Here is a 72,089-nt window from a genome sequence, read left to right as displayed (position 1 = left end):
GTCATTTGGATGAGTCACATTGAATTGTCTTATTTTTTGCAACCTATCAGATTGATTTTAAATTTCATTTAGGAAAATAATAGAAGAAATCTATATGAACCATTTAAAATGTTTTTCTTTAATAAAGTTTTTCTTTATCACTCTCTACCCTATCCCCTCCTGTTATTTTTATTTTCATGTCTACTTCTCTGAGATATCTTTTCTGAGGGACCCCAAATGGTGGAGTCCTAGCCTTGGGATCTCTGACATTCTGAGTATGCTTGAACACTCTCATTGCATCCTTTGTGTCAAATAAAATACTTATATTCTTTTCTCTTTTTGTTTATATCTCTTGCAAACATGGATAAAAAAGATTGATATGAGATTTTTTTTAAAATTCAATGTTTAAGTTAAAGACTTAGGCACATTATTTTTTAAAAATTTTGAACTCAAAATCTTGCAAAATTATTTGAATATCTTTTATTCATTATTTCCTATGACCCAAATATTTTAAAGAGGTAGATGAGGAAGAAGTGAGATATTTCATGATTTTTCCATAGAAATAATTGTATTTTCATTCCTTTTTCTTCCTTCCTTTCTCTCTCTAACCAAACGTTTCTTCTAGAGAGTCTCAAAATTCATACACTATTATTCATACACAAGTTAAAAATATTACTATAAAATTTAGGGGACATCCATATCTTTAATGATAAATTAGACATCGTATTGAGGAAAGGGTGTAGAAGAGATGGCGCTAGCAATGAAGAAATGATACCAAAGCCACCATTGTCTTCCTATGATGGTTCTTGCTGTCCAAAATTTCATGTTCCTGACTGCTAATATTAGTTTTTTCCAGTTAACTTCCAAAGTGTAGTTGTCAAATGAAGTTTAGCCCAATTCAACAGGAACAGCCCTAATGTCTCTAAATATCTTCTTCTTGTTATTTGCTTTTTCACCGCTAGAGATTGAACCCAGGGCCTTGTACATACTGGACAAATGGTTTAACACTGAATTACATTTCCAGTCCCTTTTATTTTGAGACAGGGTTTTGCCATGTTGCTGGGAATGGCCTTGGACTTAAGTTATTCCTAACTCAGCCTCCAGAGTTGCCGGGATAACAGGCATGAGCCAGCTGAATGTAACTCTTGATATTACCACAAATCACTCATCATTTTGTTCTTTAAGGAAATAACATTAAGAAAACATTAATCCTGGGAAATCAGCCCTACAATTACCCTACATAGGTTAATTTCTTTATTGAATATTCAATGGCAATAGGGCTGGGGATGTGGCTCAAGCGGTAGTGCACTTGCCTGGCATGTGTGCAGCCCGGGTTCGATCCTCAGCACCACATACAAACAAAGATGTTGTGTCCGCCGAGAACTAAAAAATAAATATTAAAATTCTCTCTCACTCTCTCTTTAAAAAAATATTCAATGGCAATAAAAGATATTTCTCACAAAAATGTCTGCACACACAGTTAGGCCCTGTGATTTGAACATTGTGTCTAATTTTAACACCTAATTATGAAGTTCTACAGTAATATACATTCTAGTCATGCCCACCTTGTATCTACTATTTGTGAAATTTAAAGTCTTCATTTAAATTTTGTACATTAAGACATTACTGGAAAGATACACTAATAACACAGATTGAAAGACCAAAGATTGAATGCAAAAAAAAACAATATTAAAAAAAGAAAGAAATCAAAGAAGTTTAGAAACATATTGGTAGACATTAAAAGATAGAATGATGCATAGACTCTCAAAATGATCACTCTTTTCCAAATAGAATAATAACTTGGGTTGCAATTTTATTCAAAAGTGTCAAATGCAGCCATGTGTAGCCTGTGTGGCTGATAAATAAGTAAACATTTTTCTGATATCAGAGATCTTAAGGGCACTGGTTTTCTGATTAAAAAAAAGCAGAAATTATTGGGCACTGTCTTTCATCTAGAAGCATAACATAAATGTTCCCATCATTACTAAAAAAAAGTGTTGCTGGGTACTAGAGGCCTAATTATTATGTTAAGTCCATTCTGATGCCCATCGTTGTAAATAAAGTTTTATCTGAACTTTCACACTCATTTTTCACTATTGACTATGACTGTTTTCGCTCTCCAATGTGGCTTTGGGTAGTGACGACAAATACAATGTCCTACAAAGACTAAAATATTTACTCTCTGGCTCTTTACAAAAATTTGCCTGATTTATGTTATACAGTCAACAATTAAAACTTGGTTTATGTGACTGTTTTAGAAATTGGGTCATTAGGTTTTGTCCTCTCAATATATTTTTAAATTGTGTGCATGTTAGCATAAAAATGACAAAGAAACAAAAAAAAAATATATGGTTTTGGGATACTGCTGTTAATTACAAATTTCATGTTTACAACTACAAACCTGTACAACACTCCCCTAGACATGTTCTGCATTTGAAATAAATAAAGATGGTGCAGTTATTTGGAATGACTTTCCCTAAAATTTTGGTTTTGGTCCTAGAGATGGGTGTGGTGAAACAAAAGGCTAAGCCTAGACCGATGGTTTCTGTTCAATGCCATGCTGGACATCATTTTTAAATTTTAATCTTGTTCTTATACATACACATACACTTTCTCTCTCTCATCTATTTCTATTTCTGCACTTCTATGCCTTTTTGTCTATCTCAGTCTCTCTTCCTTTCTTTCTGTGCTTACATCTCTATCTTTTTACCTCTTCTTTCTCTCTAGTCCCTTTGTTTTTATCCTTCTCTTCTTGACTGCCTGATCTGCAGAAATCACAGAAATTCAATAGCTGCTATTCTGCCCCTAAATTGTAACTTTCAATATTTTATTAGGAAACGAAATTGAGAGCTGCCTAATGATCCCAGGAGAAGACTCTCCCAATTTAACATAACCTCTAAACAACATTTGAGAGGCAATTTTGAAGGGCCACATTGGAGCGGGTATTGCAAAGCTACCAGTGCAGGGGCAGTTTAAAGTAATATGCATTTTGGTTCCTCCTCTTTGCTTTTAGCACAGCCATGGGGTCCTGCAGACATTTGCTCCTGGTACTGCTGGCTTCTCACTTTCATTTTTATTAAAAAACTAACAAGGAGCATTAAGCAGCTCCCTGTTTAATTTCCCATAGAAAAGCAATAGTTTCAAGCAGCCCACTGGTGGAGGGATATTTAAATGCAAAATGCACAGCTGTGCCAAATGTATGCGCCAGAGCGAAAAAGGTTTCTTAATATGACAGGTTAATACCATGGATTTTTATTTCATTTGCCACTGAAACAGCTAATCAGAGAGAATTGGACCGATGGAAGCAGAGGTGAAATTGGGTAGTTGTTAAGAGATAAAGGACACAGCTTGTCACAAAACCACAGCTTCTATGGGTGTAAAATCATGCTAGTGTATTGCTACAGAATTGAACACAAGTTACCTCAGTGGGGAGATTTGCACTGACCTGTCACACTTAAGTGGGACTCCTGGAAACTTCTATACAAGGATATTGGGTGAGCCACTGTTGGTTCCTACAACATCCTCAGGCCCTGCCTCTCTCCCATTCAATGAAAACAAAATTATATGAAGACAAAAGCTAGAAAAGATTACAGAAGGAAATCTTTAAGACTTTCTATCAGTCTGAACACCTGTCTTATCTGTAGCTCTGGGTAAGTGGGTACACAGTAATGTGAATCATTGTAGAAAAGAGAATGAACTATGAAAAATCAAGGAAGCCAACTCAGATGAAAAGCTCTTCCCAAATCTGCTACATAGCAAAACAACACTTTAATTATACTTTTAACAGATGTATCTCTTGAGTTGATGCTGCTTCTTTAGGTTAAGTTCCTTAATGTTCCTTCCTTTTCTTTAGTTTACACGCTGTGAAAAGCCACATAAATAAGCCAGGATACTTTATGACAGGAAACTTGGCAAAATCTCCCAATGGTCTTTATAATTTTAGGTAAATTTTAATATGATGATAATATAAATTAGACTTTTTTTTCCCTCTTAATCACCAAAACTTTACCAAGAGAAAAGTTAAAAAAAAAAGGCTTTGGCTTTGATATAAAAGTAAATATTAAAAACTATGCTCTAAACTGGTGGGATTTATTTTGTTTTGATCTTTTTTGTTTGTTTGTTTGCTTTTTTTTTTTAGAATTTTTCCCTTTGCTTGAGATAAATTTTGGCTTGACCGTTGGACACCTGCTCTGATGTCACTATTTGAATTCTAGCATTTATTATTTTTTTTAAGTCTACACCCACTGCTGCATAGATGCCACTAGACTACAACTAAGACATTTTATGGATATATTTTATTTTTTAATAATAGGATAAGGGTCAAGGGATTATTTAGATGTAAAAGAGACCCCAATTTGTGAACCTAAGAAGCCAAAGTACTGGAAGGACCTAGAGCAGAAGACAGGATTCCACAGAATAAAGGAAGGAAAAATTTTAAATAATTTGTTTACTGATAGCTCAGAAATATATCTCTTTCTTTTGATTTACATCATCTCTGCTTTGCTTTTCTAAACAAACATCTTAAAGGAACTGAGAATCTGAGTGACGTTTTCAATAACAAATTGAAAATGCTCATTTATAAATGCTTTCATGCAGGTCCTCCTTCTCTTAATTAAAAAATAAAAGGTTAGCTTTCTAAGATGTTGACAAAGTGAAGATGCAAGGAAGGGGACAAAAAATAAATGTTAAAGATTAATACATCTGTAGCCATAACCAGCTAAAAACTGATAAAAGGAAGAGACTGTTATTTATCCAGAGAAAGAAACAAGTAAATCACCTTTACTTTTTTCAAGTAGAGACCTGGTATAGAATGAATCTGACAAGATAATTCCATTTTTTGTTAGTATTATTAAACAGTGGTGTGTTGAAAATACAGTCCCTGAACACGGAGCCCAGAGCATGTGGATAGTAGTATTGGCTGCAATTTGGCATCTACTGCATGTTAGATAAATTTGGAAAAATCCAATTTCAAAATCTTTCTTACTGTTTGAAATGACACAGGTCACCAATAAGAATAGATGAGATATGATGTTCAGTTGTCAAGCCCTAGATCTAAATGGGGTTACTATCAGGTTACAATTGTTTCTGCTTCAACTTTCTTGACTCAAAATTTTTTCTGACTCAAAATTTTTACTATTGAATGTACTTCCATTCCTTCATCCCTAGCAACACAGAACCTTCATACTAATAAGGAAGTCCTTGGTTCAACTCCAAATATCACTGTTGAGGATTAGAAGTTTTGATTACAAAAACAGCACAAATAAATACATTCCATTTCTTCTTTCATTTTCTGGTCCCTCTTTTTGCTTTTTATCAATAATATAGAACAGTGGTTCACATACTTAAAAACCTTCATATTTTTTCTGCATGAGATCTATACCCATAACATATGCAAAACTGAACTTATATCTTGATTTAACAATGAATTGTATTAAATAAATCCTATTCTGAGTCACATGCACTTAAAAATGGCTCCAGGAAAAAGTGATATCAGTAAGGTTGCAGAGTAGAAGCCCTGGAACCTCTTTTTTGTCCACAAATACATCAATTCAGTAACAATTTATAGACAGATTCCATTAGTGAGAAACTGAAAATTAATTGAAAGTCTTTGCACTTAGAAAAATGTAAAACTTGAGACGCAGGGTTACAGCGCTGCAGTTTCTGCCAGACGCGCAAGCACCGCACTCAGGGCTGAATTCTGGGTTCGAGACGGGGAAGGAAGCGGTCCATCTCGGTTCTCCACACCGGTCAGACCACAGAGGAGACCAGCAGCCACCATGTTGGTAAACTGACGTCACCACACCTGTTTTTGACTGACCGCAGCTCATTCAGCCATAGAACAGGTAATTTCAGGCTGCAATTCGCCTGCGGCTTGCAGACAGATTGCTAGGGTTCAGCGCCTGGGGGCTTCTTAAAATCTGATCTTATCGGAGTGAACACGGAGCGCGGGGCGGCCGAGTCCCGGCTCCCGGAACCGTCCCGGAACCGCCCTGGCTCCGGGCTGCGGAGCCTGCGGAGGCTGCTTCTTGGACCCTGCTAATATCAGAGCAAACACGAAACACCAAGAAGCCGAATTCCAGCTCCCGGAACTGAGCCCGCGGGGACTGCTTCTTGGAGCTTACACTTATAGGAGCTTACACCGAGCACAGAGCGGCCGAGTTCCGGCTCCCGGAACCGTCCCGGAACCGCCCTGGCTCAGGGCTGCGGAGCCCGCGGAGGCTGCTTCTTGGACCCTGCTACTATCAGAGCATACACCAAACACTAAGCGGCCGAATTCCGGCTCCCGGAACTGAGCCCGCGGGGGCTGCTTCTTGGAGCCTACACTTATAGGAGCTTACACCAAGCACGGAGCGGCCGAGTTCCGGCTCCCGGAACTTCCCTGGACCGGGGCTAGGAGCCCGCGGAAACTGTGTCTCGGTCCGGGTCCTGCTGAGGGCAGGTCAGGACTCACCCATTGCTTGGGTTGCCTGGCAAGGGGAACGAAATGCTGCCATTCGCATAAGATACCAACATGGCAGAGATCTGATGTCAGCAGAAAGCGGTGGAGGAGAGATCTTCATCAATACCAGCGGTGACATAAGCAGTTGGTCTTCTGGTAAGGGGGGTGAGGCTCAGTCACCCGAGTCTCCTCAATTTGTCCTCGAGCCGGAGGGAAGGAGCCGGGCCGCCGCCAGCCCCCGGAGCAGGCCCAGCGGCTCGCCAGCGTGGTGACCGCGTGACCCCAATTGGAGAGGGGGCGGAGCGGAGCCGCCACCCACACCCGCCAGGTGGGCAGACCCACGACCCAGTAGTACATGGGCGTGGTAGGAGGGGCAGGGCAGAGCCGCCCTTCGCGCTTGCAAGGTAAACAGACCTGTGACAGCCTGGCGGGTCAGGCCCAGTGGCCTGCCAGTGTGGTACACACGTCACCCCAACTCGAGTAGGGGCAGAGCAGATCCTTATCCCACGCCCGGATCAGGCCCTGCCGGTGTGGTGGTCACGTGACCCCAATTGGAGTGGGGGTGGAGCGGAACCGCCACCCGTGCCCGCAGGGTGAGCAGACCAGTGATCAACCTGCAGATCAGGCCCAGGGGTCCGCAGGCGTGGTAGGAGGGGCAGGGCAGATCCGCCGCCCGCGCCTTCAAGGTAGGCAGACCTACAACAGACCGGCGGATCAGGCCCAGGAGCCTGCCGGCGGGGTACAAACACCACCCTAATTGGAGTAGTGACAGAGCAGAGTCGCCTCCCTTGCCAGGAACAGACCCAGCATCCTGCAGGCGGGGTAGTCACGACACCCCAATTGGAGTAGGGGCAAAGCAGAGCCTCCACTCGTGCCCGAAAGGTGGGCAGATCTGCGACCGACCAGCAGGACAGGCCCAGTGGCCTGCTGGTACGACAGACACGTCACCCCAATTGGAGTAGGGGCAGAACAGAGCCGCCACTAGCTCCCAGAACAGGCCCAGTGACCTGCCGGCGTGGTAGCCACGACACCCCAATTGGAATAAGGAGAGAGCAGAGCCGCCGCCCGCACCTGCAGGAAAGATACGCAAGCAGTATGAAAAGACAAGGAAAGAAAGGACCACAAGCAATGCAGGTCAACGCAACTTTAGAAGAGGTAACAGCTGCAGCAGATGGAATGTCAGATAAAGAATTCAGGATATACATGCTTCAGATGATCTGGAGTATCAAGGAAGACATTAAACAGCAAAATCAGACAATGAAAGATCACTTCGACAACGAATTACGCAAACAAATCCAGGAAGCAAAGGATCAACTATACAGGGAGATAGAGGTTATAAAAAACAAGCAATCAGAAATCCTAGAAATGCAGGAAGCAATAAACCAACTTAAAAACTCAATGGAGAATACTACCAACAGAGTAGAACACTTAGAAGATAGAACATCAGACAATGAAGACAAAGTATTTCAACTGGAAAAGAACATAGACAGCTCAGCAAGACTGTTAAGAAACCATGAGCAGAACATCCAAGAAATATGGGATAACATTAAGAGACCAAACTTAAGAGTCATTGGGATACAGGAAGGTACAGAGCTCCAAACCAAAGGAATGAGCAGTCTATTCCATGAAATAATACAAGAAAACTTCCCAGACTTGAAGAATGAGACAGAATCCCAAATCCTAGAAGCCTACAGGACGCCGAATGTGCAAAATCATAAGAGATCCACACCTAGACACATTATAATGAAGATGCCCAACATACAGAATAAGGAGAGAATTTTAAAAGCTACAAGAGAAAGGAAGCAGATTACATTTAGGGGCAAGCCAATCAGGATAACAGCTGATCTTTCAACACAGACTCTGAAAGCTAGAAGATCCTGGAATAACATATTTCAAACACTGAAAGATAATGGGTTCCAACCAAGAATTGTGTATCCAGCGAAATTAAGCTTCAGGATGGAGAATGAAATTAAAACCTTCCACGATAAACAAAAGTTTAAAGAATTCGCAGCTAGAAAACCATCTCTTCAAAACATCCTAGCCAAAGTATTACAGGAAGAGGAAATGGAAATGGAAAATAACAATGAAAACCAACAGTGGGAGGTAGGACAGTAAAGGGGGGGGGAAACAATCAAAGAGGAAAACAAACAATGTTTAGTAACAGAAATAAACAAATATGGCTGGAAGAACAACCCATATCTCAATAATAACCCTAAATGTTAATGGCTTAAACTCACCAATCAAGAGACACAGGCTAGTAGAATGGATCACAAAACAAGACCCAACAATATGCTGCCTACAGGAGACGCATTTGATAGGAAAAGACATACATAGGCTGAAGGTGAAAGGTTGGGAAAAATCATATCACTCATATGGACTTCGGAAACAAGCAGGCGTGTCCATACTCATATCAAATAAAATAGATTTCAAGCCAAAGTTAATCAAAAGAGATAAAGAGGGACACTACATACTGCTTAAGGGAACCATACACCAACAAGACATAACAATCATAAATATTTATGCCCCAAACAATGGTGCAGCTATGTTCGTCAAACAAACTCTTCTCAAGTTCAAGAGTCTAATAGACCACCACACCATAATCATGGGAGACTTCAACACACCTCTCTCGCCACTGGACAGATCTTCCAAACAAAAGTTGAATAAGCAAACTATAGAACTCAATAACACTATTAATAACCTAGACCTAATTGACATATATAGAGTATACCACCCAACATCAAGCAGTTACACTTTTTTCTCAGCAGCACATGGATCCTTCTCAAAAATAGATCATATATTATGTCACAGGGCAACTCTTAGACAATATAAAGGAGTAGAGATATTACCATGCATCTTATCTGATCATAATGGAATGAAACTGAAAATCAACGATAGCATACGGGATGAAAAAGGCAATATCACAACAGACACTTCAGAAATACAGAAGATAATCAAAAACTATTTTGAATCCTTATACTCCAATAAATTAGAAGATAGTGAAGGCATAGATAAATTTCTTAAGTCATATGATCTGCCCAGATTGAGTCAGGAGGATATAGAAAACCTAAACAGACCAATATCAATTGAGGAGATAGAAGAAACCATCAAAAGACTACCAACTAAGAAAAGCCCAGGTCCCGATGGGTATACAGCAGAATTTTACAAAACCTTTAAAGAAGAACTAATACCAATACTTTTCAAGCTACTTCAGGAAATAGAAAAGGAGGGAGAACTTCCAAATTCATTCTATGAGGCCAACATCACCCTGATACCTAAACCAGACAAAGACACTTCAAAGAAAGAAAACTACAGACCAATATCTCTAATGAACCTAGATGCAAAAATCCTCAATAAAATTCTGGCGAATCGGATACAAAAACATATAAAAAAAATTGTACACCATGATCAAGTAGGATTCATCCCTGGGATGCAAGGCTGGTTCAATATACGGAAATCAATAAATGTTATTCACCACATCAATAGACTTAAAAATAAGAACCATATGATCATCTCGATAGATGCGGAAAAAGCATTTGACAAAGTACAGCATCCCTTTATGTTCAAAACTCTAGAAAAACTAGGGATAACAGGAACATACCTCAATATTGTAAAAGCAATCTATGCTAAGCCTCAGGCTAGCATTATTCTGAATGGAGAAAAACTGAAGGCATTCCCTCTAAAATCTGGAACAAGACAGGGATGCCCTCTCTCTCCACTTCTCTTCAACATAGTTCTCGAAACACTGGCCAGAGCAATTAGACAGACGAAAGAAATTAAAGGCATAAAAATAGGAAAAGAAGAAATTAAATTATCACTATTTGCAGATGATATGATTCTATATCTAGCAGACCCAAAAGGCTCTACAAAGAAACTATTAGAGCTAATAAATGAATTCAGCAAAGTGGCAGGATTTAAAATCAACACGCATAAATCAAAGGCATTCCTGTATATCAGCGACAAATCCTCTGAAATGGAAATGAGGACAACCACTCCATTCACAATATCTTCAAAAAAAATAAAATACTTGGGAATCAACCTAACAAAAGAGGTGAAAGACTTATACAATGAAAACTACAGAACCCTAAAGAGAGAAATAGAAGAAGATCTTAGAAGATGGAAAAATATACCCTGTTCATGGATAGGCAGAACTAACATCATCAAAATGGCGATATTACCAAAAGTTCTCTATAGGTTTAATGCAATGCCAATCAAAATCCCAATGGCATTTCTTGTAGAAATAGAGAAAGCAATCATGAAATTCATATGGAAAAATAAAAGACCCAGAATAGCAAAAACAATGCTAAGCAGGAAGTGTGAATCAGGCGGTATAGCGATACCAGACTTCAAACTATACTACAGAGCAATAGTAACAAAAACAGCATGGTACTGGTACCAAAACAGGCGTGTGGACCAATGGTACAGAATAGAGGACACAGAAACCAATCCACAAAACTACAACTATCTTATATTTGATAAAGGGGCTAAAAGCATGCAATGGAGGAAGGATAGCATCTTCAACAAATGGTGCTGGGAAAACTGGAAATCCATATGCAACAAAATGAAACTGAATCCCTTTCTCTCGCCATGCACAAAAGTGAATTCAAAATGGATCAAGGAACTTGATATCAAATCAGAGACGCGCCGTCTGATAGAAGAAAAAGTTGGCTACGATCTACAGTCGGTGGGGTCGGGCTCCAAATTCCTCAATAGGACACCCATAGCACAAAAGTTAATAACTAGAATCAACAAATGGGACTTACTCAAACTAAGAAGTTTTTTCTCAGCAAAAGAAACAATAAGAGAGGTAAATAGGGAGCCTACATCCTGGGAACAAATCTTTACTCCTCACACTTCAGATAGAGCCCTAATATCCAGAGTATACAAAGAACTCAAAAAATTAGACAATAAGAGAACAAACAACCCAATCAACAAATGGGCCAAGGACCTGAACAGACACTTCACAGAGGAGGACATACAGTCAATCAACAAGTACATGAAAAAATGCTCAACATCTCTAGCTGTCAGAGAAATGCAAATCAAAACCACCCTAAGATACCATCTCACTCCAGTAAGATTGGCAGCCATTAGGAAGACAAACAACAACAAGTGCTGGCGAGGATGTGGGGAAAAGGGTACACTTGTACATTGCTGGTGGGACTGCAGATTGGTGCAGCCAATTTGGAAAGCAGTATGGAGATTTCTTGGAAAGCTGGGAATGGAGCCACCATTTGACCCAGCTATTCCCCTTCTTGGTCTATTCCCTAAAGACCTAAAAAGAGCATGCTACAGGGACACTGCTACATCGATGTTCATAGCAGCACAGTTCACAATAGCAAGACTGTGGAACCAACCTAGATGCCCTTCAATAGACGAATGGATAAAAAAAATGTGGCATTTATACACAATGGAGTATTACTCTGCATTAAAAAATGACAAAATCATAGAATTTACAGGGAAATGGATGGCATTAGAGCAGATTATGCTAAGTGAAGCTAGCCAATCCCTAAAAAACAAATGCCAAATGTCTTCTTTGATATAAGGAAAGTAACTAAGAACAGAGTAGGGACGAAGAACAGGAGAAGAAGATTAACATTTAACAGGGATGAGAGGTGGGAGGGAAAGGGAGAGAGAAGGGAAATTGCACGGTAATGGAAGGAGACCCTCAGGGTTATACAGTGGATGGGGTAGAGAGAGAGGAGGGGAGGGGAGGGGAGAGGTGGGGAGGGGGGAGGGTGGATGATGGGAAAGGCAGCGGAGCACAACAGACAGTAGTATGGCAATTTGTAAATCAATGGATGTGTAACTGATGTGAATCTGCAATCTGTGTATGGGGTGAAGGTGGGAGTTCATAACCCACTAGAATCAAAGTGTGGAATATGATATGTCAAGAAATTTGTAATGTTTTGAACAACCCACAATAAAAAATTAAAAAAAAAAAAACAGAAAAAAAAAAAAAGAAAAATGTAAAACTTAACTCAGTAAAATCAATAGGGAGTTTGAAGACACCCTCAGACCAGAGACTGCACTCCAGGGCAAATCATATGATCAGAATGAGATCCCCTAGTACTCAGCTTCAACCAGGGAAAGAAAGAAATTGATTTATGTGCCCAGCACCCCAACATTTCCTGGTTTCTATCTTGCCAGTCTTGGAGTTATGACCAGTCTGGTCCAATCTAGCAGGGCGGGGGGGGGGGGGCAGAATGAAGGAGGTGGGTTGAGCCAGTAGATGAATTGATCCCCTCTTCTCCTGCTTAGCACAAAGTATGCAGATTAGAATCCTCGGTTCTCAGCTTCTCCTTGTAAATGTAAAGAATTGAACACTGTATCCAGAATCCCAACTTCTCTGTGCCATCAGAAAGAAATATCATTTGCCTTACCAACATTAAAACTGACTTGTCAAAAGGCTCTTTGGCATGTTCCAACCACTTGAGAGAGAGTGGAGACAGCAGCGTTTGCTGGGAGATGCTATAGTCCTCTCCCAACTCATCTACCCACTGGCTCAGCAGAGAATGAAAAGACCAAAAATCATATCTGCTTGATTCTCTGGTGGCAGGTGCGGGTGGGGGGTTGGCAGAAGCCCCAGAAAATCTCAGAAGACTAAGTGGTGGAAGTTATTTCCCAGTTCTCCTCAGTCCATGAAGAGTAGAAGAGGAGCCTGCTTTGTGTAATGAATAGACACTAACACAGAAAGAAACAAAATGAAGAATCAGACAAAATTCCGCAGAGTAACAAGATAAATCTCTGGAAATTAATCCCAATAAAAGGGAGTTATATAATTTACCTGACAGGTAATTAAAAATAACTCTTATAAAGATGCTTATTAGTATCATGAGAACAATATGTGAACAAGTAATAATTTCAAAAAAGAAATAGAAAATATGGGAAAGTACCAAGCACAAGTCATTGGACTGAGAAACACAATAATTGAAATTCAAATAGTGATTTGAGAAAAAGAACAGTGAACTCAAATATAGGTTGTTGGAAATAACTCAGTAGGGAGAAGAGAAAAAAGAATGAAAAAGTGAAGAAAGTTTAAGGACATAATGGACACATCAAGCAGACCATTTTATAACTTATATATAAAATAGTAATAGATATTAGTAATCTCAGAGATAGAAGACAGAAGAGAACCAAAAGGCTTACTTAGAGAAATAATGACAAATAAATACATTCCATTTACTTCCCCCAAATCAGGGAAAGGAAAGAGACATCCAGAACCAACAACTTAAAGGCTATCAAATAAGATTAAAGAAATCCACTCCAAGATACATTAAGTCAAATTGTCAAAAGCCACAAAGAGAGACTCTCATAAGCAGAAAGACAATGGTAACATATCACATGAGAGGAAAATCTGATGGGAGCAGCAACTGAGTTATGGGTTTTGAACTGTTTAGAGACATATTGAATCTCTCTTGGGAACTCTCAGCAGGAAGGTGTTGATTTGAGATTGCCCAGTTGCTATGGTGAGTGACACCCCATTCTAAGAGGAATTCTGTGCAAACCACAGAATTTATCAGTTCATGACCAAAATTTCAAATGCCAGCTGCCTGGGGGTTGAGAATTATGGGTGCAGGCTGATAATTATAATTGGACTATTCATACCTTGACCTCAGTTTTGTTTTCTTTAAAGTAACATTCTTATAATAAATCCTTCTAATGTTAAAAATTATATAATAAATGTGTCAAGCTTGCTCAGAGCCAGTCTTCCTCCATCAGAACTTGGCTGAACCACTGAACACTGGCTTTTTTTCTACTTATGTGTCTGTTTGTCTTTTCTCAACCCCCTGGTTTGGGAACCTGAATAAATAGCTATGCAGGACATAGCCTATAAGGACATTGTTTATAAGAAAACTTGTGGTCTCAAAGGAAGTAGGATGATGAGGAAAAGATAGTCTCTTCTATAATTCTTAATTTTATGGTGAGAAAATTAAGTATCAATATGAAAAAGAATGAAATTGGATCCTTATAACCTGCAGAGAAAGAATCAATTTACATGGCTGAGATTTAGATGTAAGTCCCAAACATGTAAGGATCCTGGGGGGGGGGGGGGGAACATGGAGGAACTATACATGACATCAGCCTTGGCAATAATTTCAGGAATTTGACACTAAGATCACAGGCAACACAAACAAATAAGATGGACTAAATCAAAATAAGAGCTTATTCAATGAAAATTTTAAAAACAGACACAATGAAAAAGTAACCTAAGAATGAGAGATAATATTTGCAAACCATACCTGCAATAGGGGTTAATCTTAAAAATATAAAGAAACTCTTACTATTGGTAGTATGGGATTTACTTTCGACAAATATTTTATTTTACAATAGTAAAAATAATTATAACAATAATAATAATAATAATGAATAATGAATAATTTAAAAATAGACTAAGACTGGAATAGAAGACATTAGCTACCTGTAATCCCAGCAGCTCAGGAGTCTTAGGAGGGTTGTGAGTTCAATGCCAGCCTCAGCAAAAAAAGAGCTAAGAAATTCAGTGAGACCCAATCTCTAAAGAAAATATAGAATAGGTTTGGGGATGTGGCTTAGTGGCCAAGTGCCCCTGGCACCCTGCCCCCACCCCTCAACTCAAAAAAGAAGATCTAAGACATAAGAAGATATGAAAAGACAAAAAAAGAAGGCCTAAAATTGGATAACTGGTAGCAGAAAAAATGTCTAATGTCATCAAACTTCAGGAAAATGCAAATCAAAACCATAATCAACCAGGATTGCACACCTGTCAGGTTGCCTATTATTAAAAAAAAAAAAAGGACAACTACTGTTGTTGAGAATTTGAAGAAATTGAAATATTTGCACACTCTTGAAATGCCAAATAGTGTAGCTGCTGCAGAAAGCAATATGGAACTAGCTCAAAAAAATTTTAAAAAGAACTACTATATGATCAAAGAATCTTACTTTTTGGTATTTATCAAAAAATAAATAAAATAAAAATCAAGATTCTTCCCCCAAATTTTAGCATGCCTATATTCTTTCTAGCTGTATTCATACCAGCCAAGATGTAGAAACCAATGTCTACCAACAAATGAACAATTTTTTAAATATCACATATACATGTAATAGAATACTATCCAGTCCTAAAAATGGAGAGGAATTTTGCAATATATAGCAACATGAATGGACCTTGAGGACTTTATACTAAGTGCAATAAGCCAGTCAAAGAAAGACAATTATTGCATGATTTCACTTTTATATGGCGTCTGAAATAGTCAAATTCACAGAATCAAAGACTGGAATGGTGGTTGTCAATAGTTTAGGAAGAGGAGAATGGGAACCACCTATCAATAGGCATAAAGTTTCACTCAAGCAACATGAATGAAGTTTAGAGATCTGCTCTACCACATAATACCAAAAGTCAACAATGATGTATTGTAAAATTATAAATTTATTAAGAAAGTAGATCTTGTGTTAAGGGTTCCTACTGAAAGAAAAAAAAATAGAATTTTAAAATGGTGTCAACTCCCCTGAAATGTCTGGCCACTCTTAGATTTCTTCTTTGATACTGAAATCCACTTACACTATGAGAACAGCTTAATTCTCTTCAGCACAAGCAAAAGAAAGTTCATGATTAAGCTCTAAACTTTATTTACTTATAATTATGCCTGTCTGCACAGCTTGCCTTTTGTTCAGCTTTTCAACATCTGATTCTAAAGCACGGTATGTTTTATAGGTCGATGTGCCTTTTTAAACCTTTCTAAAGTGGATTTTAGTGATTCTCTTGACAAAAACTTGTTCATCCACAGAAAGTGAATGGAACAAGATTTAACTCAATTAACAGTATTCCAGGTAATAAGAGCAATAAAATTCCAATTTGGCAAAGTCAGAATAGAAGGTTTACTAATATATGTTTTTAGCACTTTATAGTTTACCTTTTTGTTTGCTTGTTTTATTCAAATCTAGACATTTGTATAAAAATCTCAATGGGGAGAATGTAGTATCAAGGGGAAAATGGTTATAATTTATAAAAATCTAAACTGATTTTTTTGTTTTTCAGAAAAACAAACAAAAATCCCACCACTACTGGCGATAGGTAGGAAACAACACCAAAATGACAAGATGAGCAGGCTGTACACATTTTGCTTTAACAGATGCAGCTATAATGAAACCTTCAAAAGCTAAACACAAACTTTAGCATATCATCTATTAGAGCCTATCTATTTAATATGTCCACCAATATAATATCCAAAACTATTTCAAAAGTACAGTTTGCTTTTGGATAGTCCTATATTTTATTTTAGTTTTGTTGGTGGGACATTTTTTTTCTTATTTCTACTTCTTAATTTCTCCTTCCTCCTTTTTTCTGTTCTCTTCACTCTCCCCCATTTACTTTCAGGGTTCAGAATTTATCTAAGTATACACCTCTGTGTGTTTACATATACACTGAAACACGCACCTCTTCCGAGATTGGGACATGGTAATCTTTCAGATTCAGGATCAGTTCAGAACATGGAATCAGTTGGACAGAGTAAGAGAAGATGTTTGAAAAATGATGTGTGGGTATCCTGGAATACACACAACACCGCCAAATATCAAAGAACTAATAGCCAAACTTGATGGATGATTTTGTTCTTGTCACCATGCAGAGGAACTGAAGTGCATAGCTTCTGGTGAAGTTTCTGAAAGGCCAGTCTTTTCAACTGAGAGCTGCCCCTTGAGAGCAAACAGAACAGAGAAGAGAATAACAGCAACTAAGTAACAGCACTTTTACTCCCTTCACAACAGAATGTGTGTTTTTTCCCATGAGGTCCTTGTAAAATACCCTAACTGACCATCAGTAGTAGAAATCAAGACCACAACAACTGAGAACAGCAAACTTTTTGTTATTTATTTATTTATTTGTTATATTTGTGTTCTTCATTTATGTTTCTTGGCAACTTAAGGTTGTTTTTTTTTTTCTAGAACAACTTCTTCATTTTCCATTTTTAACATTATTCTCTCTCCTTTTTTGTCTATAGTGAACGCTCTGTGCACTCCTTGTAGAAATGTAGAAAAGAGGAACAACAGAACAAATTTGAGGGGGGGGGAAACAAGAAAAGAAAACAAAGTATAGTGGTACACACCTGTAATCTCACTGACTTGGGAGGCTGAGGCAAGAGCATCATATGTTTACATCCAGCCTCTGCAACTTAGCAAGAGCCTGTTTCAAAATAAAACATAAAAAGGGATGAGCATGTAGCTCAGTGGTAAGGTGCCCCTGGGTTCAGTCCCCGGTACCAAAACTAAACAAAACAAAAGAAAAAAACAGATAGGATGTCCTACCACCTAAAGGCAACCACGGTTAAAACTATCAATTCATGTTTTTACTTGCTTCTAGGTATATTCTGGATATTCTCTTCTCCAAAACAACAAACATTGAACCCTGTGGGAATTAGTTGGTTTCATCTCCAGTTGAGAATTCCTCTTACACAAATTCAGAGAAAAGAGGGTACTATAGTTTGTATCTGAATGTTCTGTAAAGGCCTATGTGTTACAGATTAAGAATGGTACATCTTCTTTCTGGAATGACCCTTTTGTTATTATGAACTGTCAATCTTTTTTCTTGAATCTTTCACTGAGAACGTTCTTTATATGATATTTAAATAGGAATATCAGCTTTATTTTGTTTTGGCTTACATGAATATCTTTTCCAACTCTTTAAGTTCACTGCTTTTGTTTCAGGTGTCTCTGGCAAGAAGTTTTGCTTTGTTTCTTGTGGAAACCTTTTCTTTTATTTGAAATCATTAATCTAATGCACTTAATATAATCAGTGAATTATTTGGATTCTATCCATTATCTCACTCTATGTTATTTGTCAAATTTTTTCTACATTCCTATTATCCCATTTTGCTTTCTTTTGATTAAAAATAGTTTTTATTATTTTATATTATTTTGCACTAGGTTATTACTACATACAATTTTATAATTTTTAGTAGAGAACCTAGAGATTAAAACATGCATTCTGACATTAATATCTAAAGCACACCAATACATCTACTACTTTGAAGATAATACAGAAGCTTTGCAATTATCTCCATCAAAACCTCAATATAATTACAATCCTTTAAACACTCTGTGCTCTTGTCATGTTTTCCATATCTAAGCTGTTGTTGTATATGTGTTTTAAGTGCTTTTATTTTCAGAAAAAAAAATTCACTAGGTATAGAGTTCTAAATCAGAATAGGCTTTCTTTTAGATCTTAAACTGCCTAATTCTTTTTCCTCTGTCCTCTCATTTTCTCTTTTCTTTTATTAACTGGCTGCCAATTTTGTTACAGTATCAATATTAGCCAATAGCTCTGGGCGTGTTTATGTGTGTGTGTGTGTGTGTGTGTGTGTGTGTGTGTGTGTGTGTTTGTGTCTACCTATCAGTCTTTTTTTCTTTTATCCCTATCTCTGCTCCTTTTAAGTTTCTTTGCTGCATTTTTTTAGTTTATGTCTTGGTATAATTTTCTTTTTATTTATTTTTCTTAGTGTTTGTAGCACCTTTTTAGTATTTGGCTTGATGTGTTTCATTATTTTAAGAAAATTCTGAACCATTATTTCCCCACACTTTGCTTCTGTCTAATCTTTCTATATTTTCTTCTTGGGTATCCAATTATGTAAATCATAGAATGCTTCTGTTTCATATATCTCCTGAATATTATTTAATATTTCCATTCCCCGTTTATTCTCTTGATTCAATTGGAATAGTTTCTAATATTTTCCAGTTTACTTATTCTTTCTTCAATTGGATTTAATCTACTCTAAAACCTATCTTTCCTTGATTATACAATTTTACATATTATTGATCACAGTTTTATAAATTTTACTTCTCTGCTAAAATTTATTCTTTCATTTAATTCTTAAAGTGTATTTCTTGAAATTATTTCAAGAATGGCTCTTTAAAGTCAATATCTCTTATTATCATGAGTTTTTTGTTTGTTTCTAATTAATTTTCATTTGGTGCTTTTTTCCTGCAAGGTTAATTTTTCTTATTTGAATGCAAAACATTGCATGTAAATTATTTTTTAAAAGTTCATAGATATTTTGGGTCTCCAAATGCTATTAAATTTATCCAGAGATAATTTCTTTTTCCTTGTAGATTATGAGGAAAGTTGATTCAAGTTCAATTTTCCATGTGATGACTGGCCTATTTATTATTATTATTATTATTTTTATTATTAATTTTTTAGTTGCAGTTGGACACAATGCCTTTATTTTATTTATTTATTTTTATGTGGTGCTGAGGATGGAACCCAGGGCCTCACATGTGCTAGGTGAGCACTCTGCCCCTGAGCCACAATCCCATCCCTAGCCTATTTTTGGGTCCCTTACACCTAGATGTAAAAACAGAAAGTTACACACAGGTCAGGATTATTATTCTGAAATATTTACAAGGCACTGTTCTTTCTTAGAAGATCATAAACCTATAATTTTTTGCCTCCTCCTACTCAAGAGATACAAAAAAGGATAAGACAAAGAAAATTAATATTTTATCTAGTGTTTTTTTATTTCCAATGGGAAAGTTGAGATGAATTGAGTTAAGCTATCACTATTGAAGGTTTGAGTAAAAACATTAAATTCCATAAAACTAAAATGGAAACTCCAAAGGGGAATGAAGGCAGAGCAAAAAGCCAGTTGACTGAGATCCTCCATGATCATCTCCCCCAGACACAACATTTTGAACAGTTACTCACACATAAAACTACATTCATAAGAGCTAATGAAGTTGGATGAGAGGCCAGTGTGTCTGATTTTAGTATAATAGAAAAAAAAGACATATTAAAGAATGTCAGAAAGAGCTAAAGTGTCACTCCTCCCCCGACTTCAAGTAGTTTAGAGATGTAGGACTCCTGTTTACAGGTAGGAGAAAGAATCCAGGGCACAAACTTGAAACTCAGCCCAGGTTACCCACAGTGAAGCCAGTTTCCAGGCAGGGACCCATGACTCCTACTCCCAAGTCAATATCCTGAGGCAATGAAACTGTTAGTAAAGTGGCCAGGGAACTGTATCCACCCACCCCCATCCCAATCTCAGGTATTAGAGCAGGGAGCAGGCCATAAAAGCATGTTAGTGCAGTATTTTAGAACTCAATACTTCACTGGCTGTAGTGAGATTAAGTATTTCGCAGAAATCAAAGTTCCCCATAATCAGGACAAAGGTCACAGATGGACCCACTGGACATGACCAGCATCAATCAGAGGTCTGCATGCTGGAAACACAGACACAAGTTTTGGCCTGTATCTTTACTAGTCTTAGAGTAGACCTAGAATAGCCTCTCCCCAGACTTCATAGGCTGCCATAACCAGGAAATTTATATGTGACCCAGTTTAATGTCTACCGTGGCAATCAAGGGATTATATATACCCAAGCCAGGGCACAGACACAAAGCTTCTACATCTGCCCAAGCATTAAGCAGAATTCTAAGGCACACTGGGATGAACTGGTGTTTGGTTTCAGTACCACTGCCAATGTGACAGATCTAGGTACACTTCTAAGACTGCACAGGCCCTGATATATAGGCACAACCCAGCTTAGTGTCAGCCTTTTTGGCCAATGGTCTGCCTTCACCAACTCTTTCCAAACCTCAAGCAACATAGAATGAGGAAAATTTTATTCTATGAGGGCAAAAAAGCAGATTTATCACTAAACTTTGCCATGGAACTTAGTGATGAGCTGTTCAAACATACCCCTGGGCAGATCTTGAAGGCCCTCATTCCCAGGCCAATGTTCACAGATAAAGCCTCCGGAACAGTTTAGGTGTCAGATGGAAACAAGTGATCCTAGAATGTCAGATATTCATTCTGGTCAGCATCACCAATGGTTGGTTGTAGTCATCTTGGGTCATGAATCCATCTTAATAGCAGGCAGCCCAGAGCAGTGTGGACGTTAGTCCTACACCAGTGCTATGGTGGACTTGGTAGGATGTGGTCCTAGTGAGGGACTGTGACCACAGTTTGGGTGACTCTGGACAAGGCATCTGGACCTATCACCATTGCAGAGAGAAGTTCAAGGGGAGCTAGGATTTCCCTCAAGTGCTAAAAGAATAGAAACACAACAGCAGATTCAGGACAAACCTGGACTTAGGAAACATTGCTGAAATATTGCTGAAATCGCAGAAATTACTATACATTAGAGAAAATAAACAGCCTATTAGATTGTCTGGAAAGACAAGTATGAACAAAGTGAGATTATAAAGACTAGATTATAAATTCCATATCCTTCGGTGCCTAAACATTGTCTCACACCGATAATCAAAATGCTTCAGAAAACCACTATCTCACTTAACAGTCAAAATGAGAGCCAAAAAAGATAGTAAGAAGTATGGATGAATTTTTAGATGCATATTTAAAAGAGGTATTTTAAGTTAATTTAATGAGTTTCAAGAAAACATGGAGAAATAATTCAATGCTCTAAAAAGAAACTTAAAGTGATGAAAGTAGTTTGAAAAAATCAAGTTGAAATCATAGAACTGAAATATACTAAGTAAAATTTTAAAAATAATAGAAGACATCAATAACAGAAAAGATTAAAGAGAAAAATAAATAATTCAAAGATTGGACATTTGTAAATATGCAGGTAGAGAAGAAAAAAGACAAAAAAAAAGAATGAACAAAAATTAAAAAAAGACTTCTATGTGATCATTGGGACAGCCATAAAATCATATATATTTGGATTATTGGGGTTAAAAGGGACTTGAGCATAGCTAAACTGTGGAACTAATCTACAAACCCTTCAGAAGGTGAATGGATAAAGACAATGTTGTATATATACACAATGGAATATTATTCAGAATTAAAAGTGAATAAAATCATGGCATTTCCAGGTAATGGATGGAGTTTGAGAATATAATGCTAATGAAGATAGCCAATCCCCAAATAAACAAATGCTGAATGTTTTCTCTGATTTAAGGATGCTGATTCATAATGTGTTTGTTGGGTGGCATGGGAGGATTAGATGAACTCTAGATAGGGCAAAGGGGAGGGAGGTTAAAGGAGGTGGCATGGGGATAGGAAAGATAGTGGAATGAAATAGACATCATTACCCCAAGTACATGTATGAAAACATGAATGGTGTGACTCTACTTTGTATACAACCAGAGATATGAAAAGCTGTGCTCTATATGTGCAATATGAAATGTAGTGCATTCTGCTGTCATATATAACAAATTAAAAATTTTTAAAAAGGGACTTGAGAAATCTCTTTCAAAGAGACCATTACTGAAAAATATCCCAAACTTAGAGAAGAATTTAGTAGATTAACTAAACTAAGTGTACCCTAAGACATTTCAAAATTAAACCCTCAAATTTGAAAGATAGAGATTGTCAAAGACTGCAAGAGAAAAATAAAGAAATAGTACATGTGGGTGTACGAATTCACCTGACAGCAGACTTTTCAACACATACTTTACAGACCAGGAGAGTATGTCATGGAATTTTTACGTACTGAATTTAAAAACTTGCAAGCAGCAACAGCCAAACTTACAAGAGATAAAAATGATTTTAAACAAAAATTAATAAAAACAAAAAAGGTCATTATAAAATGATGAAAGAGTCAGTTCAGGAAAAGAAACAACAATTATAAATATATATGCTCCCAATATTGGAGCATCCACTATAAAAGTCAAATAGTAATGGAGCAAAAGGTAGATACAGACTCCAATGCCATAATAATAAGGAAATTTAAAACCTCAATTTCAGCAATGACTAGGTAACCAGACATAAAATCAACAAAGAAATGGCAGAATTAAAATTATACATTAGACCAAATGTACCTAACAGACATGTAAGGAATATTGAATGATACAACTTAAGACTATCCATTCTTCTCATCAGCATTCTCCAGGATAGATCACATAATTGGCTTCAAATGAGTCTCAAAAATTTAAAACATTTAAGTTCTCCTCAAGTGTTTACCCCAATAATAATGCAAGAAAACTAGAAGTAATAATAAGAGAAACTTTCAAAACTATACAAATACCAGGAAGTTAAGCAATTTAATCTTGAACAATCAATGGGTCAAGAAAGAAATCCATAAATAATTTTTTCTTGAAACAAATATTAATAGAGATACAACAACCCAAAATCTATAATAGAAAAAAATAGTACTAAACTGAGTAATGAATGCCTACATTAAAAAAGCAGAAATATCTCAAATAAAAAACATTTTGCTGCATTTCAAGGAACTCAAAAAGAAAAAAGAAGAACAAACCATAAACAATGACCTGTTCTTTCAGCCACAACCTACCTGCCTATAGTTACCACCTAGTAGTTCATTCAAGTTATGAATCCATCAAATGGATTAACCCACTGATGAGTTACAGTTCTTATAATATATTCTTTTCACTTCTTCCTGGCTATATTTGCCTTTCACATGAGCTTTTTGGGGGACATTCCAGATCCAAATCATAATAGTATGCATCTCATAAGGGCTTAATATCCAGTATACACAAATAAAACCAAAACTCAACAGCAACTAACTAAATAATCTAAAATATAAGCATCAGACCTAAAAGTACATTTTAAAAAGAAGACATACTAATGGCCAAAAAGTTTATGAAAAAAAAATTCTCAGTATGTCATCAGGAAAATGCAAATCAATATCATAATATAATCTCATTTAAGCAAGAATGGCTATTGTCAAAAAGACCAAAGATAACAAGGGTTGATGAGGATGTAATAATAAGAACTCTTGCCCACTGTGGTGGGAATGTAAACTGATACAGTTATGAAACAGAATGAAGAATCCTCAAAAATTAAAAATAGAACTTTCATATGATCTATAAATCCATTCCTGGGTATTTATTGAAAGAAAATGAAGTCAGTATGTTGATGAAACATCTGCATTCCCACGTTTATTGTTATTCACAGTAGCAAACAGACAGAAATGATTTAAGTGTCCATTAATTGATGAATGGAAAAAGAAAATGTGGTAGAGGGTGGAATACTATTCAGTTATTAGAAGAATGAAATCTTGTCATTTGCAACAACAAGGAAAAAACTGGATATCAATATTTCATATGAAATGAACCAGACCAAAAAAAAAAAAAAAAGACAAGTGCCACATGATCTAATTCATATGTGGAATGAAAACGCTGACCTCATAGAAGTTCAGTATAGACTGGTGGTTAGCAAGTGGGAAGAGAGAAATGGGGGAAGAAGAAGAATTGGTGCTTAGTTACAGCTCAACGGTGGGAAGAAGATGGATGCCATTGAATATCAGGACACATATAGATGACAGTTATATAGTATATATTTTAAAATCTACAAAGATTTTGAGTTTTCACTATAAAATAGTATAAATATTTGAGAAGAGAAATGTGGTTAATGTGATTTGAACATTAACAAATGTATAATGTATCAAAATATCCCATGGTACCCCAATAGTATGTAAAAAATTTTACTTTTTATTATCAATTAAAAATAAATTTGATTAAAATAAATAATTAGTAAAGCAATAATTAGCAATCTGATAAACTTGGCTACTCAAAATCAATTATACTTCAGTGTTCAGATAACTGAGTTTTTACCTCTTTGTATTTGGGTATGCATTTGAAGAAAAAATTCTAATTGTGTGAACTTAACAATTACACAGCATGTTTCATAAAAAATATCTAATTTATTACTTATAACAATCCTGTGTGCTTGTACAATGTTTATAAGGTAACTAGATAAATATGACATATAAAGAACCATATTTATCTAGTTACTATATATTAACTAGATAAATATATATAGTTAACTAGATAAATATACACATACATATCAGGAGTCTGTACCTACCAAAATTTTCTGAATTTTTATCAGTAACCAAATGCTGATTTTGTCATTATCTTCCATAAGCAATTTTCACATTCTGAGAAGTTTATTCATGCCTGCAGAATTCTGTTTATTGTGTTCAATGTGTTAAGCCTGTATAGCTTGTCAGAAAAGAAAAAGTCAATCATGTCATCAAAAGATTGCTGAGGATTTTTCCTTAATTAAGACAGATACATTTAATGTAAAATGCATTAAAGATATTCATTTTGCTAAAGGGCTGAAATTTAGGTGTTGTGCCAATAGAAGACATTTAGTGGAAAAGAGACTGAGAGGGTAAATAGGCGACAGGTGTTTAGAAAACGTTTAACAGTAATCCAGTTTACCACTTTAAATATTTTTTCTTCTTATATTTGTGACTCCTTCCCCACATTTTCCCCCTGCTATATATGCAAAGAGGCTGAGCATAAGTACTCAAAGAGTACGTGTCTCAGACTTTCACAGAACTCATACAGATCTAGATCAAAGGAAATGCTTCATAAACAGTGCAGCTCATCCAGTGTGAAGAAAAGCATGAAATAAAATTCATGTTTCTCTTATTTGGATTATTTCCCTCTTTTTTCATACAATAAAAATATAATATGGCTTGGAAGCCATTGTTGAAACCTGGGATCTACATTTTAAAATGAGCGTTGTATTCTGAGAAAGAAAGATGAGTTTTGTTTTAACTAAAGCAATGACACAAAAGCTTGCAGTTGAGTCATGGAAAGAGTGAAAGAGAGAAGGAGAAAAATGAGCCAGACAGTGAGACAGCACTGAATGCACAGATAACAAGGAAATGGTTTCCTTGGCAACGACAGCACTTTGGATCATGTCAGACAAGAGTATAATTCGGTAAAAAGTATCTGATTAAAATTTATTGCAGAAAAAGAAAATTGTTTAAATTTAAATGTACCAGAATATGCATTGTAATTCTGAATATGATTGCTGAAAATAAATATATAGATTTGTCTAATTGAGATTCTTTTTTTTTTTTTTTGATGTACAACTGTATTTGTGAAGATGGCAAGGATAGCTTTGAAGTATCCAAAGGGTACTTAGGCTTGGTTTATGACTTAAGGATCAAGATCCATTGACAAAAGCAGCAGAGTGTATATCTAACAGAGCAACCCCAGACAGCTAGTTTGAGGAACTTCTGGATATCTCCTTTAAACTCCATCTCTTCAGAAACAAATAGTATTCAGTCTTCTTTCTTCCTCCATCAAGAATAAGAATTGTCCTAGGTTTTTTTTTTTTTTTTTTTGTACTTTTAAAAAAAATTATATCATGCATTTAGTTTTCAAAGCTAAACCATTAACACGAATTATCATTATGAAAATCTAACTGCATATATTGACTAAACAGAGCCAAATGGTGTCCTTGATGAAAACATTCTATTAGATTCCATTATGAAATTCTAGTATTGCATCATAGGAAATGCCCTGCATACCACATATTATAGAGAGAGGAGAATAAAAGATTTTGGTTCTCTAATATTTTTCCAAATCAGGGAGAAAAGACGTAAAGTAACTTAAGCTAAAATGAATCATCTGCAACATTTAAAATAAAGGCTTTTTAGTTGCCTACAAAATAATTTTTATTACTATAATCTTGTGAAGATAATTCTGTCTTCTAAGAATTGTTTGATTGGCATCAATATGTAAGAAAAAGCACTCAGTTCTCTTTTACTTCACTTTACCACTAATGATAATCATAGGAAGTGAGTTAATTTCATTTTAACTGAGGTTGAAGTTTTCTGAGAACTTAGTATAGCTAAGATATTCAATGGTAAGGTAGTAACTAAAGTTATTTTTATAAGGACATTGACAGTAAGAGAACTATTTCACTTCTCTAATGTACAGGAAATACTTTGAGCAAACAATTGGAGACATTTGCTGAAAAGATCTAGGAAAACAGAAAGCATTTCTACTTAACACTTTTGTACTTTCCTACAGCTAGTATTAGGAAACCCAAATAAAAGAAATAGATGCCTATATTTAATTTGAGTTTTAGCTCTCTAAAAAAAATGCTAGGTCAAAATTTTAGCGGAGGTTATGGTTCTGATTAATTTAAGTGATTCATTCATCTTTAATAATTATGGGTTGTTTTAATGAATAGAAAGTGGGAAATAAAGTTAAAATATTCTACAGAACAGTGTATGGACAGCCGCTTTTGCTTTCATTGCTTCTATTTCTGGTAAATTGTGTTTGAAATACCACTAGTGAAAGGACAATGGAATTTCTAATTCAACCTCTTCTGTAATATAATTTTGTAAATAAAATGTCCTTGCCCCTGGGCCTGAACTTTCACCATTAATTATTTAGTTTATTTAGATTCCCATGTTAAAAGTCTACTGTTTTGAGAGAGGAATGTCCTCTCCTTGCATAGAATTGCAAATATTTTTCCATTTTATGTAATTGGCACAGTGCACAAATCATTATAACAATGTTAATTGCCTTGCAGATAAATTTCTGATGATATGTACAGAGGCAATTACTATTGTGCACATTTACAGTAATTTTAACCATGATATCTACTTTGTTTTATTAAAACTTTATTGAAGACCTACTATGGGCTTCATATTTTTAATAGATACATAGATGTGAAAATAAATCTCTAAATACAGAACTTTGCACTAAAAATGTTACACACTCCCCAGAGGGGGAAAATGAATGTCAGATTGCTTCTTCCTATAACATGCTGTCTGGACTTCTCAGCACACTGCAAGTTAATGGTCTATTGAGCCATGAAAGACTGTTTCCAACCACCACTATTTCTAACTGCATTGATTCACCTGTAGATGTAGAGACTTGCACTACATTTTGCCCCATGAGATTTTTCTTAATTAAATGACATCAATTATAAGATTATTTTTTTTATTTTCACATTTTTTGATTTAAGATTGATGATAATTAAAATAATTATAATAGCTAATATATATGCCTTGCTATGTGGTAGATACCTTATAAATGATAAATGTGTAATAATGTTTTGCATCTTCCCCAAAATCTTATGTGGTCAGTTCAACTATTACACACATTTTGCATATGGAGAAAGTAAAATATAGAAAAATTAAATGTCTTTCCCAACATACTACTCCTAGGATGTGCTGTGGAACATTCAATACTTAAAACCAAAAGGTTTAATTCCAGAATGTCTGTGCTTAAGCATTCCATTCCATTGCCTATTTTGAAATAAGGAAACTTCAAACCATGTAACAATAAGTTTATTAACTGCAACTACCAAAAATATAATAAAAATCTATTATGTGTCTTACAGCATTTAGTTTTTTGTCTATGGGGAAATACGGTATTTTTCTAAATTTTTTTTACTAGTAACTATAATTCAACTTACACTTCACTATTGAACAAGAAAAAAACTTATTTGAGGATCATCCAAATCATCCTTAAACATCCTAACATATTGAATGCAGGCTGTTGATGTTAGTGTTAATAAATATTTCTCAGTAAAATGAATAAGAAATAAAGATGCTAATTGTATAGTAGCATGTAAGTATGAAATGCCAAAAGCATGGTTAGTATGACATAAATTTTGAGAATACTGTGATGATGAACTCAGACTTTTTTTAAAAAGGAAAAAATGTTAAAAATCATACATGATCTGGAATTTGGAAAATTCCTTAGCTTGGATGAAAAAACATGATAGGACAAGGCTTTTCTCTAAAAAGAAAAATATGTAAGATAATCTAGAATAATTATGTTCCAGATAAAAATGACCAAAAAAATCTGGTAGAGTAAAGCATTCCCATTATGGAAATAAGCTCAAAATATAGGAAGGGTTAAAAGCAGGAGGGTGACTGAAACCAGATACAGAGTTCAGAATCTGTCAAAGCAGGTAGAAGGGACCAATTCAAATTTTAGGGGTTTTAGGATGATTACTGTCATGGCAACTTGAAAGATAGATACCTTAGACAGACATTCATAGATAGTTAAATAAAGTAAGCGGTGTACTAGAAACTTGGATAACATGATGATTGTGACAATAAAGGAGAAGTTACTGATTTTTAAAAATGAATAAAATTTTAAAAGATGGCAACCCTCAGTGATAGAGTAGAAACAAGGGAAAACAAGAATCAAGAACTGACGAGCACATTCAGGAAGCAAGAATGGAGAGTAATAAAAGGCAAAAGTTACAGAGTCAGATACCCAAGTTCAATCTTCTGTGACTCACTGGGGGACTTTTAATAACTTTCTTAGCCTTACTTAGCTTCATTTGTTTCACCTGTAAAATGCTTCAGATACCTGGAGGTTGTCAAAACTAGGTGAGACCATACATATTACTCCTTTACACAGTGTCTGGCAGGTAAGAAACACTCAACAACATATATTTTACTGTTAACTTACCATTTTATTGATAATGACAACAATAAAAGAAAATATTATCTTGCTAATTTGAGTATGTGACTCAAAAATATGACAGCTGAAAGAGCTTCTAATAGAAAGCTGATTTGAGCTCTATGTAATGTTCTAAATATTTTTATTTTAAACGTTTTATTGAGGAACTTGGAAACCAGATGAAAACATTTAAGAATAAAGAATAAGAAGTGGTCTTTCCATCAGTCTTTTGGAGTACTCTGAAGGCGTTGCCTTACCTATTCCTATGAGACCTCAAAAAAGTACAAATAGAAAAAAAAATAGTCTCCTAAAATTCTGTAAACCAGACTGGTCTCTGCCCTTAATCTGGGCATAATTTGTGAAGGCTAACAACTGACAGTGATATATAATTTGAATAATTGTATGGATCTAGAAGCTAAAAAAATTTCAGAACATTTACATCATTAAATATAGGAGACAAAGTTATAAAATATATTCACTAACATAAAGTATTCATATATATATATGCCATAGACTATTATTCAGGCATAAGAAGAATGAAATACTGTCATTTACAGGAAAATTAATGTAGCAGGGAGATATCATGTTAAACAAAATAAGTCAGACAATAGAAAAATAAGTATTTCATGTTTTGTTTATGTGAACACTGAAAAAAAATGACCTGAAAGTAGCAGAGAAAGAGGGACTATTACAGATCTACAGAAGGGAAAAGGAAAGGGGGACTAGACCAAGCAGAGGCAGGAGAGAGCAAGGAAGGATGGACATGATCAAAGCACAACACATCCATGTATGGAAGTCACAGTGAAATCCACTAATTTATACAATTTATATGCATTAATAATTAGTAACAACACATTTTCAAAGAATTATTCACTAGATTATAAAACTCATAGATTATAAATCTGTGAGGGCAGAGACTATGTTCTATTCACAGTTGGATTAACAATTAGATATTTTATAGCAAAAGATGCTTGCAGACTTTGATGAATAAAATATTTTTGAGTTAATGAAAATGTTACCACAGGAATTTTATTCAAAAGAAAGTGAAAGGAAAAGACTCAGAATTCCCTGTGCAGTGTTCCAGGAAGGGGCAAAAGTGCCCCTTGAGTCTCCCAGCTTTCCTTTTGGTAAGGGTACAGTAGCAGATGTTGATAAGTGCCTCCTGAGAGGTTCTTCAATGTTATTAGGCATGTGTGCTTTGTCGATTGGTTCTTGGTATTTCAATTGTCCCAGCTGTGGGCATCTGTGGGATTCTGCCATCGCTTTCATTGTGATGGAAATTTATGATCTTTCTGAGAAACAGGAATTGTTTTATAACATGTTGGGGCATATTAAATTGCTATTCTCATGCTTGCCCTCTTGTCAACATTTACTGTCCCCTATCCTTTTCCATCTCAAAAATGTGACTAACATTTATTATGAGCTTGCTCACTATTGCTCATCTTGTGAGAAGTGGAGGGAAAACATAATTCCATCTAATTGAGAACCTACTTTGTCTTTCTACATATATGTCAGTATCTGAATCCAGCATTTACTAAGATTCTAGTGCTTTTAATGGTGGGCAGGAAAAAGAATGTGATTGGTTGATAAGGCTGGTAGTCAAATTTTATTCACTAAGTTCTTTGGTTTTGAAAAGTAACATCAATTTCTTATGAAATGTTAATATTTCCTAAGGACTATAATATGTTACAGAAATACTAATATTGTAGATTTCAAAATACATTTGAAATCTGAAGCCTCCAATTAGAGTTTTACCTTGATTTAAGCTTCACTTTTGCCTAACCTCTTACTTTTATGCAATTAATATAAAATATTCTTGGAAGATGGGAATACTTATTTGCCTGTATTAAATTCAGAGTCACTTTCTATTAGTCTTCAAGATAAGTAGAACTATGTGTCTGAAATTCATTACTAATGAAATACTCTACTCAAGGGCTTCATGAAATTATCTCCATTTATATTATGTCCTTCTGGAAATTGAATGCAACATATGAATGACCTAAAGCATTAGGAATATTGTTTAATTTTTTTGGTAGATATCAAACATTTCCAAAGGAATCCCAAGGATTATTATAGATAAATATCAGACATTAAATCCTAAATGCACATTGGATTAAAGGACTTCTTACAGGTAAAATAAGTTATTTATTTTGGCACTAATACTTTTGAAGCTAGCATCTAAAAGTTTATATGCATTTGCTTTCTGAAGCAACAGAAATGTATGTTTTCACTTGTCAATGAGTTTCACTACTTCCTCTGTGTCTAAGTTGAAGCTAAAAATAAACTACATCCTTTAAATATATCAATATGTAAATATCTTTTCTAAAACAATATTATGTATTTTTATCTAGCAACTTTGATGTTAGTTTAATGACCCTTCAGTTCCCATTATCTCAGTCTGTCGACATAGCCTGCAGCCTCATTTTATGCTTTTGATATTAGCCATTATGAGATTTTGCTTAATTTTTTTAATAACTCTATTCTTTCACTTAAAGGACTACACAGTGACAACTGAAGGTGGATAGTATGATTCTTAATGGCTTTGCTACTCTTACTCATTGTTTTGTTTTACATTATTTTTTGATAAATATACTAAGCTTAAGGAACAACTTATCTTTACAGCTTCATCAATTTAAAAGCTACATTTGATTTAATTAATAGGGCGAGTTTATGGGAAAAGCTTTTATCGATGGGCATTGGTTTAAGATATCTTGGCCTTTTGAGAGAGATGCACTATAATAATTGGTCTAAGATCATGTTAGCGAGGGCAGGTCACTTTATATTCTCTCACAACTAATAGAGAAGTCAGGTGAGGTTGCTTCCTGACACAGCTACTATTTCATTATTTTTTCTGATATTACCGACCCCAAGAAGCTATTTCCAGTATTACTTAGGCCCAGCAGAAGTCACTGGCAAGCTCAGTGCCAATACAAAAATCAAGATGGTGTATTCATATCAAAATATCTATTTGCCATTAATTTTTCACTCTTGAATACCCAATGAATTGCATCTCTCAAATCCATCATAATGCAATCTTCAAACAATATAGCCAACTCTGGGATGCTGACCAGAATTAATTATTATCCTGGGTATAAGTTAAGCTGTATTCTTGCCCAAGTTTTAACACAGTAAAACTTTAGCCAAATAATTTTATCAGTGATTCTCAACTTCTAATGTGCATTACCCTCATTGGAAAATCTTAAACAAAATAAAATTTTGATTACTAGGTCCCACTCCAAAATTTGACCATTCTATAATGTTTTAGAGTATCAAATTTTCTAGCTATAATCTTAATCAATTTGAAACAGCCTTAGTTTCTCCCTCCCTCCTTTTCTTTCTTTCCTTCCTTCCTTCTTTCCTTCCTTCCTTCCTATCCCTTGCAAATGCATAGTGTCAAACTGAATCCAAAGATGAAAAAATAAAAGTAAATATTTTAATTAATTCATAAAATTTTAATAAGGATATGCACTTCCATTTCCTTATGTGATTTTGAAGCTATAACTAGCACACACTTTTCCCAAGGCATTTTTTTCTCATCTTCTTCTTTAATGAAGTCCATATAGTCGAATTTAAAAACAAGTGGAGTTAAATCCAGTTCTAAATGAGGTATTTTTAGAGCATATCTAACCTTAAACCTTTTGCCTTTTCAGTTATAAACAGACTTCCAACTGAAAATGTACATATATTTTTCAAATTGTTACTCCAAAGTAAAAAATAAAGTGTGATTAGTTGATTATTACATGTTATTGCATACCTATTATTATTCCATTGAATTTCTGAGTCTTAATATTCAAGTTGCAATTAGGAGAAATTATTCATCTGCAACCTCTTCTGTTTTCAACACAGTAGAAAAAAATATACCCTTGCTATTTAAAATGTATTGTTACTATGCTAGATAGTTGAGGAGAGGATGGTCTTTGACCCCAGGGATCTTAAAACTGCATAAGAGAAGATTTAACTCTTGTTGCTCTGTAAACTGAAATAGATGTCTTTGATTAAACAGGTAATTTTTTTAAGTCACATAAGCAAGAGATCAAATCTAGAAATATTCAGTTCCAAAAAGAGAAAAGATACCAAAGGAACGCTGACACGTAGGCGTCAAGAAGAAAATCTCTGTAACTTAAGCCTGTGTGTCTTTGAACCCCTGACCTGTGAACTTATGATGTCATCTTGACCATGTGATGCCTGGTTACACCATTTTTTCCTCTAGTACCAGATTATGAGAATTTGCATTTGACACACATCTCAACCTGCCCATGGTGGTTGCAAGTTCTTTGAATTCTTACTGAGTTTGAATATAAATCATTAAGGGTGATTGAGAAATACAGAACAAGGATCATATTTTCAAAATTTATACAAAGAAAATTAACATTGAAGATGAGACATATAGGAATGAATAAATGAAATGAATATAATTATTGTTCTTCTTGTTTTTCATGTGTCAACTATGTTCATTACATCAGTTACTATCAAGTTTGTTTTTTTTTTGTTTTGTTTTGTTTTTGTTTTTGTTTTTATGGACTGGGGAACACTTTTGAGATTCTTAATCCTATTTTCCTTCTCTCCAAACAGCATTCTCTCTTCACAGTGATAGGGACCCAAGATATTCGGAGCACTTCAGTCAAGCGTCAGCCCCAAAGAATGCATCACTCCTCATTTCTATAGTCTTTAATAGAAAAATCTCATACTCTCACATCTGTTTGAATATATACCTATCTTTTGATGCAAATTTATGTTGGCAGGGACTCACAGATTTATTCCTCGACTGCATTTTGCTTTCAACACATTATTTTATTATTTTTATTGTATCCTTTTGAACATGTGTTTGCTTTCAGCTTCCTTTTAAATTAGTTTGCTGTACACTTTTTTTCTCCTCATATCACTCACTAAAATCTAGAAGATGCTAATCTATTACTGTTTGAAGTCTAGAGGTTTCTTTCATCTCAGAATTCAAAAAATATAAATTATCTGTAATTATCTACCTACTTCCAAATTCTATATTTTATACTTTGGTTCTATTTCCCTTATACCTTTCACCTATTCAATTCAATTAGCACTTATTAATTATCTACTAATTAATGACATTTCACAATAAGTTGAAAACATAAGAAAAATTAAACCTCAAGAATTTCACAGTCAAGTACCCAAATGTCAGTATGCCACAAACACCCACCAATTTAATGTGAAATACATTTGGGTTTTGTTGGTTACTTGAACACATCAACACTGATGTTTCCTTTCAGTGAGCTAAATGTGAACAGCTGTAATAAAAGCATTTATCCTGAGGTGAACTAAAGTGTGACCTCTTATCACAGATTCCCTCACTAACGTTGCCCACAACCTTCTCACCACCTGACCCTACCTGTATTTGAGAAATATTTCACCATTCTTTCTAGTAGATAAGAACTTAAATTTAATTACAGTAAGTCCAAAAATTATAGCTTTTGGGAAAAAGTTTCATACTAAATCCAGGTTTATAGAAAATCATAAAATTGGAAAAGTTGGTACTTAGAACCAACTTAGAACTGACTTTTTAAGGCCAAGTTATTGAGCAGTCTATTTAGAATAAGAGACAAAGCAAACCACTTCACTCATGAATTGCCATCTTTTTTTTAAGCTTGGTAGAGTATTTTTAGATCATTTTAAGCCACTATACAACTTAGGATAAAATACTTTACATGTATATTTAGCCAAAATAATAAAAATGTTTTCTAAAAGTATAACTGTGGCCAGTAGAAATTTTCTTTATTTTTTATTATATTAAATGTGAATATCACAACCAAGGCTTACTACATTTGTTCCTACTTATGTTATTTAAATTTCATTTTGACTATAGTTTGTTATTTTGGGAGTGTGAATTCTTTCACATTCTAATGGATATTAATATTTTGTGGGAAACAAACAAGTAAGCAAAATTTAAGGAATATTTAATAGGATGTGAAATAAAATATTGTAGGATAAATCATTTTTTAGAACAAGAAAGAGAAAATATTGACTTGCTCATCTATGAGTTTATGTTTTTTTTTTTATATCTGTGGAGCACAGCCTTTTTGAAAACAAAATTTTTCCTTTGTTCTTCTACAGTTAATGCAATTGCCCTTTCACCTTTATCCCAATCATCACAGCAAACACTAATTGTGCTAATTTTGAGAAGCTTGACATTGTTCTCTGTGTTTACATGTATTATCTCATTTCCTATTCATAACTACGTAGAAAGGTAGGTCCTACAATTAATTTCCTTTGCACAGATTAGAGCATGGAAGTGTATAGATTTATAGTTCTTCCTTTATCCTTATTTCATAAAAATACTTAGCCATCTTAGAAAAGATAAATTTTACTCAAACATTTCTTGAACAAAACAAAAACTTATATAGGATTTGAAATGCAGGCAAGGTGGCTAATAAGATGTGAATACAACTTTTACATCCCTCCTTGCTATTCAAGGTTTCCTCATATTCACAAGTTGAAGAGCTCAGGGTATTAGCTCACTGTGAAAATGATCAGACCAGACTCTGTCTGGCATAAAAATTTAAACTAATTAAAGACATAAAAATATCTCCAGTAGACCAAAGTACCCATGTACTCATTTGCAATGAGAAGTTTAATTTTCCAAGATAAAATGATATTTGTGGTGACTGGTGTAACAATGAAAATTGACTTATCTATCCACCCCCATAGTTCAGTCACCCTTTGAGACTCCTACTAGGCGCTTCACTGCACTTGTATTAAAGAGATGTATTGTTCATAATACCCTCCAAAATGAGCCTGCTTCCCAAACCTATTGGCTTATTCCTTAGAATGTCACTATGCCATCATCTCAATTAGGTTACCTCCTTAATGCAATTTTTATTTTATTTTTTTTTCTTCTGTCTTGCTTATTCCATCAAACGAAGACCTATTTTCTATTTTTCTTTATCTATTGTAATGTTTCTTGCTTTCTACCCCTAATGTTGTCACTATAATACAAATCCCACATATTCTGCTTATAATGCTTTAGTAGTCTCTGAATTGGAGATCCAGTGTGTATATATGGCATTTCCACTGACATGTGAAAGCTCTTTGTATTTGACCAAAGATTAATTTTCTTAAAATATAGCTCACATGTTATTTCTCTTCACAGGCTCCCATTGCCTAATGAATAAATGAACAAATAATATTTTAAAGTCCTAGTTGCATGAATACCATTCAATATTTCACCAGTCTCCTTCAGATGTCACTCATGGGTCCATAAGTTAACTCCATACATTGGTCACTTACCAGTGGAATTAATTCTCCTGGAACAAATTTTCTCCTCTTCTCTTGCCTACTGAAAACATTTCCCATTCTACATGACCATTGTAAATATCACTTCCTTCATGAAAGCTGTCAGAGCTTCAGTAGATGGCTATCATTTATACATCTTTGAGTACTCAGAAAACAGCATTTACCTTTATCATTATACTGTTGTTGTTTTTTTTTCCAAATTTCTGTCATCAAGTGTGATTTCCACATTTTACTGGATCAGAGATTATATATTATTATATCATATATATATTATTAATTTTTGTTTCCAATATTATTTATTTAAAACTTATGTATTTAATAACAGTTTGTCCCATTTAAAATTAAATCAGTTGAAATGGATCACATGGAGTCCTGGTTTTTAATTATCTTTAATCTTAATCTTATAAGTTTTTGATACTTTGCCCCAAAATGTTTAAATTTTATGTTTCAGCATATTTGCCTAAAAATCAAAAGTTTCAACTTGTGTCTACAAAGTCTAAGGCAATGGCTCATATTCAGACTGTATCTCATTTTTTTCCAGTATGATCTGAGTGTAAAGAGATTGCCAGTGCTAGGTGGATGCTATAAATAAACGCAGTTTAAATGAAAAATCAGTCATTCACTTAATTCTGGACAGTTTAATAGTAGAATCAATGGCAGTTCATCTCAGTTTCCCCTTAAAACCCCTAAAATTTTTCAATGTTCTAAGAGTTTTTAAATTAAATTTAGTTACCATTTTACGCAGATGTTCTTTGGAACATTTTTGTCAATGGTTTTAGTATAGTGGATGTTCTATGTTATTTTCCATGTAACTGTTTGGGAAGAGAATACTGTTAAATAGACTCACAATTAAGAATCTCTGCATTAGGTATCAAAGTTCTTAAAAGTGGCACTTAGATACAGGAGAGTTTCACCCTTTACTCCAGTAATGAGAATGAATATTTGATATCTCCCATTCCAGTTTCTTTCAGAGTATGCATTCATGGTTTGGGAAATCTTTGAAGTTTTTCTCAAAGTTATGAAATTTCACTGTTTACAAACATTAGCATGTCAGTTAATTTAAAAGGATGTCAAACTAATAAGAGTACCTTATATTACATGTACAGGTAGAAAAATTCTTCTCGGAATCTCATTCTATTCTCTTAAAAAGATGAGAGATTTTTCTACTAGAATAACCCTAATTATGTGTTAAAAACCCCATAGGATAACTTTAATATGATACCCTTTATTTGGTTAAATATGCCTTCACTATATGTGTGCTGACATAAATAAGATTTGGTGTTATATTCTTGTATTTTTTTTTTTACATTTTAAAAAAGTATTTGAGGCAATAAGCCCATACTCCAATATTATTATTTCACTTAGTTTCTTTTCAGTCTACTTTTGACTTAAACACAGAATTCATAGCAATTAGGTATTAGAAATTAGAACTAAAATTATAAAATAGTGAGGGCCAATATAAGTCAGAAAATGCCACTAAATTTAATAGAAGCTGGACACTTTCCTATTTTTCATAATTTTTTTTTTGTTGTATAACTACTAAGGTAAACAAACAGTTCTCAGGTGTAGGAATTAAACTCAAGAATTTACATTGTACTCTAGACCAGTGAAAAGCCTAAAATCCAGAAACTGCCTCCAGTCTGCCTCTGACATAACCAGCTAGATGAATTAAGATATACCATTTCCTTTATGGTGAAATGGGTATAAAAAATCAGTGCTTCAGGTTTTTATGAGGCATTTTTTTTAGATATTAGATGCCAAAATATTTTTTTAAAAGAAACATATATACTTTAAAAATTCAGATGGAATTTGAATAGTTGAGTTATTGAATAGAGGAGAAAAAAATAAAGTAGTTGAGACACCATAAATAAATAGTATATTTAAAATGTCACATATCTTTAATACAAGCTACTCAGGAGGCTGAGACAAGAATTTCACAAGTTGAAAGCCAGCCTTAGGAAATTAGTAAGGCCCTAAGCAACTTAAGAAGGCCCTGTCTCATAATAAAAATAAAAGGTTTGAGGTCATAGGTCAGTGGTAAAGCCCCCATGGGTTAAACCCTCACTACTAAAAAAGAAAAAAAAAGAATGCCCCCACTAAATAAATGTCTTCTCATTCGATTAAAAAAAGCAAAATGATACTTCAAATAGATCTCTCTTATGCCTAATGTTCTTGGAGATTAGTAGTGAGGACCAATTACAAAATGCAGATGATGGTGGGCAGGACCATGATACAGGACATGGATGAGGCTCCTGTAAGTACTGGAATACCTAATAGGATGATAGGGACAAGGTGACCAGAAATATTGAGAAGCTCCTTTCAGTTTTATAAGCACTTTCTAAAATTCCTTAAGTTTTATTTTTCCTTTAAACTCAAAACCATATAAAACCAGAAAATGTATTCTTGAAAGATATTAAAGTCATCTTAGCAAATAAACAGCTTATGAAAAAACATACATTGAGTACATTGAGTGGCAAATCCCAACCAACATCTGTCTGTGTTTATACTATGGATTACAAATTGATTCCTTGTGTTTTAAGAAATATTTCTAGGGGGTTGGGGATTTAGCTCAGTTGGTAGAGTTTGTGTCTCACATGCACAAGGCCCTGGGTTCAATCCCCAGCACCAAAAAAAAAAAAAAAAAAAAAAAATTAAAATATTTCTAAAGCAAGAAGTGACTATGTTTGTCACAGCCTGAAGTATTTCTTGTGCTTCTGTCCTTCCTATCCCCAAACCCAAACATGATTCTATCACTTATGATACTTATGATTACTGTCTGACATCAGTTGCTACACCACAAATACTTTTAGTTTCTGACTGCAACTAATCAAATGTCAATCTTTTAAATATAAAGACTTTCTGTATCATCAGAGAATAAATTGACACATATTTCTGCTATTAATTACTTTTTCTGTTCTTAATTGTTGCTGTACTAATCCTTTTAAAATAAGGAATCTAAGAGATGCAATTGATTGATCTTTCCAAATATGAGCCTGCTGGACAAATTTCCTTGTCTGTAGATGCTGTCTACTGCTCCAAGGGGAGGCATGTTATTAACTTCACTCTTCAACAGGCAGACAAATACCTTTTAAAATGTATGCTGTCTGCAACATTGTCCTCAATTACTCACAAGTCCTTCCCATAGCTATCTCCCACTAGCTACTACTTTAGACTGCAGCATCCAGGATGCAAACTAAGCAATCTGCAGGGTGGTGTTTTTTTTTGCTTTGTTTCTTTTGTGTTTTTCTGCCCCACCCCCAGTGGTTTTCTTATTTCTAGCATATTTGAAGATGGTTGCAAATTGAATAGTGATTTGAAGCCTACCTTACATATAAGATGCTTAAGATCTCTGGACACTGACATAGTTTTAAAAGGAAGAGATTTCATAGAAGAAACTAGCACATTCGGAAGTAGGATTTTGGCATATATGTAAAAGCCAAAGGGTGCTAAAAAGAGTAAAGGACACATGCCACCAGGCAAAATGATAGGAGAAATCAAGGAAATCCAGATTCCAGACGTTTTTCTCAAGAAATATGTTTATATAATTTTATAAGGTAATACACCTTAATTGTAATTGACTTACAGAGAGCAATTTTCAAGTATGTACTAGAAACATTCTCTTAAGTAAAATAGATGTCTTCCTCTTGCTTTCTTTAGGTATACTTCTTAGTTTACATGACCAGCTATCATGTGAAGGTGGTATATACAATTTGATTCTAGAAATTCCCATGTGTTTGATCAGGGAGAGGTGGTAACAAAATATTACCATCAGAAGTAGGATTTTTTTTTTCCTGGTACCGAGGATTGAATTCAGAGGCATCTGACCACTGAGCCACATCCCAGTCCTATTTTGTATTTTATTTAGAGACCAGGTCTCACTGAGTTGCCTAGTGCCTCACTTTTGCTGAGGCTGGCTTTGAACTTGCAATCTTCCTGTCTCAGCTTCCAGAACAGCTTGGATTACAGGCATGTGCCACCACGCCCAGCTTCTGTTTGATTCTTATGGATGTGCTGTAATGTTACGTGGAGTTGCAACATCCAAAAGAGTGACATATAGCATTACAAAATACAAATAATAATAATAATAATGATTATATAATATAACAATAATATGAAATAATAATATAAGGCTCAGAAATACCGTGTGTGTGTGTGTGTGTGTGTTACTGCGGATGGAACTCAGGGCTGGACATGCTAGGCAAGTGCTCTACCACTGAGGTACCTCCCCAACCCTATAAATTATCTTTAAAGAAACAATTGCTGAGTTGTGTCTGCTGTGTTGTGCTTTACATCTGCATTTGAAACTGATGCTTCAAATGAATCCTCCAGTCACCTTCTCTTCCAAATATTCTAAAGACTGCTTTTCAGTGCTTTTCGAGACATTGTGCTGATATTTCAGTTTTAAATTTAGTTTTGAAAGCATGTGTCGACTAATTTACAGAATGTCTAAGGAGGCATTTAATTCCAAGTACTGCACTGGGATATTCAGAGTGAAAATATAATTGTATTTTCTATATTGTCTTTTGCTTTGACATCTCAGGAAAAACCCATGTCTCTGATACAATTCACATTCTGCAAGAAAGGAGAGTATGCCCTCACGGTAATTTATCACTTTCTATATGATGGAAAGCCTCATTTTCTAAAAGAAATATCAGAAAAGTGAAGGAAAGCACTTTGTACATTATTTCATCATTTTATCAAGAACAAAAAGAATGGTTTAATACTTCCTGTAATTCCACTTTCTCCTTCTGCATACAAAGTAAGTTGCAGAAGTTCAAGATTAACAGATCCTAATTGAAATGCTAAAAGACAAATATACAGTGTAATTATCCAGTTTGAAGTTTAACATTTTTGAAGATATTTCTATGTGAAAAAATCTGTTCTGAGACTTAACACATGTCATATTATGGAAAGAAATGAGCACTGATTTTTCTAGATATTTTCAGTGTCTAACGAAATATGGTATTTTATATTGACTTTGTAACCAAGCACCATATTTTTCAACAGATGCCATTTCTCTTCTGATTACTGTATCCTATTATGAGTTACCACTTTTCGAAAGAAGGGGAAAAATCTTTTCATAAAAACATATATCTATGCACCTGAAATACACTGTGTTCTGAACACAATAAAAATTATACACATACAATAATCTATCTTTGCCAATTTGAAAAATCATCAAATCTTTAGAGCAGAAATACTGAAGCCTTGGGAGATACCATAAAACCATTAGAGCAGTATATTTATACTTCCAAAGGTGGTATTCTTGTACCCCCAATAAAACCTTTTCATATATGCAAACAGTAATGGCAGCAATGTAAATTGAATTATCTATAAAAATGTTGTGTTTTTCTTATAGTATTACTAAAATGATATTTTCGGCTACAGTGCAGTTAGAAAGTGCTATCACATTGCACATACCAAGGCTTCTAATTAGACTTGTCAATCGCTGATTGATTACCACCGTAAGACGAAAGAGCAATTGCATCCCAGCAATTATATTATCTTAAGGGTACAAAATGCACTGTTCTGCTCTCAGCTGTCAACAAGATTTCACTGAATGAAGGTCTGTTATATCACCGCTGGCTGTTCAAAGGCCCTTCTGAGAACCTAAACAGCATTACACTCTGGAAATATTACTGCTCAAAAGAAAAAAATATAGCCAAGTGAAATTGACTAAATTTTAATTGATGAATGAGAAATCACATGGCTCTGTAGCTACATATTATATAATTTTAGAAAAATATGGTGCATGAAAACATGTATTCTCAGTGTTTCCACACATCATGTGCTTCCTTTCTCGTCTCCCTTCTCCTTCTCCTGATCCTCTCCCTCTCCCTTAGCTCATCTTTCCACTTGTTACTTTCTCACACATACAAACTGTATCTCCATGAGTAGGTGCCAGTATTCCCTATACAGAACTTCCACTTTTGAATTTATTATTAAACTTTAAAAATGTTCAGTGGATACTTATATTTCTAAATGCATTATAGCAGCATAATGATTCTTTTACACCTTTTCCTAAGAATCAAATATTTCCAAGTCATTATTTAATAATGACTCAACAGTAATTGCCAAATAGTATTTTACATTTCAAAATATATTATAACTATCAACTGCTTAGTAGAATTATTTTAGATATATATCTCAAGTTCCAAAGACAGAATATATTGCTGCATTCTGTATCTGCTACCACATATTTCACACTTACGAAGACTTCTCCAGTCTAGAGTTGGAATAATATAGAAGGTTCTGAGTGGTTAAAAGGACATAGAGGAGGAAGCCCACAACCTTATGTCGTCCACCTGATGTGCAATTACACCCCTGCTCCAGTTTGCAGTATGGCCATATGAGGAACTTTGTAAGACTAGAAAAGGAAAACTCCCAGCTTGACTTATAAATAGGTTAGCTTGGTAGATGGAAGCCAACCAAAGATTAAAAGTAACTATATTACAGTGGCATCCCTAGGAGTCTATGAAAGACAGTGGAGAGAGAAAATCATGATGGGAAGAAATCTGGGTGATACTTAGTAATCTAGTTTTGAGCATAAAATGGTTATCTGGGGAAAGAATATATACAGATCCCTGGGTAGTGGTCAGTGTTCACTTCTTCTTGGGACAAGTCAGCTGCATTGGACTCTTCCCTTGCTGAAAAGGCCAATGTTTCACCTACTTTAATATGTAAACCTACTATGAATATGGGTGGCCCTTCCTTCCACAAAATGCTCAGCCAATACCATTGTTCAAATGCTTATGGAATGATTAAAGAAAGAATATCATACAAGATAACATCTTGGTCATTTACAGCACTGGTGGGGTTAGAGTGGACCTATTACTATGGGATCTATTGGTTTTATCATAGGCTACACTCTCCAGAAGCAGATGTACAGTTCTTTTCTTTTTATTCTTTCTTTTTTTTTTTTTTTTAAGAAACAACCTAAAAGCATAACTGAAAAGCTGCTTTAGACAAAATACTGTGAAAGGATGGCAGGTTTGCATCAAAGAACATTGGGAGAACTTGAGCCTTCTTCTGTAGAGAGACCAGCAGTTTAAATGTGGGTCTTCTAAGGATTATTGACCCAGATTAGAAGAAGAACATAGAAGCGAGGCCTGGTGGCACACACTTGCAATCCCAGTTGCTCAGGAGGCTGAGGCATGAGTATTGCGAGTTTAAGGCCATCTTGGGCTGCTTAGAGAGGAGACCCTATCTCAAATTTTAAAATTAAAATAAAAAGGGCAGGAGATATAGTTCAGTGGTGGAGTGCTCTGTGTTCAATCTGTAGAACAAGAAGGAGGACAAGCAGTGGAAACTTGTAGTATGTATGGAATCCAGGTGATAAACTCAGGCAATTATAATGAAGTTGGCTTGCCCCCCAAAAGCCTGGGCCATCACCTTTAGGAATAGTGCCATATTGGAAAATAGAGTTCATCTCTATTAATGATAAGTTGGACATTCAAAAGCAACAATAGCTAGTTCTGCTTATTATTAAGCTTGTGTTTTATATATATATATATATATATATATATATATATATCTTCCATCTGTATCTCCATGACCACTCCATCCATGAGCCCATTCTGTGGGAAAGATTGGCTATTATCAACTGGAAACATAATTTTGTATCCCTGGCTGTTTGTTTCTGCCTCCTGGAATTCTCTTGTTACATTTTAACTGTGAATGAGCATTGGCAAAAACTCAGATCAGAAAAGGGCATAAATACAAAGGATTCAGCCCCTCAGGAATGAAGGTTTGGGCACTAATCAGGCACCAAGACTAGCAAGGAAAAGTTAAGAGTGAAAGAAATATAGAATGGATATGGAGGAGGGAAAGGATGACTACTACTTGCAGCTCTACAATAAGAAACAGTGATGGGGAAAATAGTTGATTCCACTAGACACTCTTTCTAAATTGACCCCTACTAAGAAAGGAGGAGCTGCTCTCTGAACATGTAGGTTAAGTAAATCTGTGCAGTATAAATTGTGAATTCCAGTGAATAAGAAAATGCATGACCCAGATTTTCTGTTGCAGGGAGTATAATTGACCAATGATCCCAGCTGCTACCAACCATCTTTTACTGCAGTCTTGATTTTCATAGAACAATTTTAATCTGAAAAAAAAGGTGACTCAACAATGTGCTGCCATTGCGTTGCTGCTTATCCAACCCTCCTTCCTTCCCTCTCTTCTTCACAGGTATTATGTCTGCATCAGGGTCTTCTAGATCTTCTCCTGTTCTAAGGCTGCATCCTGTTTTTAAATCAGAAGTTTTTCAGATAAATCTGCTACAGTCTTATTCTATCTAGATATCTGCTCTGGGAGTGCCCAAACAAATGCACTGGAAATGAGTTGTTGTCTTTTAAAAACAGCAAGCCCTGACTTTTAAATATTATCTCTAAATTCTGCATGAAAATTAATTAAGCCTTCTTTGGATCCTTTTTCTCTATACTGATGATGCACCCCTACAAGAAAACAACTGACACTTCGAACTGTTGCCCAGAAATTTCCTAAGCCAGATCTGTGGAATCATTAGGTACATTGTTTTCCTTGTTACTTCAGGTGCCAATTGTGTTTCACTTTCTATCACTATTTAACAAGAAAGCTAGTTTTTTTCCCTCCCGCAAATAAGAGCTTCCCAACTTTCCTATAAGCACTCCCCAAAGCCTTCTCAAGTCCCATTTGAGCATCCACCTAAGATCCAGTTGCAAATCTAATGACATGCTTTAGATTTTTGCCTTATGGTTTTGATTTTTGATTTTTTTGTCCCAATTTATTTTCTTTTTTATGACTTCATTTCATCTCAACATACAAAATTCTCTTCCTATTACTCTTGCTGCATAAGAACTATCTCAAACTGAGCGCATACCTAACATACCTGAGACCATTGTGCATGCATTCACATCTCAGGTTCAGACAGTCAAGGGCTTGTTCTAGGTCACAAGGCTTGCTGTTTTTAAAAGACAACAGCTCATTCCCAGTGCATTTGTTTGGGAACTCCCAGAGCAGATCTTTTGATAGAATAAGACTGTAACAGATTTACCTAAAAATGTTCCTGAATCAATACTGTTTCAAGGGAGAGAGTACTTAGACCTTATAACTCAAGAGGAAAAGTAACAACAAATCTGAGCCATTAACTAAAACTTCCAAAGATGATATTCATTACTTGGTAACCAGTTTTAAAATGTTTAACAAAAGAAAATATATAAAATTAAGATTCTAACAACCTGGAGATTTTCTTTTTCAAAAATCTTTAGAACTATATTAATTTAAAAGGAAACATTTATCTAGCTCTGCATGTGCTGGAAAAGAAAGATAAATAAATATACAATGTGCCAAGAATCTGGCCCCCTCCCCCTGCGCCGGCAAAGTAGAGGGAACTGTGACCACGCACAGAGCAGGCCCAGCGGCCTGCTGAGGGGCAGAGCCGCCCCCCACCCCCCGTGCCTGCCAGGTAGGTGGAACTGTGACCACGGACAGAAAAGGCCCAGTGGCCCGCGGCTGGACAGAGCTTCCAATCACTCCTGCAAGGTAGGCGGGCCTGCGACCCACCTGCAGAAGAGGAGCAGCGGCCTGCTGAGAGGCAGAGCCGCCCCCTCCCCCTGCACCGGCAAGGTAGAGGGAACTGTGACCACGCACAGAGCAGGCCCAGCGGCCTGCTGAGGGGCAGAGCCACCCCCCACCCCCCGCGCCTGCCAGGTGACCACCGACAGAAAAGGCCCAGTGGCCCGCGGCTGGACAGAGCTTCCAATCACTCCTGCAAGGTAGGCGGGCCTGCGACCCACCGGCAGAAGAGGAGCAGCGGCCTGCTGAGAGGCAGAGCCGCCCCCTCCCCCTGCACCGGCAAGGTAGAGGGAACTGTGACCACGCACAGAGCAGGCCCAGCGGCCTGCTGAGGGGCAGAGCCGCCCCCCACCCCCCACACCTCCCAGGTAGGTGGAACGGTGACCACCAACAGAAAAGGCCCAGTGGCCCGCGGCGGGACAGAGTTTCCAATCACTCCTGCAAGGTAGGCGGGCCTGTGACCCTCCAACAGGAGGCAGAGCCGCCCCCTCCCCCTGCACCGGCAAGGTAGAGGGAACTGTGACCACGCACAGAGCAGGACCAGCGGCCTGCTGAGGGGCAGAGCCGCCCCCCACCCCCCGCGCCTGCCAGGTAGGTGGAACGGTGACCACGGACAGAAAAGGCCCAGTGGCCCGCGGCGGGACAGAGCTTCCAATCACTCCTGCAAGGTAGGCGGGCCTGTGACCCACCGGCAGAAGAGGAGCAGCGGCCTGCTGAGAGGCAGAGCCGCCCCCTCCCCCCCGCGCCTGCAAGGTAGACGGAACTGTGACCACCATCAGAACAGGCCAGACCGGCAACCGAGAGACAGAACAGGCCCAGTGGCCTGAGGAAGGGTAGAGCCGCCCCCCCCCGCGCACCTGCAAGGTAGGCGGACCTGCGACCCACTGGCAGTACAGCCCCAGAGGCCTGCAGAGGGGCAGTGCCGCTGCCTGCGCCTGCAAAGTAGACAGAACTGTGACCACCGACAGAACAAGCCTAGCGGCCCACAGAGGAACAGAGCCGCCACCCGCGCCTGCGAGGGAGACTTTGCAACTATACAAGACCAATATAAATATATAGGGGGAAAATTCAATAGCACAACAGTTTCACCAAGTAGAAAGGAACGCGAACAGTATGAAGAGACAAGGAAAGAAAGGACCACAAGAAATGCAGGTCAACTCAACGTTAGAAGAGGTAATAGCTGCAGCAGATGGAATGTCAGATAAAGAATTCAGGATATGCATGCTTCAGATGATCTGGAGTCTCAAGGAAGACATCAGACAGCAAAATCAGACAATGAAAGATCACTTCAACAATGAATTACATAAACAAATCCAAGAAGCAAAAGATCAACTATACAGGGAAATAGAGGTTATAAAAAACAAACAAACAGAAATCCTAGAAATGCAGGAAGCAATAAGCCAACTTAAAAACTCAATTGAGAATACTACCAGCAGAGTAGAACACTTAGAAGACAGAACATCAGACAATGAAGATAAAGTATTTCAACTTGAAAAGAACATAGACAGCTCAGCAAGACTGTTAAGAAACCATGAGCAGAACATCCAAGAAATATGGGATAACATCAAGAGACCAAATTTAAGAGTCATTGGGATACAGGAAGGGACAGAGTTTCAAACCAAAGGAATGAGCAATCTATTCAATGAAATAATACGAGAAAACTTCCCAGACTTGAAGAATGAGACAGAACCCCAAATCCTAGAAGCCTACAGGATGCCGAATGTGCAAAATCATAAGAGACCCACACCTAGACACATTATAATGAAGATGCCCAACATACAGAATAAGGAGAGAATTTTAAAAGCTACAAGAGAAAGGAAGCAGATCACATTTAGGGGTAAGCCAATCAGGATAACAGCTGATCTTTCAACACAGACTCTGAAAGCTAGAAGATCCTGGAATAACATATTTCAAACACTGAAAGAAAATGGGTTCCAACCAAGAATTGTGTTTCCAGCGAAATTAAGCTTCAGGATGGAAGATGAAATTAAAACCTTCCATGATAAACAAAAGTAAAAAGAATTTGCAGCTAGAAAACCATCTCTTCAAAACATTCTTGGCAAAACATTACAGGAAGAGGAAATGGAAAATAACAATGAAAACCAACAGTGGGAGGTAGGACACTAAAGGGGGGAAAATAATCAAAGAGGAAAACAAACCATGTTTAGTAACATAAATAAACAAATATGGCTGGAAGAACAACCCATATCTCAATAATAACCCTAAATGTTAATGGCTTAAACTCACCAATCAAGAGACACAGGCTAGTAGAATGGATCACAAAACAAGACCCAACAATATGCTGCCTACAGGAGACGCATTTGATAGGAAAAGACATACATAGGCTGAAGGTGAAAGGTTGGGAAAAATCATATCACTCATATGGACTTCGGAAACAAGCAGGAGTATCCATACTCATAACAAATAAAATAGATTTCAAGCCAAAGTTAATCAAAAGGGATAAAGAGGGACACTACATACTGCTCAAGGGAACCATACACCAACAAGACATAACAATCATAAATATATATGCCCCAAACAATGGTGCAGCTATGTTCATCAAACAAACTCTTCTCAAGTTCAAGAGTCTAATAGACCACCATACAATAATCATGGGAGACTTCAACACACCTCTATCACCACTGGACAGATCTTCCAAACAAAAGTTGAATAAGGAAACTATAGAACTCAATAACACAATTAATAACCTAGACTTAATTGACATATATAGAATATACCACCCAACATCAAGCAGTTACACTTTTTTCTCAGCAGCACATGGATCCTTCTCAAAAATAGATCATATATTATGTCACAGGGAAACTCTTAGACAATATAAAGGAGTAGAGATAATACCATGCATCCTATCTGATCATAATGGAATGGAACTGAAAATCAACGATAAAAGAAGGAAGGGAAAAGAATACATCACTTGGAGAATGAACAATAGGTTACTGAATGATCAATGGGTTATAGAAGACATCAAGGAAGAAATTAAAAAATTCTTAGAGATTAATGAAAACACAGACACAACATATCGGAATCTATGGGACACATTGAAAGCAGTTCTAAGGAAAATTCATTGCTTGGAGTTCATTCCTTAAAAAAAGAAAAAACCAACAAATAAATGATCTCATACTTCATCTCAAAATCCTAGAAAAGGAAGAGCAAAACAACAGCAAAAGAAGTAGAAGGCAAGAAATAATTAAAATCAGAGCTGAAATTAATGAAATCGAAACAAAAGAAACAATTGAAAAAATTGACAAAACTAAAAGTTGGTTCTTTGAAAAAATAAACAAAATCGACACACCCTTAGCCATGCTAGCGAAGAGAAGAAGAGAGAGAACTCACATTACTAACATACGGGATGAAAGAGGCAATATCACAACAGACACTTCAGAAATACAGAAGATAATCAAAAATTATTTTGAATCCTTATACTCCAATAAATTAGAAGATAGTGAAGGCATAGATAAATTTCTTAAGTCATATGATCTGCCCAGATTGAGTCAGGAGGATATAGACAACCTAAACAGACCAATATCAATTAAGGAAATAGAAGAAACCATCAAAAGACTACCAACTAAGAAAAGCCCAGGACCGGATGGGTATACAGCAGAGTTTTACAAAACCTTTAAAGAGGAACTAATACCAATACTTTTCAAGCTACTTCGGGAAATAGAAAAAGAGGGAGAACTTCCAAATTCATTCTACGAGGCCAACATCACCCTGATACCTAAACCAGACAAAGACACTTCAAAGAAAGAAAACTACAGACCAATATCTCTAATGAACCTAGATGCAAAAATCCTCAATAAAATTCTGGTGAATTGGATACAAAAACATATCAAAAAAATTGTGCACCATGATCAAGTAGGATTCATCCCTGGGATGCAAGGCTGGTTCAATATACGGAAATCAATGTTATTCACTACATCAATAGACTTAAAAATAAGAACTATATGATCATCTCGATAGATGCGGAAAAAGCATTCGACAAAGTACAGCATCCCTTTATGTTCAAAACTCTAGAAAAACTAGGGATAACAAGAACATACCTCAATATTGTAAAAGCAATCTATGCTAAGCCTCAGGCTAGCATCATTCTGAATGGAGAAAAATTGAAGGCATTCCCTCTAAAATCTGGAACAAGACAGGGATGCCCTCTCTTGTCACTTCTGTTCAACATAGTTCTCGAAACACTGGCCAGAGCAATTAGACAGACGAAAGAAATTAAAGGCATCAAAATAGGAAAAGAAGATCTTAAATTATCACTATTTGCAGATGACATGATTCTATACCTATCAGACCCAAAAGGGTCTACAAAGAAACTATTAGAGCTAATAAATGAATTCAACAAAGTGGCAGGATATAAAATCAACACGCATAAATCAAAGGCATTCCTGTATATCAGCGACAAATCCTCTGAAATGGAAATGAGGACAACCACTTCATTCACAATATCTTCAAAAAAAATAAAATACTTGGGAATCAACCTAACAAAAGAGGTGAAAGACTTATACAATGAAAACTACAGAACCCTAAAGAGAGAAATAGAAGAAGATCTTAGAAGATGGAAAAATATACCCTGTTCATGGATAGGCAGAACTAACATCATCAAAATGGAGATATTACCAAAAGTTCTCTATAGGTTTAATGCAATGCCAATCAAAATCCCAATGGCATTTCTTGTAGAAATAGAGAAAGCAATCATGAAATTCATATGGAAAAACAAAAGACCCAGAATAGCAAAAACAATGCTAAGCAGGAAGTGTGAATCAGGCGGTATAGCGATACCAGACTTCAAACTATACTACAGAGCAATAGTAACAAAACAGCATGGTACTGGTACCAAAACAGGCGGGTGGACCAATGGTACAGAATAGAGGACACAGAAACCAATCCACAAAACTACAACTATCTTATATTTGATAAAGGGGCTAAAAGCATGCAATGGAGGAAGGATAGCATCTTCAACAAATGGTGCTGGGAAAACTGGAAATCCATATGCAACAAAATGAAACTGAATCCCTTTCTCTCGCCATGCACAAAAGTGAATTCAAAATGGATCAAGGAGCTTGATATCAAATCAGAGACACGCCGTCTGATAGAAGAAAAAGTTGGCTACGATCTACATACTGTGGGGTCGGGCTCCAAATTCCTCAATAGGACACCCATAGCACAAAAGTTAATAACTAGAATCAACAAATGGGACTTACTCAAACTAAAAAGTTTTTTTCTCAGCAAAAGAAACAATAAGAGAGGTAAATAGAGAGCCTACATCCTGGGAACAAATCTTTACTCCTCACACTTCAGATAGAGCCCTAATATCCAGAGTATACAAAGAAGTCAAAAAATTAGACAATAAGAGAACAAACAACCCAATCAACAAATGGGCCAAGGACCTGAACAGACACTTCTCAGAGGAGGACATACAATCAATCAACAAGTACATGAAAAAATGCTCACCATCTCTAGCAGTCAGAGAAATGCAAATCAAAACCACCCTAAGATACCATCTCACTCCAGTAAGTTTGGCAGCCATTATGAAGTCAAACAACAACAAGTGCTGGCGAGAATGTGGGGAAAAGGGTACACTTGTACATTGCTGGTGGGACTGCAAATTGGTGCAGTCAATTTGGAAAGCAGTATGGAGATTTCTTGGAAAGCTGGGAATGGAGCCACCATTTGACCCAGCTATTCCCCTTCTTGGTCTATTCCCTAAAGACCTAAAAAGAGCATGCTACAGGGACACTGCTACATCGATGTTCATAGCAGCACAATTCACAATAGCTAGACTGTAGAACCAACCTAGATGCCCTTCAATGGATGAATGGATAAAAAAAATGTGGCATTTATACACAATGGAGTATTACTCTGCATTAAAAAATGACAAAACCATAGAATTTACAGGGAAATGGATGGCATTAGAGCAGATTATGCTAAGTGAAACTAGCCAATCCCTAAAAAACAAATGCCAAATGTCTTCTTTGATATAAGGAGAGTAACTAAGAACAGAGTAGGGACGAAGAGCAGGAGAAGATGATTAACATTTAACAGGGATGAGAGGTGGGAGGGAAAGGGAGAGAGAAGGGAAAATGCATGGAAATGGAAGGAGACCCTCAGAGTTATACAAAAGTACATACAAGAGGAAGTGAGGGGAAGGGAAAAATAATATAAGGGGGACAAACGAATGTCAGTAGAGGGAGCAGAGAGAGAAGAGGGGAGGGGAGGGGAGGGGAGGGGGGATAGTAGAGGATAGGAAAGGCCACAGAGTACAACAGACACTAGTATGGCAATATGTAAATCAATGGATGTGTAACTGATGTGATTCTGCAATCTGTATATGGGGTAAAAATGGGAGCTCATAACCCACTTGAATCAAATTGTGAAATATGATATATCAAGAACTATGTAATGTTTTGAACAGCCAACAATAAAAAATTAAAAAAAAAAAAAACAATGTGCCAAGAATCTGAATTTCCAGAACAGATAGTTCAAAATTTGCAAGTCTAAGAGTTATCTGAAAGTATTCATATGGATTCATTTTGAATTGTACTAGAATAACTTGGCTTTTAGAAAATAAATTATTTGCTTTGTCTACATCTTTACTACTACAAAGTAATATTTCCCAGCTGAAGATGTGAAGATGATGTCTCAGAAAACTGATAATATATCTACGACATGCTTTTATGTACCAAACTCTTGCCAACTTCCATTCTTTCATTTAATCCCAGAACAGCCTTATTTTGTGTAAGAGGAACCCACCAAACTTTGAAACAGTCAAGGGTTTGTTCTAGGTCACAAGGTGAAGTCACAAATCTGAGATCTATTTCACTCCAATAGAGCATATTTTATGACTTAGTACTGCCTTCTTATGGACTTTAAGATTTTGTGTGAATTTTGCTTCTACCCACCCTCCCATCCTGTTAAATTTTACTTGTATTTACATGCACCTCACCAATTGACCTTCAAGAATTCTGCATAAGTTCCATTTTCAGCCTTTGGTCTCTGTCATTTCCTGCTTATTAGGCCATGTAAAAATTGTTTGTAGCATCCAAAAAAGAATAATTTAATATTAGTAAAGATTATTTTCATGCATACCATAAAATAACGTAAATTAACCCCAGGAGTGTTTGTTTATATAAGCTGAAATATACCATAATATTCTACTATTTGACAGTGAGCATTCTTGTGATATTTTTAGAAAAAAACAAAAACAAAAAACATGGTAACCAAAATACTTCACAAGAACAACTTAGAAGAGTTTTTGGATCCAAAGTTTCAAAGGTTCAGTCCATGGTCAGCTAGCTCCAAGGCAGAAACATCATGGTGGAAGGGCATATAGAAAGAAAGCTGTTCTCAGCTCATGGAAGCTGAGAAAGGAGAGAGGGAGGGAGGCAGGAGCCAGGGACAAGTTCAAGGCCAGGACCCCAGTGACCTACTTCGTGCAGCCATGCCATACCTGCCTATTGTTACCACTCTGTAATCCAATCAAATTATCTATTCAGCAAATGAATGATCCACTGAGAAGGTTACAACTCATAATCATTGCACCTCTCAACATTCCAGTATTGCCTAATATTTGAGCTCTTTGGAAGACACCTCAAATACAAACCATAACACCTTTTGATCCAGAAATCTTACTTCTAGGAATTTACTGAAAATACACTTTTAACAATATATATATTGTTTTATATATATATATATATATATATATATATATATATATATATATATATAGAGAGAGAGAGAGAGAGAGAGAGAGAGAGAGTTTTGTATTGTTAAATATATGTATTATAGATATTATATATTTTTATATATAATATATTGTTATATATAATATATAAATATATGTATATATATTATATTATATTGTTATATATAATATATTGCAGCACAGTTTATAATTGTAAAATCCTGGAAAAAAACTAAATACTCATACCTTGAACCTTGAAGGATGTTAACTAAATCATGAAATCCACTCCCTCACCCCCCAAAAATCTTTAGATCTGTGAAAGTATTCACTAACCTTCCTTACATACAAAATTTTTCCCTGTATTACTTACTGATGTTCTTCCAATTGTCTTTAAATTTGGATGTATGTCACTAAAGATTAGTCCTTATCTACTAATCAACAAGCATTTCCTAAGAACTATTAGCTCAAATCCAAATTTCTCAAACTTTCTTACTTTTGTCTTCCTTGGATTTTAATTATTTTTTTCTTTTTCTATTTTTTTAAATTTATTTTTTATGCTAATTTGTTATATATGATAGCATAATGCATTACAATTCATATTACACATATAGAACACAATTTTCCATGTCTCTGGCTGTATACAAAGTGTATTCACACAATTAATGTCTTCATACATGTACTTAGCATATTGATGTCCATCTCATTCCATCATCTTTTCTATCCTGGTGCCCTCTCCCTCACCTTCCCACCTCTTTACCCTATCTAGAGTTCATCTAATCCTTTCATGTTCTCCCTCCCAACCCCACTATGAATCAGCCTCCTTATATCAGAGAAAATATTTTGCATTTTTTTTTTTAGGATTGGCTAAATTCACTTAGCATTATATTCTCCAACTCCATCCACTTACCTGCAAATTCAATGATTTTATTCTCTTTTATTGCTGAGTAATATTTCATTGTGTATATATACCACATTTTCTTCATTCATCTACTGTAGGGCATCTAGATTGGTTCCACAGTTTAGCTGTTGTGAATTGTGCTGCTATAAACATTGATGTGGCTATGTCCCTGTAGTATGCTATTTTTAAGTCCTTTGGATATAGACCAAGGAGTGGGATAGCTGGGTCAAATATTGGTTCCATTCCCAGTTTTCCAAGGATTCTCTATTGCTTTCCAAATTGGCTGCACCAATTTGCAGTCCCACCAGCAATATATGAGTGTGCCTTTTTCCCCATATCCTTGCCAACACTTATTGTTGTTTGTATTCTTAATAGCTGCCATTCTGACTGAAGTGAGATGAAATCTTAGTTTTGATTTGCATTTCTCTAATTGCTAGAGATGATTGTATATCATTTTCTGAGAAATGTCTGTTCAGTTCCTTGGCCCATTTATTGACTGGGTTATATATTTTTTTGGTGTTTAGCTTTTTGAGTTATTTATATACCCTAGAGATTAGTGCTATATCTGATGTGCAAGTGGTAAAAATTTGCTCCCAAGATGTAGGCTCTCTGTTCACCTCACTGATTATTTCTTTTGCTGAGAAGCAGCTTAACTTTTTCTCCCCAGTACCAATCCTCTGTTCCAGAAGCTGTCTTCCCCATATCCTTTATAATGGCTACATCTTTATTTCTTCTGCATTCCTGGTAGGGTGAAATATTTCTGTCTCCTCCATCAGTCCAAATTCTATGTTTGCCATAAAAATACTTAAAACTCTAACTTTTCCCAAAGATTGTGCTGATCCACGATCTCACTGTTCTCTTTCTTTCTTTCTTTCTTTTTAATTTGTAGGTTTTCTGGGTCATGTGTGATTTTTCTTTTTATGTCCTGCTAGATAAATGAAAATGAGGTCCACATTTTTTGTTTTGTGCTACTTAAAATCTATTTCTGAGTTAGCAAATTTCCTTAGGCACTGTTTTGTATTTATTTATTTTCTTTGTTTTACCTATCATGTAGTTCTTCCTTGGCTGTTTGCCTATCAGTGCTTTTGACACATAGTTCTCCCATTCATAGTATAGGCTGTGCTAATCTCCCTTGTGGGCCGTGACATTGCGTCTGGGTCCTTAGTTTACTACTCTTGTGATAAATATCAACCAAATGCTCCTTTTTCAAACATAGTATAAAGATTAGGCACTTTTGGGATTCCTTTCTTATTTGGCCCTGGCTATATGGTTATTGATCGGTTTTAATATTTATTTTGCTGTATTTCCCTAGGTTTCGTGTGCCACACAATGATTTTAATGTGTGTTCAATCTGGCCATTTTGATGGTGAAATTATCTGCTGTATAACTTATTTTGTTTACCACTTACTGTCAGGGATCACATTTTTATCTTCTTGGCTTACACTTTAGTTAAAAAGTATCTTAAGTATAAATGGAGCTTGATTAATGTTCAGTGAATGATTTAATTCAATGCCTTGGTGAACAAACTAATAGTTCAATTCTGACATAATCATATGAATATAATTTTAAAATGGAAGGAAAGTACAATATTTCCCCATGGATGTATAAAGTAAGAAAATATTCACAAATAGAGGTAGATTTAAAATTGGTATTCACTTCAGAAAAAAACATAGTTTTAAATTCAGTCTAGTTTCTCTAGCCATTTCATCTCAGACTGTGGTTTATTCTTTTATTAAAAAAAGATTTATTAAGCAACTTTTTGTGTTATTTTTCATAGTGCTGAACTATATAAATATATATGTAAATCTATATGTTTAAATATTTAGAAGTTTTTTTTATTCCATCAAGTAATTTGTATGTGTTAGGATAATGATACATAATTCACCTGTGGTTCCAAGGAGGACTATATGGCTGGAATGGAAGTGACAGTGAAAGTAGCATATGATGTGAAAGTAGAGGCAATGAAGGAAAGTTGGTGTGGAAAAATCATAAGCCATTGTAAAGCTTCTGAATTTTAATCTGAGTCATATGAGGGACCTCTGGAAGATTGGTTTAGGGAGAGAGGTATTATATTCCTTAAATTTTAGAAGTATCAGTGTTATAAAAATATTAGCCTTCCATGTATATATTAGCCTGGCAGGGCAGAAGCGTGGGCCCAGCTTACACATAGTTTTCACTATACAAGCAAGAAATGGTGATAACTTGGTCCAGAAGTGATAGCGATAATGTTGGAGAGAAGTGATCAATTTCTGGGCAATTATTCCAAAAGCAAAATATAGAAAAAAGAGATGGGTTTGGGGGAAAGATCAGTACCTAGTTTTGAAATCTTCCAGAATATGTGCTAGTTTTGATAATTAAAAGCATACATGTATAAAAGAGAGTGCACTAAAATTTACAACCACAAGAGGACTTCTCCTTCCATTTAGGAGACATTTTAGTCTTCAGGCCACTATTATTATTGGAGTGGGGGTTTATTTATAACTAGTGGGACAAGAACTTCAAATGATGTTCTTCCCTACCCCCTCTATGTAGCAGTCATCCCCTCCATTTTTTCTCACTACAACATATAGTAATTATTCTCCAACTTTTTGGTCTCAGGACCATTTTTACTAGAAATTTTTACTTTTTTTACTTAGAAATTATTAAGAAGTCTGGCTCCAATCAGATGTCAGAAACCACACAATAATATAAATAGGGGATATTCAATACAAAGGCTTTTTGACAAATTTGGGAGGAGAACTGTTCCAAGTTTGGGGTTCACAATTTTTGAAAAAGTTCTGGTAGCTGCTTACTGGGTGGTAGAGACCTCTACAGAGTTACCTGAGACAAAGCTGGTCCACAGGGAGTAGAAAGAACCTCTGGACTGCAGGTGAGTTGGAGCAAGTGGCCAGGCTCTGGGGAGAGGCAGAGCACCACTGTAGACACCACTGAGAGAAGGGCAACATCTCTGTAGGAAGTCAGTACACCATGCTGGACTTTGGAAAATTGTGGGCACTCTGCTCGCTTGATGGCAGCTCAGTGTGGCCTCTAATATATGCACAAGTGCATAAATCTGAAGAGAAAATGTGGGGAGCAGTGACTTTGCCCAGCATACACATGCTGCAGTGTCAGGGATCCAGCTACACTCATCTGACTGAGTTCAGACCTACAGAAGCTGCATTCTCCAGGAGCCGACAATGAAGCCACACAAGAGGCAGGTAGAAAAATTCCCCTCATCACTACACTGTCCTTACAGACAAACATAGTTTGTTCCAGACTGACAAAAGGGAAACATTAACAGGGCACAGTTAAATTATCACAGTGCAGGGAAATAGACTGAATTTAATGCTGAAAATCAATGAATTGATTACTGGCACATGGTTTCAAAGGAGTTTTTATTTATGTGTATTAAATCTGTTATAAAACTTCAGAGATTTATATGCCAATTTACTAATTTATTTAGATTGGCAATAATAAATTTATTATATGTTAGCATGTATCCATAACTTTACGAACAATAACTATTTTTGAAAATAGAAGAGTGGTAATATTTTATATTTTGCCTATTTCTTTGATGTGAGATTTAAGAGAAGAAAGTTGGATTCTCAGATTATCTGTTTCTTCATTCAATCTGTTGCAATATGTTGTTTTGCTTGCAGTATGTTGAAAAACAAATCAAATTCACACTCAAAGATATGTAGTTGGAAAATGGAGGGATATTTTAATAGCCTTTGCATAAGACTATGGATATTCTTCTTTTATATAACACCAAAACTTGACAAGTGGTCATCTGTGAAAGATTTGTGGCATTGTGAAATCTAAAACCTTTAACAATAAACTTCTTATACTCTATTACACTAAAATTTGTTGATTACTCATGCATCCTAAATGGGTATTTTATACATTCATGATTTTATAATGATGTACTGATCATTTGGAAAATATCAGTTCATTGATTTATACAGCTATCATAAAGTTTGACACATTTCATTATAAAATACAAAATGATCTGATTCATTTATAGCACTGAAAATCTCATCCAAAGTCTCTAAATATTGTGAACTGACACTCTTACAGTTGCAGATACAATTTTCCAAAATTTTAGCTTTCCCTTGAAAGCTAAAATTTTATCCTATAATAATCATATTGCATCAGTTGCTTAATTTTTATCTGACAAATATCCAAGTCAAAATATCAATAGTTCCTTAGTTTGTTATTCTTTCAAGTAAACACTGTGTTCTATGAAAAATGCTGTTAGGTCAACTCATAATCTAATCACACAGGGATTTTCCTTGAGGCAGTCATACTAGTTGAATTTAGAGATATACTTTACACATACTTTCTATTCATCATATAGAATATTAAAAATGGGTACTCAAAGTTTGTATTTTCATAAAATTAATGCCAATTCATTGAAGATATTCATAAATAAAAGCGAGGACATATTATTGCAACAATATAATTGAAAACTATGACGATGATTAGCATATACCTTTATTCCTACATAGACACCTATGACTTCATTCATCATTATTTTTGAACTTCCATTTCTCCCTTTATGGACTCCCTTTGTTCTTCTGATATACTTTTACTGACATACCTTAGTCATTCTTGAACCATGATCATTTCATATGGTTGTCCTTGCCCCATTCCTAAGTTCTCTGAAATCAGTATTTTATTTAATTTCTTTCCACTTTTCTACATTCCTCACCCAACCCAGTGCCTAACTCAGTGAATTCCAAATAGTATAGTCTAGTAAGTATTGTAAATAAATGAACACTTTTTTAATGAACACTTTTTAAAGGAGACAATATTTATTATAATCTTTGAGATAATTATTCATAGTAAGTCCTCTTGTACTCAATTGGTAATATAACTTCAGATTGTAATATACATGTGAATTTTAATGTATATTACTAATACATAAGAATAATCATTCACCTTACAGTAATGTATACGTGTGTGATTTTATTTTAATTATTGATATGCTACTCTGTATTCCTTATAATAATGGAGCTCCTGTTGTGCTCCTATTTTTCATTTTAAAAGGTCAATGTCTAGAAAAGTGTCTTGGGTGTATGAGTCACTTGAAAACATGGTTTCTGGTGAATAAATAAATGGATAAATAAATGATTTGGGAAAAAAATGCATTCACATACAAAGAACAAGCCCTGCATGCTGGCATTTACTGAATATTATTCATAGCATACAGAATATGAAACATTATTGCAGAAAACTTAATTTGTCTTTATGATACACCAATTAAGTGCAAAGCATAGGTATTATTAACTTTTTCTTTCACTTCTCATTTTCCCATATTTATGCTAATGTTAAGTCATCCTTTCACTCATGTTAAAACATTAACCTGTGGTCAGTCTTCAACTGTGTGATGTATGCATACACAGGGATGAATCACAATTCATTGAACACTTGGATAATTGATCATGTAGTTAAACTTACAATAACAACAACAAAATTAATGTTTATTGGCTATGTACTAAAATATGTGCCAAATGCTCAGTATTAATTGTCTCATTTATTTAATCAACAATCATATGAAGAAGGTTATGTTAAGTATTTCCATTTCACAGAGGAAAATAGCAACACAGAAAAATGAACTAATAGGGTAAAGGAATACATATTAGTGTTAGAGTGTTTGCCTATCATGAGCAAGGTCCTGGTTGCAATCACTAGTATAGCAAAAAAAAAATAAGTAATTTATATAAAGTCACATAATCAGCAATTGGTTTTATGCCCAAGTGGACTAATTCCATCTCACTCTTAAATACTATAACATAAGGTCACACTCTGCAAAGTAATAATAGCAAAATATCATTCAAACATGACAGTTCAACAGACATTATACATCAGATGCTGCCTAAAATTTTAACAGTTTATAATTTATGATGCTTACTACACAAACAAAAATGACAATGGGTAACTAGATTTTTTTGTTCGTCTTAATAGTTTGCATTACATGATGGTATGAAATTAAAAAACAGTAATGATTCTGATTCTACTGTCATATCTCCATTACTTTTCTTGTAGTCTGATAACATAAATGGTTCTCTCCTTAATTATCACTAGTTTCTAGGCTCCCCATAGAATATCAAAAACACTCATTTATTACGTCACCTCTCAACAGTGTTTGCCAGGTGTAATAGTATACTTGGAGACTAGTTTTTGGGGACAACATGAAGGATATTTTTGATGGGATTAACATTTAAATTGGTGAACTTTTGGGAAAGCAGACTGTCCTCTACAATGTAAATGATCTTCACTCAATCAGTTGAAGGCCTACATAGAACAAAAAGACCAGTCATCCTAAGCAAGAGAAAAAATCTTCAGAAGATTGATATTGGATTGGCCCTGAACCATAAGTTCTCCTTGTCTGGAGCCTGCTGGCCCATGCTGCATTGCTGTCAGGTTGGCCCATTACATGACTTTTTCAAGACATTCTCCAGAAAATTTTGTCTACAGTAGCATTCTTTTCCATGGGTTGAGTCTTTTCAATATCCTGCCTGATATGCCTAACTCCCCACAGTGTGTCTAGGCAAGAAAGATAAATATTACTTATATTTTTGCTAATTCATTTATGCTATAATATGAATATGAAATGTTCCACAAAGGCCTGTATGTGAAGGGCTTTGTTTTCAGCGTGGTGCTATCAGAACTACATAGAACTTTTAAGAGGTGGAAGATGAGGTTATTGCAGATTACAAGACTCCCATATTTTATTATTCCTCTCTCTCTCTCTCTCACTTCCCAGTTGCCTCAAGTTGAGCAAGTTGCTTCATTATGTGCTCATGCCATGTGCTGTCCCATGCTACAGGCCAAAAAACTGAGTAACCAACCAACTGTGGACTGAAACCTCTGAAACCATGAATCAAAATAAACCTTTACTCTCCTTAGGTTATTAATTTCAGGTATTTTGTTGGTATTAGAAAGTAGATTACTATACTTCTGCATTAATATTTGGTGGAAAAATAACCTTCCTATACATTTCTATGTTTCTTTTATTCAACCAGATGTTAATAAGTACACAATACTAAAAGCCCCACTAAGTTTACATATGGACCTAGGGGACTACAATTTTAACCAAATTTTCTTTGTGCAAGATGAGTCCATTCATGAGTACTAAGGATATATTTTATTTTTTGAGACCTGCTTTGATAAGTGTGGTCTGATCACAAAGTGCATATTTATGGGGCCAATGGAACCAAAGATTTGATATCTGAACTATCAAAATAAATCAAATATAAAATCATTTTAACCATAATTCCATAAAATGTGATATCCAGGATAAAAAGTAAGTATAATAGAACCATATAAACAAAACAAAACAAATTCTACTTAAATTTTTGAAACAGAGACCAATAGCAGTCAATTTAGGTTTAGTGTTTAAGTAAGAGCACAGTTGTGTTTTTAAATTTCCTTTCTATTATTAAATATTCTATAAAGAGGTGAAATTGCAAGACCTATTTTAGGAACCAAGGAGAAAATGTATTTAGCACTCTAGAGGATTAAGAAAAAAAAGATTTCTCAAGATGTTAAGACAACTTCATTACTACTTTCATGTTACCTGTCCTGTAACAATAAGCACCTAGTCAATGACTCACCCAAAACAAACGTATAAAGTGGGCAACAAAATTAGAAGATATTGAAAATCTTCACTTGCATCTTCTGGTATTAAATACAAAGGCATTAATACTAAAGAGGTACAAAATAAAAGGCAATGGAAAACATACTACAATTGAAGGCAGCGAGAGTTTTCCAAATGGAGTCAACTTCAGGGATCTGTTTTTCACAGGTGCCATGATCATGTCATTTCGGCTATATCTGCTGGCTGTAAGGATGCTGTTTTAGTCAGTTTTTTAGCTGTTTGACAGGATCTGACCAAAACAACTGTAGAGGAGGAAAAGTTTATTTGAGGGCTTAAGGATTCAGAGGACTCAGTGCAGAGAAGGCTGGCTTCATTCCTCAGGGCTCCAGGCAAGGCAGAACATTACAGTGGAGTGTGTAGCAGAGGGAAGCGGCTCACATCATGGTGGTCAACAGAGAGAGACTCCAGCTCCAGATACAAAATATATACTCCATAGCCATGCCCCCAATTAACCACTTCCTCCAGCCACACCCCACCTGCCTCCAACTGAGATTAATTCACTGATTAGGTTCAGACTTTCACAGCTCAATCATTTCTCCCCTGAACCTTCTTGCATTGTCTCACATGTGAGCTTTTGGGGGACGCCTCATATCCAAACCATAACAAATGCCTTCTGGGTGATTTCAGAGGTAAAAATGAGGCAGGTCTGTTTGTGAATCAAGCTGAACTTCTGCCACATTCATATTGGATGTGTCAGTATCTAATGGACTTTGTGGAGAGAACATTTTCCTGTTACTGAATCCCCAGCTCATTTTTAAATCGTGAAGTATCTTTGTTGTAATAACTAGGTAAAGACTATTAACTATGGTATTACTCTTACTTTTAAAGTTGTTCTTGATGCTGTGGGCTAAAACATGCTGACCTAAAATTAAAGTAAGGATTATGTTGCCATCTTTTGTTGAGAGCCACAGCCAGGTCAAGATGGTGCCTGGCATTTTGCTAGAAGGAGCGGTTCCTGCTGCCTCGGGTGCCCGCTATTTTTGATCTCTGGCGGAGTTCCTAGAGAGTTCACCTGGGTGGAGTTCGCAGGTTGAGTTCCAGTTGGGTGCTGGCAAAGTTCTGGTGGAGCTCTCTGGGAGTTCCTGGAGAGTTCAGGTGGGCAGCCTGAAGTGTGAGTTCTAAAAATAAAGTTCCTTCCTGCTTGAATCTTCAAGTGGCTCGTGATTTGTGCCCAGCCAGACTGTGACAATCTTTTATAATAAAAATGAAGTTTCTCTTTAAATTCTCATCTTATTAAGAATTTACTCTGAATTTTGCAACAATGCTGATCATTGGAATAAATAAGAAACAAGAAAAGTGATGAATTTTTGCAAATGAGAGATAGTAGCAAAATTCTCCCTCAGGTCTTCAGAATAAACCCTCTTTTCTCATCCCATTGTTCCTCTTTTTTTCAATTTAGTTTTAATATCTTGATAATTTGAGAGGAAATGTTGAGTCCCTGCCTGAGAGAGATCAAACTTTCTCCAAGATACTCATCGGTGTGGCTGCTAATGGGCACATTCTGAAAGGATGTGGACATTTTAGGTATTAATTAGAAATTGGATTCTCATTGAACTTTGGCAGCTGTGAAGTCATTTTAAAATGTTAGCCAGTGAATACTGTTGAAACCATTTCAATACCCTTTTAGAGAATCTAGTAGAGAATCTAGAATTCTCTCTCTCGCTGTATATATATATATATATATATATATATATATATATACACACACACACACACACAATGTGTGTATATATGTATATATATGTTTATATATATAAAATGTCAAGAGGTACAATTTAATATACCTCACTATAAACACCATGGATTAATACCAACACTATGATCTGTGCCAATATTATGCGAATCGTGGGTTGTATAAGCTGTAAGTCTCACTAAACTTTCAGAAAACAACTTGTAAACTATAAAATTTTCTTGTTAGAACAGATGGATTTTTGATTGATGGAACAGTGCAAGACCTCTGCTGAATCATTTTAACAAGAAAGTGTTTTAAGTTCTACCAGTTGCCTGGTGAAATTAACATCAGGCACCAGTTAAGATGTAAACCACAACCATAAATCCATTTAGTGATCCAGGAGCAAGAGAAACTATCTGTAAAAGAGTCTTCCTACTAGAGAAAATAATGAATTAATCTCTTAGATAACTGTATGAAAATAAAGCTTTCTCACTGATTTTGATTTTTAGCCAATGCCAATTAAAATATAATACAGGTCTGTCTTGAAATTAGTCTCCAACTACTTTAAACAAATCATAGAAATACCAGAACAATCAAACTCTTAGATTTTAGTGTTCCAAATGTTTCAAGGTAAAATACACTCCTGCAGTACCAGATCTTTACCCATTGCAGTGACTGGAGAGATGACGTTTGCAAGACATATTCATAGTTCATTAAGTTTAATGATGTGCAAACAGTATACTTACAGCATCATTTCTATTAGTCATACACCCCTCCCATCAGCAGCCAAAACCTTTCATTCAAATAATTATATAAAAAACTTCCAAATTTGAAATGCAGTTACAGATCCATTTATCTTCTCAGAAAAAAAAAAGAAATTGAAAGCTTTTGCAATTTATCCATTCTATTTCAACATGGCTCCTTTCAAAGACTTTTAGAGAAAGAAAACCTTTAAGAGTAAACCTTCTATGACTACTGCTTCCACAATGTTATGACAAAATTTTGCTAAAAATAAAATAACTACAAGCTCTTGAGCAGTCAACCCTACTTGATGGGCTAATTAGAAAGTTGCCAGCAAGTTTGTAGTTCTCTGTTCCATAAATTGGAGAGAAGTAAGACCAATGGGTACATTTGGATTTCTGCGATGCTGTTCATGTGACCAGTTCACTAGCAGATCTGCTGAATTCAAAACACCACACTACTTCAGAGATTTTCTGCTTATAGCATTGTTAACTTCTTTTGATATATGGCTTAATGATAGTGTATTGAAGAGCAAGAGTCCTGGTCTTTTTGCAGTAAGTTAATCACAAATATGTCTTCCTAATTTTGTGATTGACTTTAGTCTCCCAGTTGTACTTTGATATGTCTTTTGGATGGCTACATGGACACACTATGGGTCAAATGGAATAGTAAATATTCTATTGTGCTGATACTTTAATTAATCAATACAGAATCAGTACAGAGTGGGTTATGCTACAGTAGCAAACAGCCCCCAAATTTCCATGATTTAACAAAACAAAGGTTTATTTCTCCCTTGCATATCATTTGTTATAGCTTTGGGCAAACGTTGGAAAAAGTAGATCCACAGTAATCCAGACTGCTTTGCTTTTAAGAACTCTACCATCTCAGAATGAAGCTTTGTCTGCTGATGCCTCAGAGGAAAAGAAAGCTTGAGAGTTGTGATCTGGCTTTTCCCACTTTGTCTGGGAATGACATATATCATTTCTGCCTACAGTCCTCACAGGAGAACTCATCACCAGGTACCAATAAATAAGAGGGTGCAGGTGAAAGTGCAGATAGAAATGTTGACGAGTGTTACCATCTCAGCCATCATGGACACCTGGAAAGATTCCTGCTTCATAGTACCAATAATAGCAAAAATTTCTGCTACCACACCAGAAAGGAGTTATGAATGGACAGCAAGAGACACTAACTCAGATGTAACCAGTGATCCTTTGGCAATAAATTGAGCCTACTCAATTTATTGATTTTATAATTGTCCACATAAGGAAACAAACTGAGTTTTAGATTGAGGGAGTCAAGAAATGTTAACTAACTAGGGCCCAAATACAAGTTAATACTCTATATTTATTTCTATAGAGTTCCTTTTTTTTCTCTTTTCATTGAGGATAACATTTTTTTGAATATTTTTTCAGTGTAAAAAATGAGCTACCCATTAGTCAATGATTCCCACATTTATATGAGCATTAACTAGATACTTATTGGGAAGGTATCTTGTCAAAGAATTCAAGATTTAGACATGGAATCAAACTAATTAAATTCTAATGAATCCATACTAAGACTTATGGAATCAGAAAAGCAAGCACATCACAGGTTTAGCAAAAGTTTTTGCTCAGTAATATAGTAAAAATAGATTTAAAGATTTTTTTAATCACTGTTGAAAGAATGCATATATTTTCTTGAACTGGAAATTTCAAGACATACAAAATACCAAATTAAATATGCTCAGTTATGAAAATATGTCCTCATATCAAATTTCTCATCTCCAAACATAATTTTGCATTAACTTACTAAAATAGTACATTTTTAAAATACTTTTGTTTTTTTTTTAATTTATGTGTGGTGCTGAGGATGAAACCCAGGGCCTCCCATATGCTAGGTGAGCCCTCTGCCACTGAGCCACAACCCCAGCTTTGACTTACTGAAAAAGTATATTTTGGGCAACTACATAGAACTATAATTTCTATACAAATTTAAACAAAACACCTTGTCCTTTTCTCATTAGAAGATTATAATCTATAATGTATTAACCAATAAAAGGGATATATATGTATATTAACAATATAAATATGTCTACAATATAATATATATTGAATATATACTGTTGAAATATCAGATTCCTAGGTTTGTTGCTTCTTTGTGGAATGAGGTAAAATATAGCTGCTAATTCATGTAAACTTCAGGATTTTTCAAATGTATTTGAAACAAGGAAAAGTATGTACTAACAGTGAAACATATGTGTATATTAAGATTTTTTGTAATATTAAAAAATAAGCCAGCACTACAAAAGGAACACATCTTAAATAATATGACTTCATTCACTTAAAAATCTCTTACTAGATGTGGAAATTTTAGCTTTCCTGTACAAATTAATTTTAATTTGTACCATTATATATGTAATTGTATTCTGTGAGGTTTTTTAACTTTTTTATTTATATAAATACTTATTTATATAAATAAATTTTAACGCAGGATGCATTAAAATTCTTGTTACACATATAGAGAACAATTTTTTATATCTCTGGTATTTTAGTATGTACCTGTTAATTCACTACATTCTCCTTGAAAAGCTAAAATTGGTTGGTGAGAGTGGATCTCATCAAGAGTATCTAGAACTTATCATTGAGTTTTCTGCTTTGGATAATAGCAAATTTAAATAACTAACTTTTCATAAAATTATAAAAAGTCCTCATTTGAAAAATATGCATTTGCTTGTAAGCCAAAATTAATCCTTGGGCTAATTTTTTAGTGTTATCCTGTCCTAAAACCCTGCTTTCTTTCCATAACAAACATAAATGAAATCTCTCTTATTAAATGAACAGGGGACTATTTACAGCAGCAAAAATTATAGGGTGATAATTTCAATAATGTCAAAGTTCAAATATCCCACCAGTGTTAATTACCCATCCACAAGTGATTACTAGAATTCAAAAAGGGAAATAAAAACTGTAAGTTTTATTCTGTGACATCTTGATACTGTAAATTGTTCAGTAGAATAGTATAAGAGTGCCTCCAAGTGGCACTTGTCAAAATTTCATATCAAATATTTAAATAAAAGGTCCAAATTTAAATAATGATGCTAAACTCTAAATGAAAACTCTCATTCTTTCCTTCTGTTTATTTATATTCTACTCTTCATATAAAACTCATAATTAAGCTCCATTAGTTCTCAGAATTTTAGATAGCTTTAAATACTGCCCTGATATAATATTTAGATGTCTGAAAAGTAATTATGTCATTCTTTTAAAATTGTACAATAAAATGTATTTCAGTTACCTATATATGCCTTTATTTCTAGTATTCTAGTACATAATTTTCCATATTTACCAGCTCTTAGTTGAAAAGAACAAAGTACTTTTCTCTAACCCACAGAATTCCAGAGTTCTGGTATAATCTAATTCTTTCATTCCAATTTTACAATGAAAACTACATGTTTAAGGAATTTTCTCAGAGCCACACTGGTTAGTGACTAAACTAAAGGTATCTGAATCCACAGACATGCATTTCTTTCAAATACTTGTACTATAATACCCCAAATAGAGTTCTTTTCCATGCCTTAAACAAATGCACTTTTGATAAACATCCTTTTTATAAAGCTGAACCAAACTCTAGACACCAAATAAAATTTCAAAATTACTTAATGCAAAAAGTATGCAGGAACTCACAAACTGATAGGTTCTCAATAAACCATGCTTCAGTGAAGAAAGTGTAAAGTTTGGGATTTATTCCAGATTTATGTCACAGAAATGTTTAACTCAGAAGAACAAAAGGGATTCTAGGACTATAATAAATGGGGCGACTGAATTTATAACATGGAGACTAAAATGTGCATTTTCTGCTAAAATAATCTTGTAGTGAAAGTTCTTTTCAAGCAAGTTTCATTTGTAAATATTACTATTTCTATTATTTGATCACAATTTTCATGATATTTATTCTAAACTTCATGTTTTATTATTTATTTTCTCTTCTTTTGCTTCATGCAGAAGATTCCAGTAAGACCTTTTTTATATTTTCCCAAAGGTGTCTACCAGTGCTATTCTTTTCCATTTCTTATTCCTGTTTCACTTCATAATTTCTTTTTATAGCTCGTTTTCTTTCTCTTCTGCCGCTTCATCTACAAGTTTCCTGGAACAAGTTAGACAAAATTAATAAAAAAAATTTACATTCTCTGAAGGACTGTAATCTCTATATATCTAGAGCATTAAATATAAAAAAGTGCATGTAGAGATTCAAATAAATATGTTGTGTGTGTGTATATATATATATATATATATATATATATATATATATATATATATATCTAATAAATTTTTCCACCTTTGAATGTAATGCTGGGATATCTCTGGAAATATTTTGCTACAAAATGAGTATAGAATATTCCTGCTTAATATTTACTTGTAGCTATTTCCAAACTGCCTTTTAAAGATTGAGCTCATGCAAGTAGTTTTCTTTAATTTGTTTGGTTACATCCCATGTTAGAAACCAACTGTTTTAGCTTTGAGCCAAGATTCTACCCATTTAAGGTAGTCTCAAGAAGTGACCTCTTTTAGTGGAATTCTCACTACCTGCCAATCTGAGCTTATGTCAGAAATTCATTAGTACAGTATTTACTCCGTGTCTCAGATCATTAATGAGTTTTCAAATAAGATTGGGCTGACATTCATTGCTATGGACTCAGGGAACACGGCACTGTTTACCATCACTCTGATTTAAGCCCATGGTCCAGCTTTTAAACATTATGACAATGCTCAGTGCAGAGTCTATTTAACTTCTCTGAATACAAGTTGTGACTGAACTTCAATGAGACACATTTAAAGTTGGCTAAAATTAATACAATAAGATCATCTGCATACGTAGCTGTTAATACTACTTGATTCTCCCATGATTAACTATTCATATGTTTATCTTTCCCATAGTAAGTTCTTTAGATATTTTCCTTGGTATCAGCATTCATTTTCTTAGTGATGAAAGACACATACCAAGCTTCAAAAATACTTCAGTGCCTTTTAGGCTAATAAAGAGTACTTAATCTTTTGTATTGCCCATCAAATAAATCCAGATGGTGTGAATATATCAGAACTAAGTGCATATGATTTTATAATCAAATTTGTTTTTTCTATTTTGACAACTTTCAGAATTAGAAAAAGCAATAAACTGAAAATGAGTAAATCACATATTTTCTTAAATTTATAATAACAATATAACAATAGGTTGAGCCATTTTTGAAGCCCCGCAAAAGAAAACCCTCCCAAACCTACAAAGAGAATTAGGTTACAAGATATTTTATTAAGTCTAATAGTATTTATTTGTATTAATGTACTATTTTTTCAATTACTTGACAATATTTTATGCAATTGATAAGGAAAGCTATAAAATTACTTACATTCTGTATTTATCCCCTGAGCATGGTTAAAAAATGTTGAAATAAAAATAAAAAAAGAATATAAGCATTTGAAATGTTTGTTAGAAACTATTTAATGCTTATTAATTACTGATTGGTCCATAACAATCATAGCATATATGTGTACATTCTATCTCTCTAATTAGATTTGAAAGATACTAAAAGACAGGAATCTATATGCTCTTAAAACAAAAAAAGTGTTATCCACAAAATAAATATTAATTGTGAGTTACTGGTGTAAATTATCTACATTCCCATAGTGTAGGCCTTCTGGTAATCTGCTTCAGAATTACCAGATTTTGTTAATTACTGATTAAGAACCTCTGAGATGGGGCTGGTGAACTCTCCAGATGAGTTATGCAATCAACAGTTTGAGAACCAGTGTCTTATAAACAACAGAGACAAATAACGAATAAATGAGTGAATAAATGAAGGAGTGAATGAAGGAAAAGTATTTAGATGGTGCCCAAGGCACCTGGTGAAAAAACAGCAAGGGTATCTATTGAGTTAAGGGAAGATTATTTCAAAGGAAGTTTCAAGTTGGTTATCAGCATTAATATAATTTGATGGCCAGACAATCGTTCAATTTATCTATGTTCTCTGTGACTGAATATGATATGCTTTACAGCTTTTTAATGACATAATCAAAGTGTCAGATTATAAACAATAAGCCACAAATTAAAATGACAGTAACAACAACTAAAAGTGATCAAAGAAAATTTGTGCTTATCTCTGAAGGTTTAGATCTATCTATATTATTAAAATTGATGTCAACTATTGATCTAGAAATCGAAGTCAAAATACATTCCACAAAAAAAATGTATCCGTATGAATCTTTTGGCTAACTGCCTTTATATTTCAAAATTAACATTCCAAAATGGAGGTCACCATTATTCTCTGTCACATAGAACAGATGTAATGACAAAATGCCACAGATTGAAGAACACTTTTTATTATGCTTTATGTTTAAGAGGATTTGTGGAAGCAAAATAGTTTAGTAAAGAGTGTATGTTTTAAGAAGGACAATTTTGTTTCTATTTTCATTATAGAACTTGTTAGTGGGGTTTTTACTAAAGCCAAGTTATTTTAACTTGTCTTCTCTAAAATGGAATCCTAAAACCTACCTGGAGAGGAAATTTCTCCCATAAAGGATGGCTAAATGTGATAATAACATAATGTCTGAAGCATAGTGAAGCCTTTGAAAATAGTTGTTATTTTAAAATTATATTTACTGATATAAAATTTTGTGATTTGTTATTTTGTTCCAGTAGAAATATGACACTGAGGAAGATGCAGAATGTCAGGGAAATCTGTGTTTATCCTGTGAATTACAACCTCTGGAGTGACTACTTGAACAGACAGAAAGGAGCTTTGATTAGAGAACCACAGGGAAAAGCTACTTTTTGCAAGGATGCAGATAGCCCATTTAATGTTTTAATTATTAGATGACTCAAAATCTGCTGTTGAGCTACTTAGAGCTAACTAAGAAAATTAAAACTAAATACACACATCTTTGGTATTATTCCTAAACATTATTGACATATAGACTGAATCAAAATAACTGATATTTTGAGACTGAAAATTATTTCTGCTCACGATGCTCCAATGATGATTCACAGTAGTCAAATTAATGAGACACAATTTACAAACTATCTGATTCTTTAATCAATGTCTTG

At 35.2% G+C, this 72,089-nt stretch overlaps 1 non-coding gene across 1 annotated transcript; it reads left to right on the top strand.

The window, feature by feature from the left end:
• Positions 1–39,361: 39,361 nt before the first annotated feature.
• Positions 39,362–39,435, top strand: Trnav-cac (transfer RNA valine (anticodon CAC)). The gene has a single exon. It is a non-coding gene; the product is annotated as a tRNA-Val (tRNA).
• Positions 39,436–72,089: the final 32,654 nt, after the last annotated feature.

Source organism: Marmota monax, unplaced genomic scaffold (genome assembly GCF_021218885.2).
Source record: "Marmota monax isolate L192 unplaced genomic scaffold, Marmota_monax_Labrador192_F-V1.1 WCK01_AAM20220418_F8-fsc00034, whole genome shotgun sequence".
Classification (NCBI taxonomy): domain Eukaryota; kingdom Metazoa; phylum Chordata; class Mammalia; order Rodentia; family Sciuridae; genus Marmota; species Marmota monax.
Note: the sequence above shows the minus strand (reverse complement) of the source record. Positions and strands in the feature narration are given on the sequence as shown.